At 42.1% G+C, this 60,948-nt stretch overlaps 3 protein-coding genes and 5 non-coding genes across 8 annotated transcripts in view; 3 read left to right on the forward strand and 5 right to left on the reverse strand.

Annotated features, from left to right (window-relative positions):
- Positions 1-8,753, forward strand: part of LOC131365261 (adhesion G protein-coupled receptor B1-like) — a 21,486-nt gene extending 12,733 nt beyond the window's left edge. The window contains exons 18-31 of the mRNA XM_058408971.1: positions 1-63; positions 2,369-2,472; positions 2,572-2,674; positions 2,820-3,040; positions 3,148-3,214; positions 3,353-3,438; positions 3,772-3,943; positions 4,054-4,149; positions 4,346-4,382; positions 4,619-5,253; positions 5,500-5,535; positions 5,798-5,902; positions 6,202-6,252; positions 6,634-8,753. The exon at positions 1-63 is cut by the window's left edge and continues 64 nt beyond it. Of these exons, the coding sequence (XP_058264954.1) occupies positions 1-63; positions 2,369-2,472; positions 2,572-2,674; positions 2,820-3,040; positions 3,148-3,214; positions 3,353-3,438; positions 3,772-3,943; positions 4,054-4,149; positions 4,346-4,382; positions 4,619-5,253; positions 5,500-5,535; positions 5,798-5,902; positions 6,202-6,252; positions 6,634-6,831 (1,974 nt within the window). The 3' untranslated portion in view covers positions 6,832-8,753. The remainder of the gene's footprint in view (positions 64-2,368; positions 2,473-2,571; positions 2,675-2,819; positions 3,041-3,147; positions 3,215-3,352; positions 3,439-3,771; positions 3,944-4,053; positions 4,150-4,345; positions 4,383-4,618; positions 5,254-5,499; positions 5,536-5,797; positions 5,903-6,201; positions 6,253-6,633) is intronic.
- A 17,428-nt stretch (positions 8,754-26,181) lies between these two features.
- Positions 26,182-39,496, forward strand: atp5if1a (ATP synthase inhibitory factor subunit 1a). Its single transcript, XM_058407420.1, has 3 exons — positions 26,182-26,344; positions 27,170-27,282; positions 39,230-39,496. Exons 1-3 carry the CDS (start codon positions 26,276-26,278, stop codon positions 39,369-39,371), a joined length of 324 nt encoding a protein of 107 aa, XP_058263403.1. The 5' UTR covers positions 26,182-26,275; the 3' UTR covers positions 39,372-39,496.
- Positions 39,497-40,197: 701 nt separating this feature from the next.
- On the reverse strand, positions 40,198-40,269 carry trnaw-cca (transfer RNA tryptophan (anticodon CCA)). The gene has a single exon. It is a non-coding gene; the product is annotated as a tRNA-Trp (tRNA).
- A 1,630-nt stretch (positions 40,270-41,899) lies between these two features.
- On the reverse strand, positions 41,900-41,971 carry trnaw-cca (transfer RNA tryptophan (anticodon CCA)). The gene has a single exon. It is a non-coding gene; the product is annotated as a tRNA-Trp (tRNA).
- A 1,062-nt stretch (positions 41,972-43,033) lies between these two features.
- Positions 43,034-43,105, reverse strand: trnaw-cca (transfer RNA tryptophan (anticodon CCA)). The gene has a single exon. It is a non-coding gene; the product is annotated as a tRNA-Trp (tRNA).
- A 2,921-nt stretch (positions 43,106-46,026) lies between these two features.
- trnaw-cca (transfer RNA tryptophan (anticodon CCA)) lies at positions 46,027-46,098 on the reverse strand. Its single transcript has one exon. It is a non-coding gene; the product is annotated as a tRNA-Trp (tRNA).
- Positions 46,099-46,990: 892 nt separating this feature from the next.
- On the reverse strand, positions 46,991-47,062 carry trnaw-cca (transfer RNA tryptophan (anticodon CCA)). Its single transcript has one exon. It is a non-coding gene; the product is annotated as a tRNA-Trp (tRNA).
- Positions 47,063-47,902: 840 nt separating this feature from the next.
- LOC131364721 (heterogeneous nuclear ribonucleoprotein R-like) lies at positions 47,903-55,737 on the forward strand. The gene is made up of 12 exons (XM_058408004.1): positions 47,903-48,095; positions 49,311-49,468; positions 49,718-49,836; positions 49,928-50,035; positions 50,136-50,249; positions 50,764-50,940; positions 51,130-51,265; positions 51,491-51,696; positions 51,809-51,958; positions 52,134-52,255; positions 52,763-53,405; positions 53,566-55,737. Exons 2-11 carry the CDS (start codon positions 49,315-49,317, stop codon positions 53,373-53,375), a joined length of 1,899 nt encoding a protein of 632 aa, XP_058263987.1. The 5' UTR covers positions 47,903-48,095; positions 49,311-49,314; the 3' UTR covers positions 53,376-53,405; positions 53,566-55,737.
- Positions 55,738-60,948: the final 5,211 nt, after the last annotated feature.

A 60,948-nucleotide genomic window follows, 5' to 3' on the forward strand; every position in this document is an offset into this window, starting at 1 on the left:
ACCAGGTGCGCGTGTGACGCTCTTTCCACGTTCGCCATCTTAGCACGGCCAAACCCCGAATCGGTGAGTCCTCTATGCGTGTGCGCTTTCATTTGCGTGGGAGATTCGTTGTTTGTTGTTGTGCGTGTGAGCGTTTGTGTGTGCGTCGGTGTTTGTGCGCGCGAGCGAGCGTGTGTGTGTGTTGTCTGTTGAAGCGGGAAAGAGGGAAGGTGCGTGTTGGGGATTTAGAAATGAATAGGCAGAAAAATAAACGATTTATAGATAAATAAAACCAGGTTGATGAATGCCTCACATTCATTAATATACAGCATTCATGTAGATATACCTGCATGCTTCCGGTCTATTCAATCAATCAATCAGTTATTGATTAATTATTGATTATAAGAAATGAACATAAATCTTCTAAAATAATTTTAATTTCAAATTAATATTTTCTTTCTTTCAAAGCCTCACCACTGTTATGTATATATTTTTATGCCCCTTGTTGAATTATTTTGTTGACGCAGAGGCCTATTGGCTAATAAAGCCCATGTTTGCCAACAATTTCGTTATCATTACTGAAAAAGAAAAAAAGAATGGCTGCTGTTTTTTTTTTTTTTTTTTTGCGCAGAGCTGTGCAGATCTTCTGTCCTCCTCATTTGATTGGAGGCTGCCTTGCTGCGCCTAAAGCATCTTGCTCTGCTGTTGCCTTGGCAACGGCATCCGCAGAGCCCGCTTCTTGTGTGATGGAGCTGTCCGAGAGATAGGGGAGGAATAACAAGAGCACTGGCCTTCAAAAGACTAATACACGCACGTCTTATTTTGCCACCAAGCCTATATGACGTGTGTGCATTGGGTCGAAGCTACATTGGTAGAAAAAAAAGCGTAGCTGCTTTTGATTACTTCGCCTCCTTTGTTGTTGCATTCTGTCAGTTCATTCGAAACAAAAGTCACTACCTCTGACACTTCTATTATTATTATTATTATCTGACATTCCCCTAGAACGAAGCAGCCGTATTTATTTTCAGCACACGCTAATGTTGATTGCAGACATGCCAAGGCACAAGAGGCGTTTTTATGACTCCATGGCTCCAAGCTGAATGATTACAAAGCCTGCAAGAAAGGACAGGAAGCAGAGCATTATAAGATCTTATGAGATACGCTCTACTTCCTCCCTGTGTTCAAATGTCCTTAACCAGTCCGTCTCGTGTGAGTCACTGGAACAGGACAATCATTAGCACACACACACACACACTATTCTCTACGGCCTCCTTGTCCTGATTTTCAGTGTATTTTTTTCTTGTCTAACAGACAAACATTCTGTCTTTCAAGGGCAAAAGCCGCACAAGTCATATTTGGGTCACACTAGCTGGATTTATCTTGTTACCCCACACTGGGAGAAGCAGCATGAACTGAAATCACTTCCTCAGATCCTCTGCTATCATTTACACAGTGTTCTGGTTCAGATGTTCAGGCAGTGATATTAAGCTGCCAGCTTAGAGACTCTAATGCCTATGAGGAACACAACATAAGGATTGTGATGCATACCTTATGATGTAATAATATTTAAAAAATTATTTAAAATAGCAATAATAATAACACTAACATTATTCTATTATGTTTGATCATAACAACTTTAAAAAAAAAAACTTTATCCTTTTTTTCTAACCACTTTTTCTTTTGAAAATGCTTTTTAATCTGAATCCTAAAGCATAATGATAAATTAACTTACATAGATGTATCATATTTAGTGTAAATGAAATCATTAGGATGATCATATAAAGACACAGAAAATTAGCTAAAATGTTCCTTCATTCCTTCGTGTCCTTTTTTTCACTTTACTTGATTTTTGGCTTCTTGAACCACCAGCTACTGAACCATAAGTAATAAAAAATAGTAAAAGGTAAATATTTTTCCCCAGTTTTATAAAATAGAAAGCTGCTGGGAAATGCTAATAATAAAATAGTGAAGGCAAACCTGCTAAAATATAGGTAGTTCATATACTAGCTATAAAAATTATTATCATTATTATTATTATTATTATTATTATTATTATTATTATTATTATTATTGTTTTTGTTGTTGTTCATTAAAGTCCCACGCATGCTGGATTATCTTGCGCACCATTTCACACACCACTGTGTGCCTGCTGGCACAATACAAGCGTTTAGCTTCCAATCACCACCAACACAGATTATTGCAGAGGTGAGAATTAGTCCACCTGGCCCTTGCAGGACACACACACACACACACATCTCACCTTTATTTCTCCTTCCCTCAGAACTGCCCTACTTCTGCCATTCATGTTGCCTAAAGGGAATAGTGTGTGTGTGTGAAAGAGAGAGAGAGAGAGATAGATGGCTTAACATTTCCTTTTTCTCCTCCCTAGAACATGGATAAGAACCTGTTGCCGTCGGTTACTATGATCGTAGGATGTGGCGTTTCATCCCTGACGCTGCTTCTGCTCATCATAATCTATGTCTCTGTTTGGAAGTAAGTACCTGAATAACACACACACACACCCACACACATTGATTCTGTAAGATTAATAGTCACTGATTGATAAACTAACTGATTGGTTTGTTCTCTCAGATATATTCGCTCTGAACGTTCTGTCATCCTCATCAATTTCTGCCTGTCAATCATCTGCTCCAACGCTCTCATCCTGATTGGTCAGACACAGGCTCGCAACAAGGTATGACATCATTCTTACACAGCGTCCTCTGGTGCATTGCTTTCTACTTTATTTCAATAAACAGAAAATCTATTTAGAAACTTTTGTAATACTAACACCTTTTCGGTTCTCTCTCTCTCTTTCTCTCTCCCTGTCTCTCTCTCAGGTCATGTGCACCCTGGTGGCAGCCTTCCTTCATTTCTTCTTTCTGTCATCTTTCTGCTGGGTTCTGACAGAGGCGTGGCAGTCGTACATGGCCGTGACCGGACGTCTGCGCAACCGTATCATCCGCAAGCGTTTCTTGTGCCTGGGCTGGGGCCTGCCCGCGCTCGTCGTGGCTGTTTCTGTAGGATTCACCAAGGCCAAAGGATACGGCACGGTCAACTAGTGAGTCCTTCACTTCCATTTCTATATCTCTCCAACTCTCGCTCTTTCTTTTTTCTGCACTTTTCTGTTTACTACACTTATGTAACATGCTGCTTTTTGTCCTCTAGCTGCTGGCTGTCTCTTGAAGGAGGGCTTCTGTACTCGTTTGTTGGACCAGCAGCTGCTGTAGTGTTGGTATGTAAAACACATGAGACACACACTTCAACATAAAGACAAATCCCATTAATGGGGCATATGAGCTTGTGAAATTTGTTTTGCATTGTTTTGCTTTTTATTGCTCTTGGCCTCACTCTGTATATGTGTGTGTGATAGGTGAACATGGTGATTGGTATTCTGGTCTTTAATAAGCTCGTGTCAAAGGACGGGATCACAGATGTGAAGCTGAAGGAGAGAGCAGGGTAAGAGGGTTTTTTTATTTTAAATTATTCAGCCATTTATGATTTGAAAACAAAAAACAGGCTTTTTCTCTGATGGGATTGATGGATGGATGAATAGATGGATGGATGGATCGATTAAAGGATGGACGGATGGATGGATGGGAAGGTCTTGATTTTAGACCAAACTCAATAAATCTTGCATAGCCAATTTTGTTCAGGAAGCCAAGAAAACACAATTAATCATCTCTAACCATTAACCTAGAAGAAATTCTGAACAATGAGAAGTGAAGAGTCAGATAGATAAACGTAATACACACACTAGCTGTGATTAACACACGGTGCTGGTTCCTGCAGGGCGTCGCTGTGGAGCTCGTGCGTGGTTCTCCCACTGCTGGCTCTGACCTGGATGTCGGCTGTCTTGGCCATCACAGACCGGCGCTCGGCTCTCTTCCAGATCCTCTTCGCCGTCTTCGACTCGCTCGAGGGCTTCATCATTGTAATGGTGCACTGCATCCTGCGACGCGAGGTGAGCCGAGACGCAAACACTCGACCGTGAATCGACCCAGCCATTACAGATTGATGCAATATGTATATATATATATTTTGTTATATTAAATATGTGAACATGTCTTATAGGTACAAGAGGCTGTGAAATGTCGCGTAGTCGATCGTAAGGACGATGGCAATGGAGACTCTGGGAGCTCGCTGCAGAACGGCCACACACAGCGCATGGTGAGTGTCTCATACACACACACACACACAAATATACAGATCAACACATTCAGCGCTAACTCGGGAAGCGGCATTAGCATCCTCATGCATTTTACATGATGGCCTGCAGCACTCACAAATAGCTGCTGATTTTCATTTTAATTCTCTCCTCTAATTTTCTCCTCGCTTCTCTCTCTCTCTTTTCTTTTACTCGTAGGGTGACTTTGAAAAGGACAGTGACTCAAACAGACCAGGTGAGATTATCTACCAGTTTAACACTTTGTTATATATAAATACGTTTATATATTTCTAAAAATGTATATAAATAGGAGCCTATATTTTTAAGTCTTAGCCGTAGCTGTGGAAACAGTTGTCGATCAAGCAATTTAGATCTCTAGTGGTATCTTAGATTTAGATAAAAACCTTTGTTCCATATGGAATTTATGAACAGCCGTGTGCTAAAATGTGTCATCTCATTATTTTTTATCAGGTGGTGTGAAGACCTCTTCAGAGGAGAAGATGCCTCTCCCTCAGCTGCCTCTTCCCATGGGTCCCAATTTCCACACACTGCCCTCGAAACCCAGCGCCAAGACCCACATGCCTCCCATGCCCGACTACTCCAGCCATACTCTGACCCTGCGCAGAGATAAGACCCGTGTAGGTGAGCCACCCTGTTCCAAGCCTGTCTACGTGTGCGACAGCGACATCTTCACACAGATGGACCCCGAGCTTGTGCGCGTCCCAACCGAAGGCGGCGGTCCTGACGCAAGCGGCTACATGCTGTTGCCTAACACTACGTCCACGCTACGCTCCAAGCCTAAGGAAGACATTTCTTCTGCAAAGTACAACATCAGCGTTGAGCAGCTGCCTCAGGCACGCATCATGCATCTGGGCAGCGGATATGCCGAGCCTCAGGCTGCCTATGCTACCAAGCCGGTAACGGCTGACCGTGCCAGCGTGTCCTATTCAGAGCGCGACTCACCCCTGCAGAACGTGCACAATATTTCCAGCGAGAGTCACGTCACCAGTTTGCTAGGAGACACCTTCGACTCCATGAACTCCATGATGTCGAAGAGCGAGACCATCTCTACACTGTCCATGAGCTCGTTGGAGGTCAGCGAGGGGGTGAGTGAAAAATATATAGTTGCAGCAAAATATTAGTAGGAAAGTTTTACTTGTAGAAGTTATATAAGGCTCAAATAACTGATGCAGCTTTTTTGGCTCCTTTACTTTAATATAGTTTCTTAATATAAGTTTAAAAATACATTTTGTACCAGCTGTCTCACAAATAACATTTGAATAAGAATGACTAATGTTTGTTCTTTCTTCCTTTCTCTTCTCCTGTCTTTTCCTCCGACTCCCACAATGCAGAGGCAGAAATCTCGTTATGCTGAGCTCGACTTTGAGGTAATTACATTTTCATATCTCACCTGCCTAGAAGCAGTATTATTATGCTCGGAAACATCTGTGTTGTTCTCAAGCAAAAGAAGATTTACAGCCTTTGGCATGTTTTGTTCAACTGATGAAATATAATTCATGATAATATGAACTCTTAAGGCATAAGTTAGACAAGAAGAATTACAAAGTTATAAACTTCACAAAAGATGTCAATACGAAACTTCTTCCTATTAGTTTTAACACTCTTTGTTCTGTCCTGTGCTTCATGTAGAAGATCATGCACACGCGAAAGCGCCATCAGAACATGTTCCAGGACCTCAACAGGAAGTTACATCATGCTGAGAAGGACAGAGAATCACCCGCTTCTGACAGCAAGGTAAGACGGCAACAACAACCTAATAAATCCTGATAAATACGATCGATGTAAATCAGGATCTGCCGTTTAGAGAAGCCATCTGGCATTTCACTCACATCTCAATTTCCCACCTTCGTTCTCTTTCATCCTAATTTGCTCTTGCTCAGAAGGAGAGATAGCGGAGGGGGTTGGAAGACGTGTTAAAAGAACATGCCTAAAATAGAAATCCTGAGACCTCGGCTTACTTTCTTATCTTTTTCAGAAAAGGGTGTTATAGTCAGGTGGGGTAAAATCACTTCTCTTTGTTTTTTCTTGTGCAGTCTGTGAGGTGGAGCGTGTCTTCTGCAGGAAGTGACAAAACAAGCCACAGCGTAAGTGTCTCTTCAGCCTTTTATATGGAATAGGAAAGTGCTTTAAGGGAAAGATAATGTTTGTTCAGTTTGTTATGTCTCTTAGCACTGATGATAGAGCTCTGTTAATGGATATATATTTCAAATGCTGCATGTAATTCTCTTTTACATTGTACTTTTAGTCTAATGGAGAGATAGCGCTAATATACGAATTTGGGGGGGGCATTCATTCCTGTCTTAACAATGCCATGCTAAGAGAGATGATGAGGGAACATTTTCTAGCCATAAAAAATACATAAATAAAAATGGTCCAACAGTACACAAGGAAGAACCACTGAGATGATGAACCATTGAGATTGGTGTCTTTACGCATTCTAATCCATTTCACATTTTCTCCTCCAGGATAAACAACAAGCACTGGGAGAGCGTTCATGGGAGACCATGCCGCGATCACAGGCGTCACCACCATCGTGGGTGAGAAAGGAGCTCGAGCCTTTGGCAGCATCACCCTTAGAGATGCCCTCTGTGGAGTGGGAGAAGCCTGGCACTGCTATCCCTCTGGTAGGCCAGGACATCATCGACCTGCAGACGGAAGTGTGAGGCCCTTACCAAAAAAAAATTGTGTATACCCTGGCTCCTTTTGGTTTGGGAAAGAAGAGGGAGAAGGCGGAATCAGAAGGGAAAATTGGGAGGTCAAGAAAGATAAATAGAGTGTAGGGGTGGAGAGAGAACCAAAAACCATGTCCTGATATCCAAAGAATTAAGAAGGGGAATTAATGAATGAGAACGCTTGCATAGTTTGGGATTTATGTAGCTTCAAATAATGGTAATTACCATGAAGGAGGAAGGGGGAGGGGATCTGATAGATAGATGGATGGATGGATCTGATGGTGTGGCTTTGGTTCTCCTCTGGGCACAGTAAGGTTCTCGTTTTTTTCCGCCAAGAGCTTCTCCCGTAACTCTTCCGTCTGGTCCAGGAGAGGTGTGGTCTTCATGCCTGTGCCTTTTGTTCAGTTTTCGTTTGACTTCAGTATGGAAAAGGCGACCGGTTGCTCGGCTCAGTGAGCTTGACCTCTTCCAGTGTCTCTGCTCTCACCCTGAGAGAAGGACTGGCACCGAGTGACTTCCCAGCAGCCTGTTGGCTGTTTTTTCACCCTGAGGTGAACGGACGCATGTTGGCAACTGTCTGCGCTGTGGTTATTGTTATTTTTTTATCGCTTATGCGTAGCGCTGCTTCTCAAGAGCTTATTACAGACTCTTCCACTGAACTCTATTCAGAGTCTAATAGCATAACTTTCCTGGACTCAAGGCTTGAATAGGACTGTCAGAGCTGAACATTTATTTTTTATGGTTTAAATTGTCATTGTTATTAAATAATAATGCATTATAAAGGTATGATTTATATTTATAAGATTTATTTTCTTTTTTTCTTGTAATTTGATTTGTTTGGATTTGTCTTCATTACCTTCAACTGTGGAGTTTCATTTTATAAGTATAATATAATAACATCCCACTGTTTCCCAAAATCTACACGAGGAACATAATGAGAGTGCAAGTGGAGGTATGGCTTCACAGAGATGCTCAAACACATGTGACCACATGTGAGACACCACTGCTACACCTGGAGCAAGCCCAGTGCACATTCTGGGTACCAAAGGCTGGGTGCGAGCGGCATGTGGACACGTTAAGGATAAAAACACCATCTTTGTTCAGCTGAATGCCCGGTTGGATCATCTCGCTATCTGTGTTTCCTCCATTTCCATTACCAGCTCGTTCTACAGCCTTGAGAACTTAACAACAAGGAAAAAGATTTATAACCTCAAAGACCCTAGCACTGGGCCTTGAGGCACCTCGGCGTGTGGTCCGGGGCTGTTCTCGCCCTCTGCTGAACTCCAGCAGAACTTCCGCAGTGCCAGCTGTAGAGGCAAACAGACTCTCATATTGTGCAAAGAGAGAGTGAATAAAAAAAGTGCAATATGATGATGGACGCTTGATGCATCATGTAAAAGGGTGATGTCAGACCCATGACAGATTTTTATTATTTTTGGAATTTTGTACCATGTTTATAGAGCACATAGAGACATTTATTATAATACTGTCTGAGGACTGTATTAGTAAATATCAAAGATTCTTTCTCCATGAATTTGATTTGATGGATGAAAGCACATGACTTTGAGTCTTGTGATTAATATTTGGGAGATAAAAATAGAAATTATATATGAAGAATAATAGACTATAGAGTATGTTTCAGGTACATACCCCTGGTTTTCTACTTGATTCCCCAGATTATTGAATAACAGTACACTGGTCCTCTGTATTGTCCTGTGTTTTGAAACCCTGTAACCCTGTGTGCCAATAAGCTTCCCTCTTGTTGCAGTCTTAGACACTATGGGTTATCAAAGTCCTAACTGTTTGTGTCTTTTACATTTCTATGTCATTATTTTTCCATTGTTTTCACATGTACAGTTTTCAGAGCACAAAATGAATATGTCTGATTTCTAATAAAAAAAAAATCTATATTATCAAGTGAAATGGTTTTTCGTTTCCCAGTAGAAAACGTTAACTTTGATTCTTGAGACTAACAGTAGTAGTATAACATTTAAGGACATTATCTTTTTAATAAAGTAGCCCTAAATACATTGATTATACCTTAACTCAAAAAGTAAAGGGTAACTGAAAAGAATGACAAAAACCTACAGAGAACCAAGAGAATAAGCACTGAAGTCAGTTCTCCTCTGGAAAGCACTGAGAATCATATGAATAGTCTTAGAGATATATGGAATACAAATGAATGGTTAATGGTACCCTAAGAGCAATAACAAAGACAAAGAAGTTATGAGGGATATATATAGCAGGAACTTGAATTTGTAAATTTCCCATTGGGATGAATAAAGTATCTTTCTATCTTGGCAGGAGCAGGATCCAGATTGGGCATGAGTTTAAACTGCTTGACAGGACCAGAAAGCTTTCAACCATAAAGCAAAGCTTATAGACCTTAAGAAAGGAGAATGAGATAATGGACTTGGGGACAGTGGCAGGAGGTTTGTAGGCCAACAGACAACAGCAAGCGCTTGTTTATCTCAGAATGGCACAGAAATTGTAGACCTCAGGAATGAACCAGGAAGCTTTGGGAACTCAAGAAGAGCACAGGAGCTTATACACATCATGATGGATGCAGGAGACTAGATACCTCAGAATCCATGCAGGAACTTGAAGACCTTGTAGATTTCTTTTCAGAAACAGGACACTTTAGACCCCAGGGGAGATGCAGGCAGGAGCTTTTTGGGCAAATGCTTGAAGACTTCAGGACATCACAACAGCTTTTAGACCTGAATACAGAACCAAAACATTTACACCTCAGGGTGGGAGCAGGAGCTGATAGGCCTCAGGATGGATTAAGGAGAAAACAAGAAAGTTGCAGACCTCAGGAAAGGAACAGGAGCTGGAAAACCTCAGATTTGTAGATCTCAGGAAGGGCCAAGAGCTTGGAGACCTTAAGAAGGGGCAGGAGTTTGTACATCACAGGAAATGGTGAGAGCTTGGAGACCTTAAGAAGGGGCAGGATCTTGTAGACATCAGATTTGGAGCAAGAGCTTGTAGACCACAGGATGCAAGCAGAAGTTTATAGACAACAGATTGGGACCTGGACCCTTGTAGGCCTCAGGACAGATAGCCCAATGCTTGGGACAGTACTAGAAGCATGAAAATCAGTAACAAAATTAATGAATGCAGTTCAGAGGTATATTGTAGATGATCTACAAGCATTTTTACTATTACAATCTATGATATTTACAGTGTACCTGTAGACGTAGTAGTGCAGACAAAAACACAATCATAAAGCATCCTAGAGACATAAAACTTTCTGTTCTATTATGAACAAACTCAAGCCATTGCAAATGGATAAACTGGAGATATCAACAATATCCAAATTCACCAAGATTTCCTTTTTCAGACTTCCATCATCATAATCCTGAGGACTACACAGAAGTGTACAGTGAGAATTGTAAACTCAGCTGAGCAGGTAGACAAGCTGTTCTGTTGACATTCACAGGCTGATTGAGCTACAACTCAATAAATGAGTGCATTATAAGGAATATTTATCTCTGAGTGATGTTTAAACAAGGTTCTTTACTCTTTTATTTCTTTGCACTGAATCTTTTTCTCTCTTACAGGAAAGAAGGGACATAAATAGGCCTCTATAGTTCTCGGAAGGCATCAACAACGAAAGCGAGGCATTTAGCAACTCCATAATACTCTTGTTTAATAGCAAATATTGTAACAATACAAAATTAGAACCACAACATGAATCTGCAGGATGCAATCTAGGCAGTATAACCTGCGAAAGAACAGAAAACAAACACATTATCTCCAGACCAGGCTTATTTTTTATTTTATTTTCAAGGAATTGTTGTCTATTTGATATCTAAACCATTAAAAAGCTGGCTACCTATTACACAGAAACTCCATTTCTGTTATTGGTACATTTGTGATGCCCTCCAGCTTTACCTTTCACATAATGCCATTTTAAATTAAAAGAATCCATTTTCACATGGAAGGATGGAAAGTACATGTTTGGGGCAAAGAAAGCTGTCAAATGTTCAAAATATGACTATTTTGAACCCTGTAGAAATATAATGTGCCCTAAAATAACACACTCATAGTCTTTCTAAATCAATGTTTGAACTAATTATCAATAAATAACTTTTTTTTTTTTTTTTGCTTTGATAGATGCTAAATAGTACATCGAGAAAAGTCCTTGCACTGATATTCCTGAAATCCTTGCCTGTTGGATTTTCAAATTATTAAAATTTGCAAATTTTGTAAAAAAAAACACAATTTGCTGGTTTAACAAGTTAGCTAACTAGCTAAGCTTCGGTTAAATAAGCACGCTAGCTATCTCCTCACATTGTACAATGGTTTGTGACACTAGCACTAAGACATTATTCTGTTTCAAATATTTCAACAGATTTACAGATAATTATTGTAATTTTGAAATTTTCCAGTCAATTTTCTTCTTCTTTGTCATTACTGATGTCTATTTCCAGGTTATTTTCTGGATTTTTATTGTGGAAAAGACACAATGGCGTAACCATGGAACAGAGGTTATGCAACTAACATATGAGTCAGCAACTCACATTAAACTAATTGCCATTTATGTTTTTTGCTGCCATCACCTAAAGAATCCTATGATTGATTTAACCTTTAATTATGTGCAGTAACCTAGCTTTGATTTCCAAACATGAATATGCAAACCTTACATTGGTCTTTCATCAGTATTATGTGATACAGAAATGGCAGATGTCTGTAATAAAGATAGATTAAAGTCTTTTAGTCTGTATTCATGGGTATATGATACATTGACTTGAGCCAAAATTTCCCGTTTTTAAGCTACAAAACGCGGATCATGCTTACTTCCAAATAGGACATTTCTGATATTTCCTCTGTGGGCTTTCTAACAGCCCCAGTTTCTCTGAATAGATCCAAGAACATGATGTGTATCCAAGAACAAAGTTTTAAGGTTGGAATTTTAGTTTAGGTTTCATTTAAGGATAAATGGAAACTGATATGTTGTAAAACTTTTGATAATGCTGAATGTCTTTCTTTCTTTCTTTTTTATTTATTTATTTATTATTTTGCTAATAAACAAATTCACAGTGAATGAAATGCTTTAAGTTAATGGAGTTTTTTCCCCTCTTCCCCAGTTTTCCCACAGGAAATAAATGTGTTATTAAAATTATATTTGGCCTTTCCAATGTAATGCACTGCAATTACAGTATCTAATGTGGCATCTGCTGGCTCTGTACCTATGCTTATTTGTTGCCTTAAATACTATACAAATGCATGCTTATGTAATGAAAAAAGTTTTTCTCTTCTTAAATGAACAGTGAGCATAGATTGTAAGTGATATAACAATCCAGGTCCGAAAACAACAAAAATACACGAGCACAGCTGTCAGGTCTATTGTGACCTCAAACATCATTTCCCAACATGAATCATGGCCTACACATGTAGCCAGACCGGACTTCCCACAATGCACCTGCATTTTTATTCAGTCACCATTTACATTTCTTGCAATTGGCAGACTTACATTTTTACACAACTGAGGTTTAAGGGCCTTACTCAAAGACCCAACAGTAGCAGCTTTGTTCACCTGGGATTCAAAATCACAACCTTCAAATCAGTAATACAACACCTTAACCGCTAAGCTACCACATCTCCCCAGCAGTCACCGGACACACACACACACTGTAAAGTATACACCCAGTTTCCTTTGTGTCCTGATGCTATCAAGCCTTGTCCATGTATTCTAAGTTCTTGTCTATGTATATTCTGGCTTTGTCCACTCTTTTGTACCATTGCCTTGACTTCAATAGAGTGTTCCAGGAACAAGTCCTAAAATAAACCCTGAAATAAGTTTTTAATGGCTTTTTTGAATGACTTTTTGTATAAATGCCTGAAATGTTTTATTCTACAATATAAAAACATCAGTAATACCCCACTCATGGTCTTAAAAAAGGGGTTATGATGTAAACAACTGACTACAGAGGTTGCGTTTAGTCCTCAACTTAATTTAAGTCTTTAGCTTTGTGTTGTTTTGTAGCTCTTTGTTGTTTTATGTACCACCAGGGTCCTGGAGAAACATTGATTCATTTCAATGTGTACTGTGTCAGCTATATATGGTTAAAATGACAATAAAAGCTTCTTGACTTGACTTGTCAAGGACATTAAACATCATCACACCAAACAGGAAACTCATCTACTACAGCCTCATTGTGTAAATAACGCATGTTTACAAAGTTCTATCACAAACTGTTCATTCATTCAGATGCATCCACAAAAGGAGCAGAGCGGATCCTTATCAGGGAACATGGTGTTAAATGGATATTGAAAGAGCTGAAGCATTGTGGTGGTGACAAAGAAGTCAGGTGACCGCGCTGTAGTTCATTTATAGCCTATGTTTAGCCTTTTGCTGATCTATTGATCACAGCACAATCCAATTGTCTTGTTTGAGTCATGATCACTTCTGGGTTGGAATACAAAAATACATCCTACTTGAAGCACTCTATTTCCTGTTTGCTGATCACCTGACCTGTGCCTGTTTATATACTTTAAGATTGCCTTGCATTTTGATGAACTGTTAACAAAATGACCCTAACCTGCAAATGCATCCATCTCAGGGAATTCCAAAAAAAAAAGACAGAGCAAATACAGTGAACACATAATTAGTTCAAGGTACCAAAAACAAACAAACAAACAGAATTGAAGGCAAAACTTAACAAAGTGTGAATGAACAATTTCAGTCAATATAGTTAATTTTATGGGGTTTTTTTTATCGTTTCTCTAAGCTAGAGCAGATGCTGTAATGCCTACACAGCAGTACTCTCTTACTCTTTTATTCTGTAGCTCTAAGGGCTTGCAGTGTGTGATTAGAACTTCTTTACTATATCGTGCTGCAGCAGAACCCTTTTACATCTCAGAACAAGCGTCTAGAGCAAGAAAGCAAGAAATATGCTCTCCTACCTCAAACCATATTAGACATGGGTAAACTTAAACGGGACTGATTTTACCAGGAAAGTGAGGAATATACTTAAATAAATTACATGTAAGAATGAAAATCTGTACCCCACCCCCACCCCACCCTGCCTCAATTTGAATGCTATTTGTTAAGCACCCTAAGAGGAAATAAGGTAGAGTATTATCTGAGGAAGAACCATTGAAAAAAAGGATGGATTTCAGAAAGTGACATACTATATGTTGCCATGGTTACACAGCATTCAGTATGTAAATTCAATGAGCTCCATGTCCACATTTCACAAAGGTGTGCAAGTGACACTCCTCTGAGAGCCAGCATTGTCTGCAGTTAATGGTATTTAACTGAAGAAGGAGTCCTTTGATCTGTGTTCAAGTATGGTTAGAAAAACCCTTCTTTAACCCAAAGGGAACGAGTGAAAGTGACTTTATATCTATGTCTGGTGTTGGTTCAAGTGGTTTAACTGGCACAAAGTCAACTGTTTTTTTTTCCTGGAGTTCAGAGATGTTGAATGCACACCAATTCCTCCCGCAACAAATCAGCAACGTTAACATCCTTTTATTCTTCCTAAAGGGATCTGCAGCCATGTCAGTTCACTCCCTACAGCATCAAAAGAAGGAGAATACACAATCAACAGACTTTACATGAGGGTACTCTGTAAGTACCTTCAGTTTTAAACTATTTGATGATTAACATTGATCATGTCCATCATCAGGGCCTGGCTGGGATACATGGAGTCATTAAGGAAGTCAGGATGTTGCTTTACACCATTAACAGTCCCTGGACATATGCCATTCTAAGATGACCTACTGTGCAATGCATGTATAGGAGAAAAAGCATGAAAATCGACTTTTCCTAAATAAATGAATGATTTTCTGTCTGATATAAAATGAATCAGAGACGTGTGTTTTTCCCTCTGTTGGGATAACCTTGCACGGATTTTTAGTGGTTCACTATAAAGCCTTCAAATGCTTATGAACAAGCAGAGTGCAGAAATGAGTTTGATATCACCATTTACATTGAAGGAAAAAAAAACATTTGGTGTTTTTTGGAATTTTTCTATTAATATTTATTGCCCCTAGTAGGGGAAGGAAGGGAGGGAGGGATTTATGGACGGTTGGAGGAAGGAAGGAAGGAAAGAAAGAAGGAAAGAAAGAAAGAAAGAAAGAAAGAAAGAAAGAAAGAAAGAAAGAAAGAAAGAAAGAAAGAAAGAAAGAAAGAAAGAAAGAAAGAAAGAAAGAAAGAAATTCCATCTTTCGGCCTATTTTAAAAAACAGAGTTGAAAGATTCCTATAAAATGATTTCATATAAACAGTGAACAAAAGTTAGGGAAATTTAGGGCTGTTACTTAATGATTCATTTGTATGTTTGAATATGGATATACTCATGGATTGTTTCATTTTGTCTCCCTGTTCCATATTTGGTGAGGTGAAGGAATAGTTTCATTGATAAGATCTTCTTTGGGACATAAGAGACATGTGACAGTCCACATGCTATTTGGTCTTCAAATTCAACTTACTATAAGTGTGTTGATGGTGTTTTTTGGGGGTATATTGGGATATTTTTTCTAATCATCACAAAACAGCAGTTTGCCTTAAGAGCAGTTTCCACTTCACAACCCAATCAATTGCCTTTTTATCTTTAAATCGTACTTATAGTCTAAACATCAGCCACACACATTAATGGAGCACCTGAGGCCCAGTTTCCGCTCCTTTCATGTCGCTAAAACAGTGCAACTTGAGTGCAAGCAAGGCCAGAGAAAATTGAGGAGTCCAGTCATTCCCTCACTTCAGAAACTCAGAAAGTACATGTTTTTATTTCATTTTGCATGGCAGCCTGAAAAGGAGCACTCAAGCCACAGTGGTTGGGCTTTTTTGTCTCACTGGCTCTGATTGAGGGAAACTAATTGCACTGTTTGAAAAGCACCTCTCATGTAATCCTTCAGCTATGAATGATAAAGTGTCTCTGGCCCTGGATTACAGCTGTGCATGTGCGTCATCAGCAAATGCCAACGGTCCCCAGAGCGCAATTCCTCTGTGGGGGCTGAGCTTTTGCGCCACTCGCATACCCTGAGAGGTGGCCTGTTGAGCAAAGGTGAGTGTGTGAGAGTGTTTGTGTCTGAATGGCTAGGGAAATGGTAATGACCAGTTATAGCTTTTAACAGTGGACTGTTATTCATACAGAAACAGAACAATACAACATACATACATTCATTCATTCATTTATTCATTTTGTCATCCTCTCTAAATGCTTTATCCTAGTCATGGCGGAGGAGGATCTGGAGCCTATCCTGGGAAGGCTGAGCACAAGGCAGGAATACACCCTGCATGAGACGCCTTTCACATGCTCATTACAGCACTAGGCCGGGCTTCATAATTCTGGGGTCCAGTTATTAGTATGGCCACAGGTTTGGCCATGACAGGATATAATGTTTGCTAGTAAAACAATAATGTTGAGAGAATAGCAATTTCTTTTAAGTATTATAAGAAGAACAAATGTTGAAAGGAAGAAACATGGTATTACAAGCACATTAACAAGACATACCATTTTTTGTTTTGTTTTGTTTTGTGATACGTCCTAACATACTGTATCTGTACCCGAATTTCTTCATTCTAGACGCTAGTAGTGTACACATTTGATTGTCATTGCAGTGTCTAACTGTGCAGCATCCTGCTGTTTCAACCTTCAGAAGAAGAAGAAGAAAAAAAAAAGCAAATACTGCAGCACACTCTGGGGTCTTTCCATAAAAGGAAAAAGGAAGTATGATTACCAGCATTAATCAGTAAAAAACATTATAATCTTAGAAGATTAATGTTCTAATGTCTTAAATCGTATTAACTATACTTAATCTAGTAAGCTGACTAACTAAATACCATCTACCAGATGATGGACCCAGTGATGTTTTGCAGCAGAATGAATTATGTACTTGGAAAAATCAGAGCAGTGAAACCTAAACTGGCCATATTTTAGTTTTCTAAATGTGACTAGTTGTAGATCCTATATGTGTTTATGTACATTTTGTGGCTAAAGGCAGCTAATCAGACCAGAAACAAATGCATGGCTAGATACGTTAGGTCAAATACTTTAGCAAACCAACAATATGAATTGTTAAAAAAAAGGTGAGGTTTAAAGAAATACAGTATATACCCTTTTCTCTCTAGGATAAACTCAAAAGCTTTTCTCATCTATTCTATGGCCCATGGTATAAATAAGAATAGTTATGTGAAAGGCCACTATGAAACAAAACATACATCCTTCAATACATTTTGTGAACAGCATATCCTGTAGCTTGTTCTGAGACTGGATTTTATGCCAGGAGACTTGGGGTACAAGGCAGGGGACACCCTGGACGGGGTGGCATCCCAGTGCAAGGCACAATCTCTCACACACACACTCACTCACATACTACAGACAATTTAGAAATCAGTAAATGACAATGCATGTCTTTGGATTTAAGGAGGAAACCCCTGAAGTATGGTGTGAACTCAAACCCTGGAGGCGTGAGGCAAATGTGCCAACCACAAAAAATAAATAAATAAATACCCTACCCATCCCATCTTTGTGAAACAAAAGCATAGCCGGAAACAAATCATTAATGGTTAAGCATTAAAAGATAAATGAAGCTTTGTAAGCAAAGAATTTTCTGGAACTGAACTTTTACAAATTGCGGAATTCTGCCTCATTAAAGCATTAATTTTTCAGCATGTTTTCCAAGCAACATTAACTTTCCAATGAGTCCAAACACATCTCAAGGCAGCATTGTGTGGAACAGAATGGTCTGTCCATTATCCTGACCTTTATTGGATAACGCTTTTGTAAGAGCATTTGAACTTAAAGGTTAGACAGAGAAGTGTCCAAACAGCCCCACAAACCACTAGGATGTCCTACAGAGGAGAGACAGCAGAGTGCGTCTGGACAAAGTGTTCTCATGTGTTCAGGTTCAGGTTACTAATGGACTTATAGTTGAATTACATTCATTTTTCAGTAAGTGGGTTTGTACAGGCCAGAGATGTGATGGATGTGGAGTCAATCCAATACACAATTTAGAGTAGCCAGTTCACCATATACTCATATAGTATGTACTTATTTCTTTATTTAGCTGATGGTTTGGCTGCCTGTATCATTGCAAATCAATACCAAGTTCTACTGACTGATCGCAGTTTTCCTCTGAGGAAACATTTCTATCTAATGGGTGTGGTCTCTTCCAGGATGACTCCACCCCCATCCACAGGAGACAAGGGCTCTCCAAATGTTTTGATGAAAATAAGATCGATCAAACTGTATGCCAGGGGTGTCTGATCTAATTTGGAAAGGGCCGATGTTCAGCTGCAGGTTTTTATTGAGTGGTCGTTAACGGTTGGTGGTTCAAGCCCCAATGCCACCAAGCTGCCACTGTTGGGCCATTGATCAAGGCCCTTAACTGTCTCTGCTTCAGGGGTGCTGTATAATGTCTGTCCCTGCTCTAACCCTAATTTCTAAGCTGGGATATGTTAGGAAATGTATTTCACTGTGCTGTAATGTTTATGTGACAAATAAAGGCTTCGTCTTCTTCTTCATTCCAATCAAGCATGAGCCACATCTGGTTAATCAGTTTATCTTAGCTTTCAATAGAATCATGTGTAGCTCCTGCTTGAATGGAATGAAAACCCATATCCTTTCCTGATATGATTGGTCACCCGTGCTATATGCTATGCCCTCCACACTTATCGGATCTTAACCTAAAGGAACACCTATGGGAGATTCTGGACTGATAGACAGTGACAGGCAGTGTTGACTGGTCCAGTAGCTTTGTAAAATCTGAACCAAGATGTTCTGACAGCTCTGTGACACATTCCAAAGACTATGTTTTGCTTTAATTTTCACCCATCTGTGCATATATAATCACCCAGGGAACACACAACATTCAGCTCCTCTACAGGGGGAAAAAAAAAGTGTTACTATGGAAACAGGGAAATGGGTGCAGCGCCCATCCATCGCTCTGTTGAGGCATTAGAGATGGGGTGACTAAGGTGCAAATGCAAAAAGCTTTGTAAAAACTAATGAAAAATAAGGATACATAAACAATATATCCAACACCCTAAAGACTTAGGGATGGATTACATCATATCATACATCATATATCATATATCATATCAAACACAAATACTATACAAATTTCATTGTACTCATTTGATGATGATGAAGATATTCTTTACACAGTTAAGTTCTGGTCCTCTAACTAAGTTCTGGTCCTCTATATTTAGTATAACCTCACACTCCACTTGTCTGTGTTCGTCATGTGAATTTCAAATACAAGCGATAGTTTGTTACACAGAAACAGTTACTACAGTCACTTTGGTGACACCATCTGCACATACGGCAAATGATGCTGTCACTAGTTATTGGGACGGTTCCTTGCCATGTGCTGCCCTATATATGGTTGTCCTGCTGTCTTGGTTGGTGTCAGTCATTAGGCTTATATATGTGTCGACGTAACGGTGTACGTGTGTCGTAAGGCAGGATGCCGTGTTGTCTAGGTTTTTATGTTATAGTCATGTTTTGTTGAAATTTCCATGTCATAGTTATGGTTTTTTTCTGTTACGTTTAGTACGGTTGTCTTTTATTTTGTTAAATAAAAGCAGGGCACATACTGGATCACTGCATTTGGGTCTGATTTGCTACTGTGGGCGATCGAACTTACGGCGAAGATCCGGGTTTGATCCCTACCATCAGCGGCGTTTGCCCCGTTTGTTACAGATACGTTATTTTCTTGAACATAACTAGAAGAAGTTGATTATGACTTAAAAGCAGATGAAGACAGTGACAATGAAGAAACGTGAGGTTTTTGAGAAACAGCACTTAAGCATTACATCCTGGTGACTTTGGGAGTAGTATTTATTAAGTTATTTATTTACATACTTACTTACTGACTCTGGGGAATGTTGCATGTAAGTAGATAAAACTCCACTGAAGCCCCGTAATTAGGTTCGTATCATTTTCAGAGAATCCTGGGAGCAATGACAATCCTCACTTTTTGTCCAATCTCATGGCTGCTCCATGTGTGGGTTCTTTATCCGAAGCAGCGTGATCAATGCTTGAGTTTATCATTGCTATAACTTTTGTAAACCACAAGATGCCACTGTTTTTGATACTCCCAGGTTTCAATAGATTTAAAGCTTCTCAATCCTTCATCCACCCATCACTATGCCACGCTCCCAATACCAGTAATGAGACGTAGCATTACATACAACCAAAAGCCAGAGGCGAGATGAACAAGAATAGGGCTTAGACAGAATCACTAGCCAAGGTAACAACAGCTCAGAACGTACAAGATCGACAGTTCAAATTATAAGGCTTCACAAAGGCTTCACAAAGAAGTTTTATATCTGTGCATGAAGCATAATCGCAATTTAAAAGCAGAGTGCAGGCTGGGATGGAGATTATCACTGGTTGGATCTACTGAATGAATCGGCAACAAAGTCATAATTGTTGTTCGTGAACAAAAAGAACAAACTGGGTGAATGACAGAGCATCTGCTGACTCACTGATGTCGTATGTTCAGAAGAGAAAGTCGGATGAGAGGAACAGTGTTTTTGTGAAATTATGTCACAAAGACAAGCATTATGTATTGTTGTTTTGTTCACAGAATAAGGCACTATATGTAAAGTTATTGTTTACTATTGTAACATTGAAAACTTCTTATTTATTTACTACACATATGTAATTTTCATATCCTCAGTCATGACCACACTCTCAAAACTGGCCTGCACTGACTGAAATGTGTTTGAAGATAAATTCACCCGTGGATGGGACATGCCAATTTTAATAAATGCCTTGAAAACGACTTGTTTTTAAATGAATGTACTGAGTGAAACAAATAACGACTCACTAACAATGATATCTGCAAAACATTCACCGGTGTGTGTGTCGATATTTTATGGAAAGGGTCACTGAATGAACCAGTGAACAAATCAGTGAATGAATCTTGTTGGCAACCAAAATGAATCACTGGGATGAATCAAAATTACCACCTTTAAATGGAACGAAGAATATGTACATTCTATAGAGACAAACAGCAAATTTCAGGATATGGCACCCTCTAGGGATCTGGAGGTGATAAACCTGGGGTAGGTGCTACAGTACTTCAGTAACAGTAACACAGTTTCGTTGCAAATTTGGGCTGCATATCATCCCGTTATGAATTATTTTCCTATAAGGAAAATATTTTCCTATAGGGCAGTGGTAGCTCAAGTGGTTAAGGCTCTGGAGGGTTGAGCGGAAGATCGGGGTTCAAGCCCCAGCACTTCCAAGCTGCCACCGTTGGGCCCTTGTGAAAGGCCCCCAACCCAAATTGCTCCAGGGGTGCTGCACCATGGCTGACCCTACTATCGTCTGTGACGATAACCGAGCATGAAGTCATCTTCACAGGCAGGTCATACACATGCATTATGCCTGCATTTAGCATCTTAACGCTGAATCTAACCCAGACTGAAAACGGAGATTTCCCTTTTTACATTCAGCAGATATTGTTGTGCAGACTTATGGGCATTCAGCAGACTTGTATGGTTTCTGTAAAGAAAGCGCCGGCTCTCAGACAGACTCAATAACCTCACCTATTCATTGCACTGCTGCCAGCGGTTGCCAGGAGACCATTTCCAATGGCAACAGCAGAAGTAGAACACTAAGGGCAGTGGAGGGAGAAAAGGAGGACGCAGCCGAACCGGAAGCCCATATAAGTGCATGGAAGCACTTTAGAGTTCTGCACAACTGGAGGTTGTGTTTTTTTTGCTATGTGTAACTTTTGCTATCCGGCACACATATTTCATGTGCAATACAGTAAATCATACATTATGCAACAGACGAAATTAGCCTCGGCTAAATTACATTTAGTTACCATGACCTTTCCTGACCTTTTGCTGCCATTCTACAGCTTGATGACTAACCGACATCCCAAAAAGCAGAAACGGTAATAGCGTCCACCTTACATCATCTACTCCTCATTTATAGCTGTGCTGTAACCTATTATTTGCAGAGCAGCTTTCAAAGGCAGTTCAACCCAGGAACCCTATCAAACATTACGTTTTCATGATTATAATTAATATTCATTTCCGTTGCAGTGCACCTCTCCTGAAAACAAACACTTTTTTTTCCCCCCCTCCATGTTTTATCCTGACTGGTGTGAGTATTTTCTAAGCTGCTTTGAGTCATTGCTTTCCACATTCCCGTTTCATCAGGACTCGGCAGGGCATCGTTCCGCTCATTATACCTACTGTGCCAGAATGAAACTTCGATGATTTTTTTTCTTTAAATGCACTCTTATAAATGTACAGGGTTGAATTAACATTTATGCTGGTTACATAAGGGAGTTTTCACACTTGTGCTTTTTTTTTTTCCTGACTGTAAACTTTTTATGTACACCAAAAAGTTTGGTAGGGTTGTCAAAATGGTTTTTCAAACCTCAGTGCAAGATAGAAAACTGTGTCAAGTCTTAATAAAATGACAAAACTAACAGAAACAAAACACTACAAATATTGCAAACAAAAAAAAAAAGGAATGCATGCACAGGGTTGCCAGATTTTTTGCGATGTTTTATGAAAGAGCAGTTTGGAAAAAGTTTCTTGTTCTTTGAAAAAGGTTCGAAAATCTGCAATGCCCAACCAGGAACAAGTAATCAGAATTAAATGTAAAATATACTCTAAAGATTGGGTGAAGAAATAGAAGATCATAGAATGGATAATAAGATGTACCAGGTTATAAAAAAAACTGAACGTGCACCACAGTGAACAGTAGTATAGGAAGTAGCGTCTACCTCCTACACTAGGATTTCCTTTTTTTTTTGCCGTTTTTGACATGTACCTTGGCTGGACTGGACATTTTGCTGAAACCTGGTGACTCTGAAGCTGTGTATACTGCACAATGGACTGTTCAAAAGAAGCAAAAACGATCCTGAACCCAGAAACAGTCCTGAGTGGAGGATATTTTGTGTGTGTGTGTGTGTGTGTGTGTGCCACACACTTACCTCTGCACCAAGCTGAGCATCATATTTTGTGGATGTGGATTAGTGACTACATTCTGCCCCCATCTGGTCAGACTACACCACAACATCCAAAACACACTTCAAATCTGGATTTTTTATTATAATTATTTTTAATACGCCACATATTGAAGCATGTTTAAAGGGTTAAATTTGACATGACTGCCCTCAGGTGATTCAGAGTGCCTGGAAGTTGACTGATTCACGATCCATCTGCAGCTTTATGGTTCCATTTCTGCATATGGCATTTATTAAAAGTGACGTAGAACTCACAGGATGACACAGAAGTGCTAATGAAAGAGTTAGTACTAGTTTTCATAAGTCTTACATACTAGTCATGATAGAAAAGGTGAACCTTTTCTTAGCTGAAAATTTGATTACTTGTATAGCACAGCTCCGGGTTTCTCGGTTCTCTGGTTCCTGGGAGCTCTGGATCAGTGACCAGGTCACCGTGGTTTTCAGCAGGATCTTCAGTGGTGACCTTCGATATCCTAAAAACATACGAGCAAGTGGACTGGTGGTGACTCTAAATTGAACAATAGGTGTAAGTGCGTGCGTGCGTGCGCGTGTATGCGCGCAGTGCGCACGCGCATGGAGCTTGGTTATGACCAGCGTCGCGTCCTGCAGGTATTCCTGCAACCTTGCTTCCTAAAAATGACCAATAAAAGATTTGCTTTAGTTTAAAATTGATTTTGAAGTACTTGTTTACATGTTCACGCCCATTTTATGTCTCCATTTGTTTTGAACTGAGGTCACTTTTTCTATCTTTATAGTAGCCATTATACTTGACTTTCTTTAGACCGACGGGATATTTGACTGATGATGATGATGATGATTAATGTTAAGGTCACAGTAATCACAATACGATGTGATTTCCATCATTTTTATTCTTGGTGAACCCTTCAGTGTGTTCTTATTACATTTGGAGCGGGCGGGGTCAACCTAAAAAAAAACACGCCCACTCAATGTTAATAAATAAATAAATAAATAAATAAATAAATAAATAAATAAATAAATAAATAAAATGTCCAATAAACAAACATAATTCTAAATATACAATAAATAAATAATCGCCCCTTCACACCACAAGAAAGTTTTTTCTTCTTTCACTTTGTCCCTCTGGGGAAAGATTCTAAGTAAAACATATCTGAAAGCCTGAAAATGACAGAAAGAACCATAAAGGAAACTTTTTTTAAACGAGTAAATAGTGTACTTCATCATTATGCTAAATTATTATGCACACTATTTACTGTCTAGGCTATTAAGAATAATCTACACAATGTGTGTGTGTGTGTGTGTGTGTGTGTGTGTGTGTGTGTGTGTGCGAAAGCACATTTGGGTTTTAAAGCACACCGGAAAGTGTGTGTCATACTTCTGAGACGAACAGAACAATAACCAAACTTTCTCATTTATTTGTTGTCTCACATGTTGTGTATGATGTGTCTCTCAGGACAAGATAAAATCAGTTGATTTAAAATAAAAAATAAATAAATAAAATACTGCCTTCAGGCTCTTTGAGAGTTAGTCATAATGACAGTTAATATTCCCGTAATTGTGGTTGAAAAGGCAGTGGCAGTGAGAGTGTAGGAAGGTCAGGGTGTAAGAAAGGGTCCAGGTCCCCCTTCTTCACCATTATCCCTCCAGAAAAGAAAGATGTGAATGTCACGGCGGAAATATGCAGGTCCCTGATGAGAGGGTATGAATCACATACTGTGAGTCAGTATGAATCATTTCAATCAGTCCTCTAAAGTCGGCCTTGTTCGCAGTAGGAATGCTGAGAAAATTGCTTTATGCTTTGTACTTTGTCTGAGTTTTCTTCATCTTCTGGGTGGAAAGGGAGGCAGGCTCAGATAACCAATTAGCCACAGTGAGATGTAAACCTGCATACCTAGGGTTGCAAGGTGGCAGCAGAGGCGTAGATAGCCGGGATGGATTTCGCATTTCAGCGCCTTCGAAATGTTTTCCAGTTCCAAATTTCTTACTCATGGACAATTAACATAACATACATATAGCACAGCTCATTATACATACGTTTAATGAACATCATAACAACGTCAACGTCTTTGACATAACATGCCGTCTGATTGTGCAGCAATTGCGCCGTAATGATGTTCATGAAAGGTCAACAGAGTCATCAAGTTACATCAGGATTCCAAATATATACCTGCCTTGAACCTCAAATATGAAAACGGACACACCCCTTAATTTGGTTATCTTGGTGAGAAAGACGTAGAAACCTACATTTGTCCTGTTTACATTTCCATATTTATCCTTCAGCAGATGCTTTCATCCAAAGAGACTTACAAATTAGGAAATACACCCAAAGCAAAAAATATCAGGCTGAGGACAATGTGACTAGTGCTGCAAGATAAAACATTTTTAATTGAGTGCCAGAGGAGCAAGTGCACAGAGTAGAGGTGCTGTGGTGTAAGAGCTAGTGTTGTTCAGGATTAAAGCCAAAAAAAATGGAAATTGTGTCTGTTTTGTGGTTCCTATGTTCAGCACTGAATTTCTTTGTCATGTCACACTCCCCAGCGATGGTTACGGGCTCATATCTAGCTTTTGAATATACTGAATCTATGAATATATTGCTTACTATGGGAAATACGTATAAGAAAAGTTCCAAAAAAAAAAACCACACATATTTTTCTATCTAAGTAAATGATGATATCAAACCCATATCTGCTCTCTGAGGTGCTCCAAGTGTTTGTTGATCTAAGAAGCAACTAAAATTTGATCTCCAACCACTAAAATTCTTTGTAAGGTTATCCAACAGATGGAAAAACATATGTCTCACACTGAAAGCCGACAGAGTCTTGACTCATTTCAGTAATTTCTATATCAGAATTTCAGTCATTTATACTGATTTTTTTTTTTTTTTAAATGTCTGATACGTCGATTTCCAGAATGAAACACTAGTGTACTGGCAAAAATGGTTAAAATGTTAATGGAAGAGTTTGAATATAGTGATGTATCGTCCAGTGAGGGAGATTCAGTGTGTTATTCTGTCGTAATTTCTGTGCCCAGTGTTTAGTTTGCAACTTTTTGAACAACGCACAAGTTCACTTTGTGTCTGGTTAGGAGTGTAGAATTTCACTGAATGAAACCAAGAGAATATAGATCTGTCCAGGGCTTACTGTCTGTCCTTTCGCCCCATCGTGTGCTGGGATAGGCTCCAGCAGATCCCTGTGACCCTAATTAGGAATAAAGCGGGTGTAGACGATGGATGGATGGATGGATGGATGGATGGATGGATGAAGTCTTCGTGCACATGACAATAAAAACAATAGTAAAAATTTCTCAATCAATAAATGATTTGATTTTGTTCATTGTAATTCCTCACACGACCACCAGGTGGCACCAGGTTAGCCCTCCTCGAGCTGTGTGACGTTACCGCCTAACAAAGTTCATAGGGGTGCTCGAGTACTTCCGCGTTTAGATCAGATATATACAAGGGCACTGAATCTGTTACGGGGCAGTTCGCTGTTTTGGGGAAAGACATGGCGCGGCTGTTGAGAAGCAGTTTAAGGACCTATTTCACTACTCAGATCCGCATGGGCTCGGACCAGGTATCGGCGTTTGCGTGCTTGGATTTTAATTTTGTTGTCTGTGTGTTATACAATTTGCGTTTCGATCCTAAGGCCATTTTGGATTTGTCCCTATTGGATATCTAGTGAACTAGATATGGAGTAGATGGGCTTATTCCATACGGCCTAGATAGGGCACGTATGTAGGGTGTAGGTAGCTGTTTGGGATTGTACCTGCTGTTTCAACGTGCAAAGTAAAAACTGCTTACATGCCTGGATTTCTTTTGGCCAGACAGTTTGTATGAAGTGTATACATGTACAATAGTGTGTGTGTGTGTGTTGGCGCGCGCGCGCATAAAAACACATATATTAAAAAAAAATACTAAATGATAAAGGTTACTGAATTTGAGTATAGTTTGAGATTATGTGGATTGAAGTTCATGGCTGATTGACTGGACATGTTTTGTATCCCTGTGAAGTGGACCTGTAACTATAACATCAAGGTCATAATCTCCAGTGTTATGTAACTAAACACTGTCTTAAGTGAAGCCAGTAGTAACAGGTCAGTAGTTTCATATCCACTTTGTTCATACCTGATGCAAAAAAAAAAAAAAAAAGCCTCTGCTAGTGAACGGGCCTGCGTCATTTGGGGTGTGTTAGTGCAGGTCAGACTACGGTGGCCTGTAAGTGCTAAACAAACCAGAAGCCTCGCAAGACTGATCACTGCAGAATCTGTAGCTGTGTGTTGGGTCACTGTCGGAAAATGCAAGGGACCACAAGGTTTAATATAAATTAATATAGTGTCATTATTGTTGTTTAATCTCTCTTTGTGTGTGTGTGTGTGTGTGTGTGTGTGTGTGTGAACAGCTGGGTGAATTGGGGAAAGGTGCAGGTAAAGGAGGCGGAGGTGGAGGCTCCATCCGGGAAGCTGGAGGAGCCTTCGGGAAGAAAGAGGCGGCTGAAGAGGAGCGCTACTTCAGGTATGTTACGATGTTGTGGTTTTTAGGGCCCAAGCACCAAAGGAGCAAGGCCAGAGGCCTTGCACCGTAGGTGCGGAAGCCCTATTGTTTTCGTTAGAATTTGTTTTTGTTTGTTTTTTTAAATTTATTTATTTTTCAAACTTTCGGGGTATTTTGGACCCCTTAACATGCTCAAAAACTCTTGAAACTCAGCAGACAGGTTGGAATCTGCGGCCATTAGGACATCACCGTGGCTCGGCCCTGGGTCGTGGCACACACCCGTTACAGCACCCCCTGGAACATCTTGCTGCATAGCTGATACACACTTGCACGTATCAATGTACAACTTGGTACAGACTTAGATCTCATTGAACTGAACAACTTTCACACTGCATATCATTAAGTCTAATCCACAGGAAGTCGGTTATTTTGAGTTGTTTGCAAAATGCACCCAATGGAATTTGAAATACTCCTCCTAGGGACTTGATACAACCGCCACCAAACCCAGGCTAATATGATCTCAAGACATTGATACAACCGCCATCAAACCCAGGCTAATATGATCTCAAGACATTGATACAACCGCCATCAAACCCAGGCTAATATGATCTCAAGACATTGATACAACCGCCACCAAACCCAGGCTAATATGATCTCAAGACATTGATACAACCGCCACCAAACCCAGGCTAAAATGATCTCAAGACATTGATACAACCGCCACCAAACCCAGGCTAATATGATCTCAAGACATTGATACAACCGCCATCAAACCCAGGCTAATATGATCTCAAGACATTGATACAACCGCCATCAAACCCAGGCTAATATGATCTCAAGACATTGATACAACCGCCATCAAACCCAGGCTAATATGATCTCAAGACATTGATACAACCGCCACCAAACCCAGGCTAATATGATCTCAAGACATTGATACAACCACCACCAAACCCAGGCTAATATGATCTCAAGACATTGATACAACCGCCACCAAACCCAGGCTAAAATGATCTCAAGACATTGATACAACCGCCACCAAACCCAGGCTAAAATGATCTCAAGACATTGATACAACCGCCACCAAACCCAGGCTAATATGATCTCAAGACATTGATACAACCGCCACCAAACCCAGGCTAAAATGATCTCAAGACATTGATACAACCGCCACCAAACCCAGGCTAATATGATCTCAAGACATTGATACAACCGCCATCAAACCCAGGCTAATATGATCTCAAGACATTGATACAACCGCCATCAAACCCAGGCTAATATGATCTCAAGACATTGATACAACCGCCACCAAACCCAGGCTAATATGATCTCAAGACACTGATACAACCGCCACCAAACCCAGGCTAATATGATCTCAAGACATTGATACAACCGCCACCAAACCCAGGCTAATATGATCTCAAGACATTGATAATGCAGAATTGATGAGGGACTCTTGATTTCTCAAACGGTTCAGCCGTGAGAAGCCCTTAAACTTATGGTGAATAAAACGAAACAGGAAGTGGCTAATAACTTCTGTGTTCATTGAGTGATCTACATGAAACCTTAGGATTATGCTAAGCATTGAAAGCTGATCACACTGATATGACAACTGTGAGTCTCTGTCATAGCGCCACCAACTGGCAGCAGGAATTCACTTTTGAAATCTCTAATATTTTGTCCCTTACTTTCACCTGATTTGGTTCAAAATCAGTCAGAATAATGACAAGACATGGCTGATGTCAAACTGTGAAGGAATTTTTGATACCTTGAATCATGTTACTATGGTGACGATTTACATGAGAACATAATAAAAGAAAATGAATCTTCTCATATCTTACAAGTGGAAAGGCCTAATGTTCCAAAATATTTCACATAGAGAGTGTACATTTTTATGTATATACACTTCATGAGAAGAAAAATAGTATGATGTAAATTATATTAGTAATATTAATAATATTATCATAATATCATGTATATCAATCTATAACGTATAGCAATAAATTTAGTAATACAATATTTATACAAATTTTTCTTTTCCTGAAATGTGTATACATTTTTCTGGGTGACTCTCTCTCTCGCTCTCTATCTATCTATATATATATATATATATAGGGAGAGTCATTGTCCCTTTGGACATCACTGGACATTGCTATGATCTGTTTCATTACACCCAAGTTTTGTCCTTATATAGTTTAGAAGGAAAGTCAGTTTTCATTTTGCCATCAGTGGACTTTGCTGTGATCACTTTCAGTACACCCAAATTGTGTGTGTGTGTGGAAGGGAGGGATAGTGGGCTGTGTGTGTGTGTGTGTGGAAGGGAGGGATAGTGGGCTGTGTGTGTGTGTGTGGAAGGGAGGGATAGTGGGCTGTGTGTGTGTGTGTGGAAGGGAGGGATAGTGGGCTGTGTGTGTGTGTGTGTGGAAGGGAGGGATAGTGGGCTGTGTGTGTGTGTGTGTGGAAGGGAGGGATAGTGGGCTGTGTGTGTGTGTGGAAGGGAGGGATAGTGGGCTGTGTGTGTGTGTGGAAGGGAGGGATAGTGGGTTGTGTGTGTGTGTGGAAGGGAGGGATAGTGGGCTGTGTGTGTGTGTGGAAGGGAGGGATAGTGGGCTGTGTGTGTGTGTGGAAGGGAGGGATAGTGGGCTGTGTGTGTGTGTGGAAGGGAGGGATAGTGGGCTGTGTGTGTGTGTGGAAGGGAGGGATAGTGGGCTGTGTGTGTGTGTGGAAGGGAGGGATAGTGGGCTGTGTGTGTGTGTGGAAGGGAGGGATAGTGGGCTGTGTGTGTGTGTGGAAGGGAGGGATAGTGGGCTGTGTGTGTGTGTGGAAGGGAGGGATAGTGGGCTGTGTGTGTGTGTGGAAGGGAGGGATAGTGGGCTGTGTGTGTGTGTGGAAGGGAGGGATAGTGGGCTGTGTGTGTGTGTGGAAGGGAGGGATAGTGGGCTGTGTGTGTGTGTGGAAGGGAGGGATAGTGGGCTGTGTGTGTGTGTGGAAGGGAGGGATAGTGGGCTGTGTGTGTGTGTGGAAGGGAGGGATAGTGGGCTGTGTGTGTGTGTGGAAGGGAGGGATAGTGGGCTGTGTGTGTGTGTGGAAGGGAGGGATAGTGGGCTGTGTGTGTGTGTGGAAGGGAGGGATAGTGGGCTGTGTGTGTGTGTGGAAGGGAGGGATAGTGGGCTGTGTGTGTGTGTGGAAGGGAGGGATAGTGGGCTGTGTGTGTGTGGGGAGGGGAGGGATGGTGGGGTGTGTGTGGGTGTGGAGGGGAGGGATAGTGGGCTGTGTGTGTGTGTGGAAGGGAGGGATAGTGGGCTGTGTGTGTGTGTGGAAGGGAGGGATAGTGGGCTGTGTGTGTGTGTGGAAGGGAGGGATAGTGGGCTGTGTGTGTGTGTGGAAGGGAGGGATAGTGGGCTGTGTGTGTGTGTGGAAGGGAGGGATAGTGGGCTGTGTGTGTGTGTGGAAGGGAGGGATAGTGGGCTGTGTGTGTGTGTGGAAGGGAGGGATAGTGGGCTGTGTGTGTGTGTGGAAGGGAGGGATAGTGGGCTGTGTGTGTGTGTGGAAGGGAGGGATAGTGGGCTGTGTGTGTGTGTGGAAGGGAGGGATAGTGGGCTGTGTGTGTGTGTGGAAGGGAGGGATAGTGGGCTGTGTGTGTGTGTGGAAGGGAGGGATAGTGGGCTGTGTGTGTGTGTGGAAGGGAGGGATAGTGGGCTGTGTGTGTGTGTGGAAGGGAGGGATAGTGGGCTGTGTGTGTGTGTGGAAGGGAGGGATAGTGGGCTGTGTGTGTGTGTGGAAGGGAGGGATAGTGGGCTGTGTGTGTGTGTGGAAGGGAGGGATAGTGGGCTGTGTGTGTGTGTGGAAGGGAGGGATAGTGGGCTGTGTGTGTGTGTGGAAGGGAGGGATAGTGGGCTGTGTGTGTGTGTGGAAGGGAGGGATAGTGGGCTGTGTGTGTGTGTGGAAGGGAGGGATAGTGGGCTGTGTGTGTGTGTGGAAGGGAGGGATAGTGGGCTGTGTGTGTGTGTGGAAGGGAGGGATAGTGGGCTGTGTGTGTGTGTGGAAGGGAGGGATAGTGCGCTGTGTGTGTGTGTGGTAGGGAGGGATAGTGGGCTGTGTGTGTGTGTGGAAGGGAGGGATAGTGGGCTGTGTGTGTGTGTGGAAGGGAGGGATAGTGGGCTGTGTGTGTGTGTGGAAGGGAGGGATAGTGGGCTGTGTGTGTGTGTGGAAGGGAGGGATAGTGGGCTGTGTGTGTGTGTGGAAGGGAGGGATAGTGGGCTGTGTGTGTGTGTGTGTGGAAGGGAGGGATAGTGGGCTGTGTGTGTGGAAGGGAGGGATAGTGGGCTGTGTGTGTGTGTGGAAGGGAGGGATAGTGGGCTGTGTGTGTGTGTGGAAGGGAGGGATAGTGGGCTGTGTGTGTGTGTGGAAGGGAGGGATAGTGGGCTGTGTGTGTGTGTGGAAGGGAGGGATAGTGGGCTGTGTGTGTGTGTGGAAGGGAGGGATAGTGGGCTGTGTGTGTGTGTGGAAGGGAGGGATAGTGGGCTGTGTGTGTGTGTGGAAGGGAGGGATAGTGGGCTGTGTGTGTGTGTGGAAGGGAGGGATAGTGGGCTGTGTGTGTGTGTGGAAGGGAGGGATAGTGGGCTGTGTGTGTGTGTGTGGAAGGGAGGGATAGTGGGCTGTGTGTGTGTGTGGAAGGGAGGGATAGTGGGCTGTGTGTGTGTGTGGAAGGGAGGGATAGTGGGCTGTGTGTGTGTGTGGAAGGGAGGGATAGTGGGCTGTGTGTGTGTGTGTGTGTGGAAGGGAGGGATGGTGGGCTGTGTGTGTGTGGAAGGGAGGGATGGTGGGCTGTGTGTGTGTGGAAGGGAGGGATAGTGGGCTGTGTGTGTGTGTGTGGAAGGGAGGGATAGTGGGCTGTGTGTGTGTGTGTGGAAGGGAGGGATAGTGGGCTGTGTGTGTGTGTGTGTGGAAGGGAGGGATAGTGGGCTGTGTGTGTGTGTGTGGAAGGGAGGGATAGTGGGCTGTGTGTGTGTGTGTGGAAGGGAGGGATAGTGGGCTGTGTGTGTGTGTGTGGAAGGGAGGGATAGTGGGCTGTGTGTGTGTGTGTGTGGAAGGGAGGGATGGTGGGCTGTGTGTGTGTGTGTGTGGAAGGGAGGGATGGTGGGCTGTGTGTGTGTGTGTGGAAGGGAGGGATAGTGGGCTGTGTGTGTGTGTGTGTGGAAGGGAGGGATAGTGGGCTGTGTGTGTGTGTGTGTGGAAGGGAGGGATAGTGGGCTGTGTGTGTGTGTGTGTGGAAGGGAGGGATAGTGGGCTGTGTGTGTGTGTGTGGAAGGGAGGGATAGTGGGCTGTGTGTGTGTGTGTGTGGAAGGGAGGGATAGTGGGCTGTGTGTGTGTGTGTGTGGAAGGGAGGGATAGTGGGCTGTGTGTGTGTGTGTGTGGAAGGGAGGGATAGTGGGCTGTGTGTGTGTGTGTGTGGAAGGGAGGGATAGTGGGCTGTGTGTGTGTGTGTGTGTGGAAGGGAGGGATGGTGGGCTGTGTGTGTGTGTGTGTGGAGGGGAGGGATAGTGGGCTGTGTGTGTGTGTGTGTGTGGAAGGGAGGGATAGTGGGCTGTGTGTGTGTGTGTGTGGAAGGGAGGGATAGTGGGCTGTGTGTGTGTGTGTGTGGAAGGGAGGGATAGTGGGCTGTGTGTGTGTGTGTGTGGAAGGGAGGGATAGTGGGCTGTGTGTGTGTGTGTGTGGAAGGGAGGGATAGTGGGCTGTGTGTGTGTGTGTGTGGAAGGGAGGGATAGTGGGCTGTGTGTGTGTGTGTGTGGAAGGGAGGGATAGTGGGCTGTGTGTGTGTGTGTGTGGAAGGGAGGGATAGTGGGCTGTGTGTGTGTGTGTGTGGAAGGGAGGGATAGTGGGCTGTGTGTGTGTGTGTGTGGAAGGGAGGGATAGTGGGCTGTGTGTGTGTGTGTGTGGAAGGGAGGGATAGTGGGCTGTGTGTGTGTGTGTGTGGAAGGGAGGGATAGTGGGCTGTGTGTGTGTGTGTGTGGAAGGGAGGGATAGTGGGCTGTGTGTGTGTGTGTGTGGAAGGGAGGGATAGTGGGCTGTGTGTGTGTGTGTGTGGAAGGGAGGGATAGTGGGCTGTGTGTGTGTGTGTGTGGAGGGGAGGGAGGGGGGGCGGTGTGTGTGTGGGTGGGGAGGGGGGGGATGGTGGGGTGTGTGTGTGTGTGTGTGGAAGGGAGGGATAGTGGGCTGTGTGTGTGTGTGTGTGGAAGGGAGGGATAGTGGGCTGTGTGTGTGTGTGAGTGAAGGGAGGGATAGTGGGCTGTGTGTGTGTGTGTGTGGAAGGGAGGGATAGTGGGCTGTGTGTGTGTGTGTGTGTGGAAGGGAGGGATAGTGGGCTGTGTGTGTGTGTGTGTGGGAGGGAGGGATAGTGGGCTGTGTGTGTGTGTGTGTGGAAGGGAGGGATAGTGGGCTGTGTGTGTGTGTGTGTGGAAGGGAGGGATAGTGGGCTGTGTGTGTGTGTGTGTGGAAGGGAGGGATAGTGGGCTGTGTGTGTGTGTGTGTGGAAGGGAGGGATAGTGGGCTGTGTGTGTGTGTGTGTGGAAGGGAGGGATAGTGGGCTGTGTGTGTGTGTGTGGGGGGAGGGGGGGGATAGGGGGCGGTGTGTGTGTGTGGGGGGAGGGGAGGGATAGTGGGCTGTGTGTGTGTGTGTGTGGAAGGGAGGGATAGTGGGCTGTGTGTGTGTGTGTGTGGAAGGGAGGGATAGTGGGCTGTGTGTGTGTGTGTGTGGAAGGGAGGGATAGTGGGCTGTGTGTGTGTGTGTGTGGAAGGGAGGGATAGTGTGCTGTGTGGGTGGGGGGGGGGAAGGGAGGGATAATGGGGTGGGTGCGTGTGGGGGAGGAAGGAAGGGATAGTGGGCTGTGTGTGTGTGTGTGTGGAAGGGAGGGATAGTGGGCTGTGTGTGTGTGTGTGTGGAAGGGAGGGATAGTGGGCTGTGTGTGTGTGTGTGTGGAAGGGAGGGATAGTGGGCTGTGTGTGTGTGTGTGTGGAAGGGAGGGATAGTGGGCTGTGTGTGTGTGTGTGTGGAAGGGAGGGATAGTGGGCTGTGTGTGTGTGTGTGTGGAAGGGAGGGATAGTGGGCTGTGTGTGTGTGTGTGTGGAAGGGAGGGATAGTGGGCTGTGTGTGTGTGTGTGTGGAAGGGAGGGATAGTGGGCTGTGTGTGTGTGTGTGTGGAAGGGAGGGATAGTGGGCTGTGTGTGTGTGTGTGTGGAAGGGAGGGATAGTGGGCTGTGTGTGTGTGTGTGTGGAAGGGAGGGATAGTGGGCTGTGTGTGTGTGTGTGTGGAAGGGAGGGATAGTGGGCTGTGTGTGTGTGTGTGTGGAAGGGAGGGATGGTGGGCTGTGTGTGTGTGTGTGTGTGTGTGGAAGGGAGGGATGGTGGGCTGTGTGTGTGTGGAAGGGAGGGATAGTGGGCTGTGTGTGTGTGTGTGTGGAAGGGAGGGATAGTGGGCTGTGTGTGTGTGTGTGTGGAAGGGAGGGATGGTGGGCTGTGTGTGTGTGTGTGTGGAAGGGAGGGATAGTGGGCTGTGTGTGTGTGTGTGTGGAAGGGAGGGATAGTGGGCTGTGTGTGTGTGTGTGTGGAAGGGAGGGATAGTGGGCTGTGTGTGTGTGTGTGTGGAAGGGAGGGATAGTGGGCTGTGTGTGTGTGTGGAAGGGAGGGATAGTGGGCTGTGTGTGTGTGTGTGTGGAAGGGAGGGATAGTGGGCTGTGTGTGTGTGTGTGTGGAAGGGAGGGATAGTGGGCTGTGTGTGTGTGTGTGTGGAAGGGAGGGATAGTGGGCTGTGTGTGTGTGTGTGTGTGTGGAAGGGAGGGATAGTGGGCTGTGTGTGTGTGTGTGTGGAAGGGAGGGATGGTGGGCTGTGTGTGTGTGGAAGGGAGGGATAGTGGGCTGTGTGTGTGTGTGTGTGGAAGGGAGGGATGGTGGGCTGTGTGTGTGTGTGTGTGGAAGGGAGGGATGGTGGGCTGTGTGTGTGTGGAAGGGAGGGATGGTGGGCTGTGTGTGTGTGTGTGTGTGTGTGAGGGAGGGATAGTGGGCTGTGTGTGTGTGTGTGTGGAAGGGAGGGATAGTGGGCTGTGTGTGTGTGTGTGTGGAAGGGAGGGATAGTGGGCTGTGTGTGTGTGTGTGTGGAAGGGAGGGATAGTGGGCTGTGTGTGTGTGTGTGTGGAAGGGAGGGATAGTGGGCTGTGTGTGTGTGTGTGTGGAAGGGAGGGATAGTGGGCTGTGTGTGTGTGTGTGTGTGTGGAAGGGAGGGATAGTGGGCTGTGTGTGTGTGTGTGGAAGGGAGGGATAGTGGGCTGTGTGTGTGTGTGTGGAAGGGAGGGATAGTGGGCTGTGTGTGTGTGTGTGTGTGGAAGGGAGGGATAGTGGGCTGTGTGTGTGTGTGTGGAAGGGAGGGATAGTGGGCTGTGTGTGTGTGTGTGTGTGAAGGGAGGGATAGTGGGCTGTGTGTGTGTGTGTGTGAAGGGAGGGATAGTGGGCTGTGTGTGTGTGTGTGTGGAAGGGAGGGATAGTGGGCTGTGTGTGTGTGTGTGTGGAAGGGGGAGGGAGTGGGGGGGAGGAGGGATAGTGGGCTGTGTGTGTGTGTGTGTGTGGAAGGGAGGGATAGTGGGCTGTGTGTGTGTGTGTGTGTGGAAGGGAGGGATAGTGGGCTGTGTGTGTGTGTGTGTGTGGAAGGGAGGGATAGTGGGCTGTGTGTGTGTGTGTGTGTGGAAGGGAGGGATAGTGGGCTGTGTGTGTGTGTGTGTGTGTGAAAGGGAGGGATAGTGGGGTGTGTGTGTGTGTGTGTGGAAGGAGGAGGGATAGTGGGCTGTGTGTGTGTGTGTGTGTGGAAGGGAGGGATAGTGGCCTGTGTGTGTGTGTGTGTGTGGAAGGGAGAGATGGTGGGCTGTGTGTGTGTGTGTGTGGAAGGGAGGGATGGTGGGCTGTGTGTGAGTGTGTCTGTGTGTGTGTGTGAAGGGAGGGATAGTGGGCTGTGTGTGTGTGTGTGTGTGAAGGGAGGGATAGTGGGCTGTGTGTGTGTGTGTGTGGAAGGGAGGGATAGTGGGCTGTGTGTGTGTGTGTGTGGGGAAGGCAGGGATGGTGGGGTGTGTGTGTGTGTGTGTGTGGAAGGGAGGGATGGTGGGCTGTGTGTGTGTGTGTGTGTGTGGAAGGGAGGGATGGTGGGCTGTGTGTGTGTGTGGAAGGGAGGGATAGTGGGCTGTGTGTGTGTGTGTGTGTGGAAGGGAGGGATAGTGGGCTGTGTGTGTGTGTGTGTGTGGAAGGGAGGGATAGTGGGCTGTGTGTGTGTGTGTGTGTGGAAGGGAGGGATAGTGGGCTGTGTGTGTGTGTGTGTGGAAGGGAGGGATAGTGGGCTGTGTGTGTGTGTGTGTGTGGAAGGGAGGGATAGTGGGCTGTGTGTGTGTGTGTGTGTGTGGAAGGGAGGGATAGTGGGCTGTGTGTGTGTGTGTGTGTGTGGAAGGGAGGGACAGTGGGCTGTGTGTGTGTGTGTGTGGAAGGGAGGGATGGTGGGCTGTGTGTGTGTGTGTGTGGAAGGGAGGGATGGTGGGCTGTGTGTGTGTGTGTGTGTGGAAGGGAGGGATGGTGGGCTGTGTGTGTGTGTGTGTGGAAGGGAGGGATGGTGGGCTGTGTGTGTGTGGAAGGGAGGGATGGTGGGCTGTGTGTGTGTGTGTGTGTGGAAGGGAGGGATGGTGGGCTGTGTGTGTGTGTGTGTGTGGAAGGGAGGGATGGTGGGCTGTGTGTGTGTGTGTGTGTGTGTGTGGAAGGGAGGGAGGGTGGGCTGTGTGTGTGTGTGTGTGTGGAAGGGAGGGATAGTGGGCTGTGTGTGTGTGTGTGGAAGGGAGGGATAGTGGGCTGTGTGTGTGTGTGTGTGTGTGGAAGGGAGGGATAGTGGGCTGTGTGTGTGTGTGTGTGTGGAAGGGAGGGATAGTGGGCTGTGTGTGTGTGTGTGTGGTAGGGAGGGATAGAGGGCTGTGTGTGTGTGTGTGTGGTAGGGAGGGATAGTGGGCTGAGTGTGTGTGTGTGTGCAAGGGAGGAGGATAGTGGGCTGTGTGTGTGTGTGTGTGGAAGGGAGGGATGGTGGGCTGTGTGTGTGTGTGTGTGGAAGGGAGGGATGGTGGGCTGTGTGTGTGTGGAAGGGAGGGATGGTGGGCTGTGTGTGTGTGTGTGTGGAAGGGAGGGATGGTGGGCTGTGTGTGTGTGTGTGTGTGTGGAAGGGAGGGATAGTGGGCTGTGTGTGTGTGTGTGTGGAAGGGAGGGATAGTGGGCTGTGTGTGTGTGTGTGTGGAAGGGAGGGATAGTGGGCTGTGTGTGTGTGTGTGTGTGGAAGGGAGGGATAGTGGGCTGTGTGTGTGTGTGTGTGGAAGGGAGGGATAGTGGGCTGTGTGTGTGTGTGTGTGTGGAAGGGAGGGATGGTGGGCTGTGTGTGTGTGGAAGGGAGGGATAGTGGGCTGTGTGTGTGTGTGTGTGTGGAAGGGAGGGATAGTGGGCTGTGTGTGTGTGTGTGTGTGTGTGTGGAAGGGAGGGATAGTGGGCTGTGTGTGTGTGTGTGTGGAAGGGAGGGATGGTGGGCTGTGTGTGTGTGTGTGGAAGGGAGGGAGGGTGGGCTGTGTGTGTGTGTGGAAGGGAGGGAGGGTGGGTGGGGGTGGGAGGGAGAGTGAGGTGTGTGTGTGGAAAGGAGGGAAGGTGGGTGGGGGTGGGAGGGAGGGTGGGTTGTGTGTGTGTGTGTGTGTGTGTGAGGGGTGTGTGTGTGTGAGGGAGAGAGTTAGTGTGTGTGTACGCATGTGTTTGCGTAAGGGTGGGGGGGAGGGGGGGAGGGTATGTGTGTATGTATCTGAGGAATGTTTTGATTAATCAATTAATTTATTTTTACAGAAATCTGTTTTGCCTCTGATTTAAGTCACTATACCAAGCCACTGCATGGTCGTCTGTAGATGATTTTGCTGCAGCTTGGAGGAGGAGGATTGAGCATTTGCAGGATTTCTTTTTGCAGTAATTAAATCCGTAATCTCGTCTCAGGTGGCTGTGCATTCGGTACTGCGCTCTTTCATATTGGTGCCTGATTTAGGCAACAGGTTTCCTTGAAGCCTGTTCTTGAAGAGTCTGTATGTTTTCTAGCATTGGTGAGCCATCAGTCCTGTTCATTTGTCTCATATCTATAGTTTGTATGTTTGTTACAGCCACATTTTGGAACGTTTGCCTGTGAATCAGTGGAAAAGATATCACAGCATCCTGTTTAGAGTCAGTGGCATTTGCAGGTGACTGGCTGTTTGGCAAACTGCCTCTTTAGGAGACTAATGCTAATCTGACCCAAGTATCAAGTGCTACGTGGATTCTGTCACTGTCTCAGTAAAAAAACTTGTCCTTATGTTGAAAAAGATGTTTCCCCTAGATAGAGGTAAAAAAAAAAAAAAGTCTCGTTTTTAAGCATGACTTTTCTTGTCTGTTTGGAGGATTTAAGATTAAATGTGGCATGAAACAGGGATAAAAGGTAGATAGATAGATGGATGGATGGATAGATATAGATAGATAGATGGATTGCTGAAAGGATGGATGAATGGCTAGAAGGACATAGATAGGTGGATGAATAGCTGGATAGATAGATGGAGAAATATTAGACATGAGATTAACCTCAGAGTTTATAATTATCATTAAATAAAACTAAAATAATATATATATATATATATATATATTTATTTTAAAATGGGGGGGTTTTGTCATATATTTCTTAGTAAAGTTTGTGACTATATGCTGCAGTGTTCTTCAACGATAACATGTAATTTAATCTTTTTTTTTTCTTTTTTCTAAAGAACATTTCTTCAAAATATTAATTCCATAAATATCAGCATTATGTGAAGTGGGTGAAAACAATTAATTCAGTGTATTTGGGGGCAGCAAAAATTACAAACCAGATCTTTTAGTATTGGATTTTTGTGTGTGTGTAGGCAGAAGGAGAAGGAGCAGCTGGCCGCACTGAAACAGCACCACCAGGAGGAGATCGAGCACCATAAGAAAGAGATCGAGCGTCTGCAGCGTGAGATCGACCGTCACAAGGGCAAAATCCGCAAACTTAAACACGACGACTGAGCTGGCACCAGTGACGTGTTTGTGCGTCGTTCCTACCCGAAGTGACCTGACGCCTGCTCCGCGAAGCAGCACTTTACACTCTGTAATCTCTTAGTGCAGTCCTGAATAAACATAATAGGATATTTTCCAAATGGTTCAAGACTCTTTACTTGATGTGCATGTTGGGAGGAAAAACTAAGAGGTGAATAGAGTCAGGTCCTAACTGGAGGGATATTTCTGTTATTTGAAACTTATGAAATCAGCATTTTTTTTTTTAAATATTATATTTCTAATTAGTTGCATCAAGCCACAAAAGGAATGGGAAGTGATTTTTGCTAGCAGATGAATCTGAAAATAGTGCTGTTCTGCTTTGAGGTTTTCCGAGGAAAGTGACAGGAAGCATTTGGTTTAAACTAGTAATGCCAGCAAGATTTTGACTCTTTTGATCATCGATCACTTAGTTATTTATCTATACATGGATATAGACAGATATCCATTAATAACTGGTATATGAAATGTGTAGATTTATTCATCTTTCAAATGCATAGCTTTTTCTAAACCGTGTCTGTGAGTTCAACACACTTCATGCAAAATCACAAAAGACTGACTACAACTTTGTCTCAGTTTTCTGTCCAAGAACAACCTGATAATGATAATGGGTTGTGTAATGCGTCACCCTCGAGTGGTTCCTGGGATAAAGCTTGACTTTACTGCACAGAGTTCACTTTTTCAGTTGGTCATGTGGAAACTCTGAGAATGTGCTGATCTTAGAGTCATTGTTGCACAATGTAGCACTCTTGATCACAATTATAATCGGCTTTTTTCCAAGCGGAGAAATAAACAGTTGTGACCCCGACGTGATTCGAACACGCAACCTTCTGATCTGGAGTCAGACGCGCTACCGTTGCGCCACGAGGTCTGTTGCAAACAACGCATGCGCAAACTGATGCCAACTGGAGTTCGATACCAATCCAACGCGGCATAGAATAAAGTAAATCTAGGGCACTAGTTACTCAATTTCCCATCAATGTGGAAAAAAAAGACAGGTTAGTCACGGACAAATTAGGCATGTAAAGATTTAAGTTTTAACATCAAATCATGATTGTAGTGAAAGTTTATAATTCTCATTAAATAATACCACTAAAATAACCCTTTTATTAAATGGGGTATTGTCATATATTTCTTAGAAGCGTTTGTGACAATATATGCTACAACAGAAGTAAAGGACAGTGTCTGATTTGTGTCCAATTTGCTTGCACATGTTAGTCTCAAATGCAAAATTTACAGAGCCATTATCAAACAATGCTACAGTACAAATAACAGCCTTCACATTGAACATTTTGGCCAATCACTCCCCTTTTCTTGCCATGAAATTGCCAGATTTTTAATCGTGAGGAAATAATTGCATAGGTATTAAGCAAAATTGCAATTTCCCTTTACCTGTCATAATAGTTCATCTAATGCTCACCCTCAAGTGTTTCCTGGGATTCTCCTGGGGAAAAGCTTGACTTTACTTTCTCGGTTGGTCATGTGGAAACTCTGAGAGTGTGCTGATATTACAGAATCATTGTTGCACAATTTAGCGCTTTTGATCACAGGTATAAATCGCGTTTCTCAGCTTGTTGTACGTCCTGTACAACAAGTGATTTATTTATTTATTTTTCAGGTACAGCGGTCAGTTTAAAATAAAAGTTTGTTTAACAGTGGAAATTGAGTCTCACATTATTTACATTTTATTCACACACATAACATTAATGGTGAACATTTTTGACTTTATAAAATGATTCTCTCAAGTCTTGGCGATCGGCCACGAAGAAAGTAAGTCATCTTTTTATATACATAGTTTAGTAGCCTACAGTTTTTTTGGCAGAATTTATCGTTATAATCATATAGCTGTTTGTTTGTTTTTCCATACCATTCTGTACAAACTTCAGAAATTGTGTGAAAATCTATATTATTTTACAAAGCCACAGAGATCACATTTTTCACCCAATACTGATGACTGATGTGAACATTAACTGAAGCTCATGGCCATTGGATTTCAGGAAAAATATGAGAAATTAGTATGATAATACATTTATGATTTTAAGATCAATAAATTCTCTTAGTAATATTTTTCATTCATTTACTTGACAGATTGAATGTAGATTTGATCCCGTTTTTTTAATTTTATTTTTTATTTACATTTGTCCTCTGTAGCTTGCTAGGAAGGAGCAGTTAATGTTTACAAAAATGATCTAAAGTTGGTTAAGCTGACAACGGAAATTGCATTTCTGCTAATTTTCAAAGATGATCTGGTCCATGGGTCAAGTTGCAGATGAAATAAATAAAATAAATTACATGGCCAAAAGTTTGTGGACACCTTGCCGTCACTTCCATATTTTGCCACAAAGTTGGAAGCACACAGCCTGTATAGAATTTCTTTGTATGCTGTATATTTGAAATTTACCTTCCTGGACCTAGTTATGCCGAACTTGTCGGGCTGGTGCTGGTTAGTCTCTTCTTTGGTTAAATGTTTGTTTGTTTTTTAGCAGAGAAACAAACAGTTGTGACCCCGACGTGATTTGAACACGCAACCTTCTGATCTGGAGTCAGACGCGCTACCGTTGCGCCACGAGGTCTCCCGCCAAAAAAATAAAAAGCACATGCCAATCCAAAGCGACAGAAAAAAAAAGCAACTCGTGTGCTAGTTACTTACTCCTCGCTGTGGAAAAATAAACAGATATAGATAGATAGATAGATAGATAGATAGATAGATAGATAGATAGATAGATAGATAGATAGATAGATAGATAGATAGATAGATAGATAGATAGATAGATAGATAGATAGATAGATAGATAGATAGATAGATAGATAGGTAAGTGAAGGGATAGATGGAGAAATTAGTCATGTAATGATTTAAGAGTTAACATCAAATCATCTGATAATCAGAGTGTACAATTCTTATTAAATAATACCACTAAAATAATATTTTTAAAAAGGGGATAATTGTCACATATATATCTTAGAAAAGTTTGTAAAACTTTACATACCTCATCTCGTCTTTAACGGTCTGTGCCCATTGTAGCTTCAGAGTTCCATTCTTGACTGACAGGAGTGACCACAGCAGGTTCCGCCTCAAGGTTCATAGATGCGTTTCAATTCACTATAGTTGTAAAAAAGTGGTTATTTGAAGCACTAAATATGAGTAATTAATATGACATACAAATATGATGTTAAGATCACAATATTCTCTTAGTAGTTTTCTTTCATTCATTTATTTGACAGATTGAATGTAAATTTGATCCAGTTTTTTTAGATCCAGGATCTAAAGTCCTCATACAAGCTCAGTTACAGCCTATCGGTTAAGTTGATGACTGAAACTGCAATTTCTGCTGATGTCCACATATGACACAGTCCATGGGACAAGTTTTAGGAGAAATAAACTACCAAAATTTTCTGGACATCTTGCCATCACTTCCATATTTTGTTCTTCCCCAAACTTTGGCCAAAAAGTTGGAAGCACACAGTTATAGTGAATTTCTTTTCATGCTGTAGCTTTAATATTTTTGCTTTACTGCACAACTAATTATGCTAATTGTGGAAAGCTGGTGCTGGTAAGCCTCTTCTTTGGAACAAGCAACATGAACACATACCAGGGAACAAGAAGTAGGGAAATAAACATACAGTCTAATCAGCTGTGACCCCGACGTGATTTGAACACGCAACCTTCTGATCTGGAGTCAGACGCGCTACCGTTGCGCCACGAGGTCACCTGCAAAAGCTACAGGCCCAATCTGATGCCATTTGGGGTTTGATACAAATCCAAAGTGAAAGAAAAAAAGCAAATCTAGTTATTCACTTCCCCTCACTGTGGAAAACAGTTGTGTCCCCGACGTGATTTGAGCACGCAACCTCCTGACCTCCTACATACCAGGGTCACGAGGTCATCAAATTGAGAATGAAAAGTAAGGAGAAAAACAGAGTGTCTAATTTGTGTCCAATTTGCCAAGCAAAATGCAAAATTTACATTACATTACATCAAACAATCCTACAATATAAATGACAATCTTCACATTGAGCATTTTGATCGATCACTCCTATTTTCTTATGAAATGTTCACCCTCAAGTGGTTCCTGGGATTCTCCTGTGATAAAGCTTGACTTTATGTGGAAACTGAGAATGTGCTGATATTACAGTCATTGTTGCACTATTTAGCGCTTTTGATCACAATTATAAATGACTTTTTTCCAGTAGAGAAAGAAACAGTTGTGGACCTGACGTGTACTAAAAAAAAAAGCAGATAGATAGATAGATAGATAGATAGATAGATAGATAGATAGATAGATAGATAGATAGATAGATAGATAGATAGATAGATAGATAAGGGAATGGATAGCTGGATAGATAGATAGACAAATTAGTCATTTAAAGATTTAAGTTTTAACATGTCGCAGTTCGTCTCCCCGCCCCTCGTACTCGGTTCAACACGCGTATAGTTCATGAATAAGTGATCTCAGTGATTTTTTCCTTGGTTTTTATACAGGCTATACTGTATTCTATTTTGTTTTTACATCAAACATTTATTTCTTTTTTAAGGGTAATGTATTAAGCTAACCTTTAAACGAAACTAAAGGGTTTAGAGTTTAAACTCTAAAAATAAGCATTTAGAGTACAGTATTAGCATTTTTAGTGACTTCACCGAAGTCCTAATAATGTAACCTCACGGATGTGTGAGGTATTACTGTAATTGCACAGGTATTAAGCAAAATTGCAATTTCCCTTTACCTGTAATAAAAGTTTGTCTAATATTCTGCCTCGAGTGTTTCCTGGAATTCTCCTGGTATAAAGCTTGAATTTAATTTCTCGGTTGGTCATGTGGAAACTCTAAGAATGTACTGATTTTACAGAGTCATTGTTGCACTATTTAGCAGTCACGAAGGATAAATAAACAGCTGTGACCCCGACATGAATTGAACACGCAACCTTCTGACTTGGAGCCAGACGCGCTACCGTTGCGCCACGAGGTCTCCTGGTCAAAAAAAAAAAAAAAACAACACATGCACAATTCGATGTAATTTGGGGTTCAAAACCACTCCAGCGCGATAGAGAAAAAGGTAATTTAGGGTACTAGTTACCCACGTTGGAGATCGAGCACCATTTGAAACACTAGAGCCTCCTGGTCAGATCCAACACCTTGTCATCACTTCCATATTTTGTTCTTCTCCAAACATTTTCCACAAAGTTAGAAGTACACAGTACATGCTCTAGTCAGAACTTGTGTGAACTAGTGCAGGCCAGTTAAGTTCCTCCTCACCAAACTTCCAAGTCATCCATGTCTTTATGGACCTTGTTTTGTGCACTAGTGCGTAGTCATGTTGGAACAGGAAGGGGCCATCCCCACAAAGTTGTCTTGCAAAATGTCTTGGTATGAAGCTGAAACATTAAGAGTTCCTTTCACTAGAACTAAGTGGCCAAACCCAACCCCTGAAAAACAACACCTGAATTCAATGATTTGGAGGGGTGTCCCAAAACATTTGGCAATATAGTGTACCAGGGTCATGGGGTCATCAGATCGAAAATGAGAAGTATAGGAAATAAACAGAGTATCTGATTTGTGTCCAATTTGCTTGCACATGATAGTCTCAAATGCAAAATTTACAGAGCCATTGTCAAACAATGTTACAGTACAAATAACAGCCTACACATTGAACATTTTGGCCAATCACTCCTATTTTCTTGCCATGAAATTGCCAGATTTTTAATCATGAGGAAATAATTGCATAGGTATTAAGCAAAATTGCAGTTTCCCTGCATTCAGTATTCTGATATGCCAAATTCAATGATATTTTTATATTATTACCTTACACACACACACACACACACACATATGTGTATATATATATATATATATATATATATATATATATATATATATATATATATATATATATATATATATATATATATGCCATTATTATGTTTTTACATGTTATATGAATTGTTTCATAAGAGACAAACTCCAGCTTTATCTCTTTTTTCTGTCCAAGAACAACCTTTCCCATTATAATAGCTCATCTAATGCTCACTGAGTGGTTCCTGGGATTCTCCCAGGATAAAGTTTGCTGACTTCACTACACAGAGTTTACATTCTCAGTTAGTCATGTGGAAACTCTGAGAGCATGGAGATCTCACAGAATCATTGTTGTATGATTTACTGTTTTTGATCACAATGATAAACCTTTTTTTTCTGTTTGAGAAATAAACACTCATGACCCTGACGTGATTTGAACATGCAACCTTCTGATGTGGAGGCAGATGCAGTCAAAAGCACTGGCGCTATCTCGTGTCGTTTGGGGTTTGATAGCAAATCAATGCGCTATAGAAAAAAAAAAATCTAGGGTCCATGGTTCCCTGGGTCAAGGTGCAGGTGAAATAAATGAAGGTATTAAGCAGAATTGCAATTTCCCTGCATCCAGTACTCAGATATTCCAAATTCAGTATTTTTATAATATTACCTTACACCTATATTATATGCCATTATCATGTTTTTAAATGGTATATGAAATAAGCAGATGTGTAATGTTTTCTAAAGAGCGTCTGTGATTTCAACACGCTTCATGCAAGAGATAGTTTTCTGTCCAACAACAACTTTAGCCACGATAACGTTTCATCTATTAGAAACAAACAGCTATGACCTCGACGTGATTTGAACACGCAACCTTCTGATCTGGAGTCAGACGCGCTACCGTTGCGCCACGAAGTCTTTTGCATGCAGAGCAGGGGTGTCAAACTGTATCCACAAAGGGCTGGTGTGGGTGCAGGTTTTCATTCCAACCGAGAAGAAGCCGGATGTCTGCGACCAAATCGATTTCTTCTCCTCTGTCAGCCATTGTGAGTTAATATATATATTTTATTTAGTTTGTGCAGTTCGCTGCCTCTGACTACTCCAATTTTCCAATCAAAAGACGTGAAATTGCTGACGTAATCATATGCCTGCTAGATGGCCCCAGTGACGCCAACTCGAAATCTGATTGGTTAATGGAACAGTTTCATTGCCACTTATTTCACGCTACGGGCACCTGCACTATTGATTCTGAAGGCCTTAGAGCCGGGCAACACATGATGTCAGCCATTGGCTGAAATATGATTGGATAAATACTCTTATCATAAATATACACTACTGGAATAGATTACTGGGAATAATTTCATACACATTCATGGAAAAATATATTAAATATATTAACATGCAAGTCAGTGATGCAGAGAAGGCCTTGCTGGCCCGGATGGTCTACCACTGCCTTACACCTATATGTATAGGCCGTTATCACGTTTCAAGCAGATATTTTCATCTTTAATGCACAAAACTGTGTCTGTGATTTCAACATGCTTCATGCAAGATCAACTACATCTTTGTCTAATTTTTCTGTCCAAGAACATGGACCCACGATGATAATAGTTCATCCACTTCTCACCCTTGGGTGGTTCCTGGGATTCTTCTGGGATAGAGCTTGACTTTAGTGCACAGAGTTTACTTGCTCGGGTTTGGTTGGTCAAGTGGAAACTCTAAGATCTTACAGAGTCATTGCCGTACAACTTAGAGCTTTTGATCACAACTATAAACGGCTTTTTTCCCCTAGCGGAGAAATAAACAACCGTGACCCCGACGTGATTTGAACACGCAACCTTCTGATCTGGAGTCAGACGCGCTACCGTTGCGCCACGAGGTCTCGTGCATTCGCGTTAAGTGTTAGGGAATGTGAGGTTCCCTGTAGAGAGAAAAAAAAATAAAAATTAAATATTTAATTAATTAGAATTAAAACTTTAATACTCAATGATGTGTTTATCCTCTTAAGCCACAGCATATAGACTTAATTATTATTATTTGAATGAATATCAAGTCATACTTTTTCTAATTGCATTGTAAGGTTCAATTGATGTCCTACCGATTTGCCATGTGCACAAACATTGCATGAGAAATTAAAGCACTAGACATGGCAGCCAGCTTAGCTGTACTGCAAACCCCAATACTGTACAGTGTCGCGTGACGGTCATTAATCGTCAGGGAGGGTGCACGTGCACGTGCATTTCCTTTTTTCCTTCTAATTTTAATTCTAACCCGAGCGCCGGGACGCTGCACCCTGACAATTACTACCACGCGCGCGCGCTCGTTTCGTATTCCGATTCTAAAACCGGGGTCGCTCTGCGCCCTCGCCTGGGTCTTTCATGCTCTCGCGGAGCGGTGCGCGCGCTCCGCCTGCGAAAGCTGCGTGCGCGATCTGACGCCATTTGTGGTTCGATACCAATCCAACAAAAAAAAGAAAAAGCAAATCTAGGGTACTAGTTACTCACTTCCCCTCGCTGTGGAATAAAAATAAAAACAGATTTAAAAAAAAAACAACTGCGTTTAATGCTATCACGCGAAAAAAATCCCGGGTCCAAATATTAGAGATATTAATAAAATAAACTACCGAAGTGGTCGAGTAGAAGTGTCTAGGGAGGGAAATGTAGAAGTGATGGGATTGGGACAGAGCCACAGGATTGGCTGGGCTTCACCGCGCCGCGCGAGGAAGTGGCGTTGTTTGAGCGACGAGGGCTTTTGTGTGTGTGTATGTGTGTATCTCGTGGATCGCTAGTTACACACGCGCTTATTCACGTTTCCTGTGGGCTTTTTTCGGTGCTGAAGAAATAGAGCGTCGCTTGAGGCGTTTACCTGTGCAGGTGTCGCTCCGTGCGGGAAAAGTAATAATAATAACAATATCGGTAAGCTTCTTTAAAGCGGTGTGTGTGTTTTAAAATCTGTTAGTTTGGCGGTTGGTCGATTTGAATCTGTGAAAGGATTCCACGGCTAGGCCGCGGCTAATACACTGTAGCTAATACGACTTAGCCGGCTTGCTAGCTGCTCCAGCCGTCTCTTTTGTTTTCAAACCTAGTCGTATTTTGTCGCGGTTGCTTTTATGCCTCTTAACCGTTTTGTTATTTAGCCCATGGTGTCGGTGATGGAACAGGCTACAGAGTTTAGCTTAATGGCGGTTTCGGTTTGTTTGAGCTATCTAGCTAGCATGGTGTGGCGCTAGTTTTGTTAAAGGGGGGCGGAACGCCGTTGTGTGTGTGTATGTGTCTTAAGACGTTTTAGTGCACATATTAATGCAGACGTTGTGGAATGGAGAGGTTTTAGTGCTGGTGGACCAGATTACGAGCTCTATAGCTAACTAGCTTTCGCTCATACGTGCGCTTTTAGCGGTTAGCAAATGCGCGCGCGCGCGCTAGGTTAAGTGGGATCAGGGTTGTTTTGTTTATTGAACCGGTGTCGCTGACACGAGGGGGGATGAACAGTCTTGCAGTAAAGATACGTGTGTTCTTGTTTTTAAACGAAATATAAGTCTTATTTTTGTACTGATTAGCACGGGTATGTTTTTGTTCTGTGTTGTCTGAGAAAGGGGGCGGGAACGCTGTGGCGCGTGCCTGCTCGCTCGTGCAGATAGGTGCAGGTGTAGAGCAGGGGTTCACAAACTTTTGCTTTCTGTTTTAAAGTAGAAATAGTTTCCAGGGATCTCATTATAATGTTTGTTTTCCCCCCAGTAACGGTAGTGTGAAAGTGATAATGTATTTGTTCCTGAACTTTCCTATTCCACATTGTCATGAGAATTCTCTTTGTATGGCAAACAAATATATTAAGTCCCCTAAATGTCCTTATTTCTTCAGATGTTTTTGGTGGGAAGTGCAACTAGCGTTTTGTTGAGGTCTGATCATCAGTGCGGTGTTTTGTAGATTTAGTGGCGATCATTTGTCTAAAGCTAGGGTCATGCTTGGAGTGGCAGCAGTGTAATGTCTATACAGCAGAACAGCTAAAGGGTCTTCAGTGTAGTTACTTACCCTTTAGGAAGAAACTTGGGTTCCTGTAGTGAGAGTAACCGCTGAGGTGCTGTAGCTGCCTGACTCCCTGATCTTACTTCTGTACTTCTCTGTCCTTCTCAGAGGTATGGCTGCTGAAGTGAATGGCAGCTCTGCTCCTGCAAAAGAAGAAGAAGAGCCTATGGACGTCTCGGCGGCACACACAGAGAACTACCAGACTCTCATTGATGCTGGACTTCCCCAGAAAGTAGCTGAGAGCTTGGACAACATCTTCCAGACTGGTGAGCAAGTACATCATCCACACTGTAGCCCGTTTAAAAGAAGAAGAAAGTAGCGTACAAGTCAGCAAGTGTAAATAGTTATATATAAACACTTGCAGGGTAGCTTTTAGAGCAAGTATATCTTCATAGGAACCTGAAACAGATACATTTTGTTTGTTTGGGTGTGAATGCTGATTAAATGCACACAGTGGTGGTATGATGGGCGAGTGTCCGCAAGCAAAGCTAAGAGTTTGTGTGTATATGATACAGGTTTGGTGGCCTATGCTGACCTTGATGAGAGGGCGATCGATGCTCTGCGTGAGTTTAATGAAGAAGGAGCTCTGTCTGTATTGCAACAGTTTAAAGAGAGTGACTTGTCTCATGTCCAGGTGAGTCCTTCTGGTATTACCTTTAAATGCAAAAACTTTAAGTATAAATCAAATGATTTTTGCATCTTAATTGTTATTTGATACCTTGCAGAATAAGAGCGCTTTCCTTTGTGGTGTCATGAAGACCTACAGACAGAGGGAAAAGCAAGGCAGCAAAATACAGGAATCCACAAAAGGCCCAGACGAGTCAAAGATAAAGGTGATTCTTCAATAGGTTTTGAGCAATGGAGTCTTGCATGTTCAGGCACTTTGTTTTGTATGGTCTCATACTGATGACATCATCTCCCCTCCCCCCCCAGGCTTTGCTGGAAAGGACAGGATATACCCTTGATGTCACTACAGGCCAGAGGAAATATGGTGGGCCGCCCCCAGAGGCAGTCTTCTCCGGCACACAGCCCGGAATTGGCACCGAGGTAATATTTTACAACTAACACAACAACATATGCATGACCGCTATTTCGAGTACATGCACATGCAGTTTTGTGCCTGTTAGCCTGTTTTGTTAGAGAGATTTCACAGATCTCAGAACTCTCAGTGCAGTTTCTCAGATTTCACAGTGCACACGATTACTTGTTGGTTGAGAACGGGTTAGGCTGAAAAAGAAGTTTCATTCATTTGATATCTTGGTTATATGTATATTCCTATCCAGTTTTCAGAGCAGTTTAGAGTTCTGTCTGTTGCTGCACTTCAGAATGCACTTGGTTCACTTCCAGCGTTATGGATGTTCCAGGGTTGTATCTCCTTTTCAGTTCATGCAGACACACACAGAGAACACCTCAGTGTATGAGGAGTATGTTCTAATTGCATTGAACAAAACACAAATCTTCGATTCAAATAGAATAAAATCTTCTCTTCTGCTTTTTGAATGCCTTGAAGGTGTGTTACACAAATTCTTACTTTTTACTGCGTGTGTGTGTACTTGTGTAGGTGTTTGTGGGAAAAATTCCTCGGGACTTGTATGAAGATGAGCTGGTTCCACTGTTTGAGAAGGCGGGGCCCATATGGGACCTGAGGTTAATGATGGACCCTCTGTCCGGACAGAACCGTGGCTATGCGTTCATCACCTTCTGCAGCAAAGATGCCGCACAGGAAGCGGTCAAACTGGTGAGTCTTGCGAACAACAGACACACTTTCAGGCCACACCTAGAAACTTGGAGAACCTCTTGCTATAAGAAGCTGAATTGAATTCAGACATTCAGCTTATATTATTTTTACACAGTCAACACAGAATTAATACTGAAATTCTCTCTCTCTCTCTCTCACTCTCTCTCTCTCTCTCTCTCTGTTTTTCAGTGTGATAATTATGAGATCAGACCAGGGAAGTATTTGGGTGTCTGCATCTCAGTAGCCAACAACCGACTCTTTGTGGGCTCCATTCCAAAGAACAAGACCAGGGAAAGCATCCTGGAAGACTTTGGCAAAGTGACAGGTCAGAACCCAGGCACTCCACATTCGTCTCCATTATTTACAGTACCTCTTAACATACAACTTTTTAACCAGTCAGTTCATCTATACTGGATATATTTCAATATTCATGTAACTAGTAGAATGGCCTGGAATCATTTCTCATTCTCAGAAGTTTACTTTATGGTAAAAATAGGCTGTGTATGTTTTTGCCTGTATTTGATTTATATTTCTTGTGTGCTTGTTCCAGAGGGTCTACAGGAAGTGATTCTGTACACGCAAGCTGACGACAAGAAGAAGAACCGGGGTTTCTGCTTTTTAGAGTATGAGGACCACAAGTCAGCAGCACAGGCCCGCCGTCGCCTCATGAGTGGCAAAATTAAGGTGTGGGGCAACCCTGTAACTGTGGAGTGGGCCGACCCTGTCGCTGAACCTGACCCTGAGGTCATGGCCAAGGTGGGTTGTGTGAAAGTTGGAGACTGAGTTAATAAATGCACCTTAAAATGTTTTATTTTATTTTTTTTTTAAATGTGGTTTCACAAAATGTTTTACATTCGTATGCATTTAGGTGAAGGTGCTGTTTGTCCGTAAACTAGCCACTTCTGTCACAGAGGAGCTGTTAGAGAAGACCTTCTCGCAGTTCGGGAAACTGGAACGTGTTAAGAAACTGAAAGACTATGCCTTTGTTCACTTTGAGGAGCGGGATGCTGCTGTTAAGGTAGTAAAATTAGGCAGTGTGTGTGATCATCCATTTGCAAAAATGCGTCATAGTTATGATTGCATGGCGAATAATCATTGACATAAGATAAACTTAATTTTAAGTGCAAGATCACTTAGAGGAACTAAATAAATGTAATCGTAGAAATGTCCTATTGTGTGTGCACGTGTCTCAGGCCATGGAAGAGATGAATGGGAAAGAGCTTGGGGGAGAGGAGATTGAGATTGTCCTTGCTAAGCCTCCAGATAAGAAGAGGAAAGAGCGGCAAGCTGCCCGGCAGACCAGCAGAAACACAGGGTATGTCCGTGCACACAAGCAGAAGAAACACCGTGTTAACAGTGTATTAACCTTAACCTCGATCGACCACATCAAACTTAGTATGGATGATCACCACGGCTAAGAGTTTCCACTCCTTTTTCAATACAGATAAAAATAAACTTTTTTTGCTCGAAACTGACATTTTGTTGAATGGCCAGTGAATGTTTACAATAAGCAGCTGAACTGTATCAGCTGTAGAGGGATGACACAGACACAAGAGAAAGTCTGGTCAACACTGCTGTTATCGAGTCTCATCCAATCCTTACAGTAAGCAGCTGAACTGTATCAGCTGTAGAGGGATGACACAGACACAAGAGAAAGTCACTGCTGTTATCAAGTCTCATATAATTAGCACAATATTTTTCATTTGTGTTTTAGGTAAACATTTTTTCAGTCGTTATTTGCATAGAAGTTTGATATCATGCACAGATGAGGAAGAGATGCACTCAAGGTCTCATTTCACGCTGCTTTTTGTCATCTGTGCAGGTACGATGATTACTACTACTACCCCCCACCCCGCATGCCACCCCCAGGCCGCGGCCGTGGCCGAGGTGGTCGTGGCGGTTATTCTTACCCACCCGATTACTATGGCTATGAAGACTACTACGACGACTACTACGGTTATGATTACCATGACTACCGTGGTGGCTATGATGATCCCTACTATGGCTATGAAGAAGTATATCCGTTAAGGGGACGCGGCAACCGTGGAAGCCGTGGAGCCCCGCCCCCACCCAGAGCACGTGGGGTTCCCCCGGCTCGTGGTAGAGGTGGTTATGCTCCGAGGGGAGGCGCTCCCATGGGAGCAGGCCGAGGAGGACGCGGAGGAGGACGAGGTGGCCCTTTCCAGTCGCCCAGGGGTGGACGTGGCACCAGAGGTGCCCGTGGGAACCGTGGCGGTAACGTGGGTGGGAAGAGAAAGGCAGATGTATTTAACCAACCTGATTCAAAACGACGCCAGACGACCAATCAGCAGAACTGGGGGTCGCAGCCAATCGCTCAGCAGCCACTACAGCAAGGGGGCGACTACTCCAGCAACTACTACAGCAACGACACCCTGGAGTTCTCCCAGGATTCCTACGGGCAGCAGTGGAAGTAGACGACACACACATCACCCCCCCATAAAAAGGTATTTGGCAACAATAAGAAAAGAAAAAAAAAATCACCAAAAGTAAATAAAACGCAACTAAAAAAAACACGTTCCCACCGTCCTCCTGTGAAAAAAAAGAAACACTCAGACGTTGATTGGCTGGCAGTGTTTGACTTCTATTCTCCTTCTCCCTCCGTAGAGTATGTCAGTGACACAATAAGGACACGCCCCAGAATTGGCTTCACAAATCCTGATTGGCTGAAAGTACGTTTTGGCTGAAGACAAGAATGTATCTGTTCCTCCTCCTTCCCCTGATTGGTTTGCTCTTTCTCTCTCTTTCTCTCTCACACACACACACACACACACACACACGAATGACTGGGACATTTTGTCTTAAATCATGCTCCACTTTTATCCCTTCCATTTGTTCTTTGTTTTAAAAGCCAGCAATGAACATTTTAAAGAAACAAGGACTTCGACTTCTAAAAAAAAAAAAACAAAAAAAAAGAAAGAAAAGGAAAAAAAAAAAAGACAAAAAAAAGTCTGTACCTTTAAAATCATGAAATTGTCTTGCAGAAAGCTCCTGTCCAAACGTTCATTCAACCCCCACCTCCCCCTCCAACACATCAATACTGTACACTCTCTTATTACCCCCCACTCTCTTTTACTCTCTCTCTCTCTCGTTCTGTGGTTTCTGATAGTGGCTTAGGGTCTTGCTTGTAAATAATGGCTATGACTAGAGCTTCATTTTCATTTTATTTGTCTTTTTTCGGAAGTGGAGAAAAGAATCCACAGGAAGGAAAAACAAAGTTTTGTAGCTGGAAGTACCGTTTAAAGTGTATGTTTAGCATTTCTAGAAGTAGTTAAATTGTGTTTTTTAAAACCTGACATAACTTCAGACATTTTTTTCTTCTTCTTTTTTGAAATTTGCTCGTTAGGACTTTGGTTTGGCTCACCTTAAGAGCCATGACAGTTTGTTCTCTGATGTTTGTATTTATAACTTTTATTTTTTGTTTGTTCCGTTTCAATAAAAACTCATCCGAGCAACAATTGGTCAAGTAACTTTGAAACTCAATGTTTGTGATCTGTAAATTTATTTAGCTTGTACCATTCATCATTCCTTAGGCCAAACAAAAATACACTCTTAAGTCAAATCACAATTTATAAATGCATAAATTTTGGCTATGAAATTCAACATTCACATCGTTGGAGGAATTCCCTTTTCTTTCCTCTCACTGATCCTGTATGAAGATTATGGGAGCTACATAGCCGAATGTGTCGTCTTTTTTTTTCTTTTTCTTTTTTTTTTAATGTAAATAAAACTTCTTTCAGGAGCAGGTAAAAACTTTCCACGTAGAGCAACACATACAATATTATAACAGGGTTCTTGCACACATCTGGTCTAGAAGTTAATCCAAGTTATTTTGGAAACATTACAGATGTCAAAGTTATATGGACACCGAGGATATAAACGGAGTGGTCCTTATTTATCAAAGGTGCATGCATTCAAACCTGATCACAAAACGAACCAATGCAAATTCCATTCATTAATTTAGTCTTTTTAACTGTATGATCATTTATAACAACCTGAAAAATAGTCGATCAATTAAATAATCAAAATAACCGTAAGAAGTACAGCAGTAGGCTATAGTGATTTGAGTATTTTATGCAATGACTAAAAAATGAAACCACCATGGTTAAATTGGAATAAAGTGTGAATCTGAGGCTCAGAGTTCAATCCTGTTTCGGTCATTAGTCTTTCAGTATTCTGCATACAAAAGACTCCAATGTATTGAACCGAATCCACATTCTTGGGAAGACTGGCTGTTTAAAAGGCATAAGCATCTAATCGGTATTAAAAAATAAAAAAACAATGAGTGGTAACATACCCACGATGAAGCTAGTAGTTTAATTCTTTACTCCAGGTCACTGCTTGTGTGTGTTTTTTTTTTTTTTTTATTAAATCATTTCCTGCACTAAAATCTTTTCTCATTGCAATGCAACTTTGATGAATAACCAGCAGGACTATATAAAGTGTTTCACAAATTTCTTTAAAAAGACCTTCTAAAAGCATATTTCATGCAGTTGTCTCACTTCACAGCATGGCTACAGCCCTTTAGAATATCAATAAAATTGGAAAACCATTTTTAATTAATAATAATAAAAAAAAAGTCGTGAAAAGATATGGCAAGAACCCTGTATAAAGCATTGCTTATACTGTCGGAACAATTTACACACTGAATATAAACCATCTCTACACTCCTGTTAAAATTGTACGTTTTTAAGACGTAAGAAATGAAGCCAAGATAAAGCGGACCTTTTCCTAATTTTAATGGTAGAAAAAAAAATCAAGTGGAAATAAAAAAAACAAGCTAGAAATATTTATGGGAAAGTTACAATAACCTGGTTGCATACTTGTGCACATCCCTTATAGTCCTCTTTGCTTGTAACATGACACTAAGTTGATATGCGTATTTTTTGTTCCTCTCCTCTTCTGTAGCAATGCTACAACTTAATCAAATTGTGAGAGGATTTAAACTTCCTCTGCACAGTGTTCAAGTCCATGACGCTTGTCCGTGATTTGACGTGATGTTGATTTAGAGCGCCAGTCCCAGCTGACGAGAAGCAGCCCCAATAGCATGATGATTTCACCACCATGCTTCACCATGAATTTGGTGGTCTTCGGGTTATAAGTTGTTGATTATGTGGCAAACATATCTTTATAGATTTATGTCCACAAAATTCTACCTTTTGTGGACAGTGGGTAGGGTCTTTTAACTGAGCTTAGATGTTTTCTCCTTGTGTAAGGACTTCCGTCTAGCAACCATACCCCCAGACGTAAAGAATACAGAGAGCCATCAGCACATACAAAATTGCCAAAATTTTTGGGACACCCCTCCAAATAATTGAATTCAGGGTTTGGGCTCAGCCCCTTAGTTCCAGTGAAAGGAGCTCTTGATGCTTCAGCTTCATACCAAGACCTTTTGGACAGTTTCATGCTCCCAACTTTGTGGGGAACAGTTTGGGGATGACCCCTACCTGTTCCAACATGACTGTACACCAGTGCACAAAGCAAGGTGCATAAAGACATGGATGTGTGAGTTTGGTGTGGAGGAACTTGACTGGCCTGCACAGAGTCCTGAGCTAAACCTAGTAAAACACCTTTGGGATGAATTGGAGCGGAGACTGAGAGTCAGACCTTCTCATTCAACATCAGTGTCTGACCGTATAAATGTGCTTCTAGAGGAATGGTCAAAAATTCCCATAAACACACTCCAAAACCTTATGGAAAGTCTTCCCAGAAGAGTTGAAGCTGTTATAGCTGCAAAGGGTGGGCCAACTCTATATTACACTTATGTGCATGTAAAGGCAAACGTCCCAAAACCTTTGTCAATATAGTGTATCAGATATTTCTGCAGCTCCTTTAATATTTTTGTCGGTCTCTTGACAGCCTCCCTGGTAAGTTATCATCTTATTTCTTTTGAGGGATGTCCTCCTCTTAGTCATGTCACTGCAAAGCCCTATTTTGTCCACTTATTTCATGGCCTGCACGGTGTTCCATGGTACCAATGTGTTTGAATTTCTTTTATATCCCTCTCTTCATTGATCGCTTTCAACAGCAAGGTCCTATACGTGCTTTGTGCCTTGACTATGTCAAGAAATCAGACAGAAACAGCTTATCTGTATTTTGGGTTAATCAGTATCATGATTACTGTTGAACATGTGTTCAAATGTGATTTTGTTAATTATGAGCGCAGTCTCACGTGTACCGTTATTAGAGGATGTGCACACAACCATGTTATTATGCTTTTCCATTATTTTTTTCCCCTGTTTGTTTTTCCGCGTGAGTCATTTATCTTGATCTCATTTTTTTTTGACAGGGATGTGTAGACTTTTTTATACGCACTGTAGCCTAATTTTATCCTAAAATGCCCAGGAATCTGGTCCAATTTATTTTTGGCACAGACTGTCATGATCTAAAATTCTGTCATCATGAGTAAATGACCGATAAACTGAGTTAGTGCTTTGATAGCAAGAGTCCATGACTATATATTCATGTATTCAAACCTGGCTATATTATTTGTACTAAATGTACACAATCATCCCCTTACTCCAAATGATAGTCGTTTGCTTCTTATAGCTTTGCACTGGAGCTAAAGGGGAAGCTTTTCAATAGATACACTATATTTCGAAATCTGCATTAGTCCAGCTTTCTGCTTTATTTCTGCCTTCTGACCTTGGGAGGCATGTTTTAATTTAAACATTACTAGTGTAAAATAGTTGAAGGTCCGATGGTTGGATGATAAGACAAAATGTATCTTGTCTGTGTGTGAGAATGATTGTCGGATTACATTTCTATGATATACAGATATGCATCATTGCATTTTTTTTTTGTCTTGAAAAGTAAATAACAGAAAAACACTAACAAAAAATTAGCACTGAAAGTATTTTAAGTTTAAGCATCAAATCAGCTGCTTTAAAATTAAACTTAAGACAAGTGTAATCTGAGTGTATTGTGTCTTGTGAAATCGCAGTATCAGTATTATATTGTCCCACCCTCAAACGGTACCAAGTCACGATAGCGATCAGGTTGTGGGTGATGTAGACATCCGGTGTTTGTTAGCTGCAATTGTTAATCTTTGTCCAGTGCAACAGTAAAGCAAACATACTTCTGACACCATGGCTTGGCTGTTTGGGGTAAGAGGAGGATTGTATTTTTTCCCTTTCCCCCCCATTTCCTGTCTGAACCGGCCAAACTAAAGACGTTGTGAATAATCTCGCATAGCGAGCTCCGTCTGAAATGGCTGATGCTAGTAAGGAGGCTATATAGACTGGAATACGAACGTGATATACCTGCTACAAATGTGCAGATTTGCTCTCTAGTGCTGCTGCTTATATCTGCTGGACATTAAACCTCTTGTAAATAATCCAATCCGTAAAAGTATTGGATTATTTTTCGCGTCGGCTCGAATCGATCTCGCCTTGCGTTTCTGTCATATCGATGTGGTCTGCACCCCTGCACTATGTGGTGGTAAGTGTGAAGTGTGTGTGCTGCTGTCATCTCCACAGTGTGTATGTGTTTGGTAAGTGTTTGTCCCTTTGTATCTGACTTATCCAGGTATCGGAGCGAGAGAGAGAGCCGTTGCTAGCTTGAGGAACACACCAGAACTGTGTTCTTCTCCAGCAGGGGGTGAGCTGGTCTTTCACACTCCTCTCTCTCTCTCTCTCTCTCTCTCTCTCTCTCTCTCTCTCTCTCTCCTTCTCTCTGCCCCCCCTTTCTTTCTCCCCCTATTTCTTTCTCCCCCTATTTCTTTCTCCCACTCTTTTTCTCCCTCTCTTTCTGTCTCCATTTGTCTTTCTGGCTGTCTATCTCTTGCTCTTTTTCTCTCTGTCTCTCTCCCTCTATCTGAAGTGATAATTGGCCATCCCAAATACTCAATTAGTTTACATTATTGCTACATTTATTTCAATTAATCAGCTATAATCATCCTCTGATGCTTATGACTGCTCTCTATAAATACATACACAAATAGTACCATGCCACAGTACAAAGAATTCTGGTACTACTAGTAGTCTTGTGTGATTAATTTTCTCTTCACATAAAATTTCACATCACAATTAATGATTTTCTGAAAAACAAAAAAGACTGGAAAAGCTAATTTCCACCATTTCAGACTTAAAAGAGTACAAACAGGCGAAATAAATACAGCTGTATTTGCAGTGGCAATCGCAAAAACTCAGCTGGATGGTGGATTTTTAGATGAGTCTGCATTAAAAACACATTTTCCATCTATTCCTTCAACATCCTGTCTTATATCCATATAGGCTGACCTTTTCTTTCGATCTGCTGTTCAGTTTGTTTGAACACGTCCTAGCACTGACCGACTACATCTCATCTCTTTCTGATTTTCATCACAGTTGAAATGATTGCATCTCTAACAAATAAGCTGATGTTAACAATATGCTTGTTTACTGTTAGCATAGTTGCCAGGTTTCATTTCATATTAATGAACTCATTAAAGAACATTCTTCTTTTTTTTTTAGAATGAAACTGAGGGCTTGCTGCCAGATTAGCGAATATTAAATGGTGCGAGTGGGGTTACATCTTAGTTCCTGTATTAATGGGATGTCTGAAAAGTATCAAATAGCAATATTGGGTAAATTATGTCTTCTAATACAAGTGTCCTTTACCATATACACTATATTGCCAAAGGTTTTGGGACACCCCTCCAAATCATTAAATTCAGGGGATGGGCTTGGCCGTTTGGTTCTAGTGAAAAGATCTCTTAATGCTTCAGCATACCAACACATTTGGACAATTTCATGCTTCCAAGTTTGTGGGAACAGTTTGGTGCACAAAGCAAGGTCCATAAAGAAATGGATGAGCGAGTTTGGTTTGGAGGAACTTCAGAGTCCTGACCTCAACCTGATAGAACACCTTTGGGATGAATTAGAGCCGAGACTGTGAACCAGACCTTCTCGTCCGACGTCAGTGCCTGACCTCACAAATGCGCTTCTAGTGGAAAATTCTCATAAACACACTCCTAAACTTTGTGGAAAGCCTTCCCAGAAGAGTTGAAGCTGTTATCGCTGCAAAAGGCGGGCCAACTCCATATTACATTCATGTGAATGTAAAGGCAGACGTCCCAGTTTTGGCCTCACAGTCTCCACTCTAATTCATCCCAAAGTTGTTCTATCAGGTTGAGGTCAGTCAAGTTCCTCCACACCAAACTCATTCATCCATGTCTTTATGAACCTTGCTTTGTGCACTGGTGTGCAGTCTTGTTGGAACAGGAAGAGGTCATCCCCAAACTATTCCCACCAAGTTGGTCAAAATTGTCCATTAAGAGTTCCTTTCACTGGAACTAAGGGGCCAAGCCCAACCCCTGAAACACAACAGTAAATGAATAAATAATGAATATATCATTAATAATATATATATAAGAAGAAAACATAAGAAACTGATTACTGATTATTTTGTAGTGGTCTCATTTTTTCCATATATATATATATATATATATATAATATAATATATGCAGGTATGAGTGATGTACAAGAGGCAAAAATATAGAGATGGCTTATTTGTAGTAATGTCAAGTCGAATTGGAAACGATTCAGTAAAACAGCGGAGAGTAAGCTGTTTGTTTCAGTGTGTACAGTCATACCCCACCCTATGTCGTTAATTAGTTCCAGGAGCCGCGACCTAAGATGATTTCCGTTCCCTATAATGACGCATGAATGAATATATGTATTTTCTTATTTTATAAAAAGAATTTAGTTTAGTTTTGTTTTATTAGCCATTTTTCATGGTTACTATTCGACGGAGGGAGTGACACAAGGTTCTGTAAAGCGCTGCAAATTGGATTTAATTTTTCAATTTGATAGTTAAGGATGAGCGACGTAAATTCGGAATTCGGCGTAAAGTCGGAATTGACATAAAAAAGGGCACTACTGTATTCCAAAAACAGCACATTTTTAATTACTAATAAATTATATTATAATAATTATAATAAATAGATATTTGGGTATTTCTTGTCTTAGTACACAGACAGACACAGTTTTAACCAAGACAGATCAAAAA

This window comes from Hemibagrus wyckioides, linkage group LG14 (genome assembly GCF_019097595.1).
Source record: "Hemibagrus wyckioides isolate EC202008001 linkage group LG14, SWU_Hwy_1.0, whole genome shotgun sequence".
Lineage (NCBI taxonomy): Eukaryota > Metazoa > Chordata > Actinopteri > Siluriformes > Bagridae > Hemibagrus > Hemibagrus wyckioides.

Coding starts and splice junctions, on each gene's coding strand:
- atp5if1a (XM_058407420.1), top strand. CDS start 26,276: ATGGCGCGGCTGTTGAGAAGCAGTTTAAGGACCTATTTCACTACTCAG. Junction 26,345..27,169: donor TCCGCATGGGCTCGGACCAG/GTATCGGCGTTT, acceptor GTGTGTGAACAG/CTGGGTGAATTGGGGAAAGG. Junction 27,283..39,229: donor GAAGAGGAGCGCTACTTCAG/GTATGTTACGAT, acceptor GTGTGTGTGTAG/GCAGAAGGAGAAGGAGCAGC.
- LOC131364721 (XM_058408004.1), top strand. CDS start 49,315: ATGGCTGCTGAAGTGAATGGCAGCTCTGCTCCTGCAAAAGAAGAAGAA. Junction 50,941..51,129: donor CACAGGAAGCGGTCAAACTG/GTGAGTCTTGCG, acceptor TCTGTTTTTCAG/TGTGATAATTATGAGATCAG. Junction 51,959..52,133: donor AGCGGGATGCTGCTGTTAAG/GTAGTAAAATTA, acceptor CACGTGTCTCAG/GCCATGGAAGAGATGAATGG.